This window comes from Lissotriton helveticus, chromosome 6 (genome assembly GCF_964261635.1).
Source record: "Lissotriton helveticus chromosome 6, aLisHel1.1, whole genome shotgun sequence".
Classification (NCBI taxonomy): Eukaryota; Metazoa; Chordata; class Amphibia; order Caudata; family Salamandridae; genus Lissotriton; species Lissotriton helveticus.
In genome coordinates, this window is record NC_136067.1 from 683,821,080 (window position 1) to 683,893,168 (window position 72,089).

The following is a 72,089-nucleotide window of genomic DNA, read 5'->3' on the forward strand; positions in this document are numbered from 1 at the left end:
ATAGATCATGCCTGGTTTAAATGTATTATCCCTTAATGTTAAGGGTTTAAATCACCCAGTTAAGAGGTCAAAAATTTTGAACTACTACAAATCTCTCGCTTCAGATCTTGTACTTTTACAGGAAACAAAGGTCTCAGGTAGGGAGGCCCTTTTCCTGAAGAAGGAGTGGGTTTCGGATGTTGCCTGTTCAGATGCATGTGGCAAAAGGAATGGGGTCATTACGTTGATTTCTAAAAAGTCTGGCTTGTCTATTATTTCTTCTGAACAGGACTCAGAGGGTCGTTGGCTTTTGTCTAAGCTGTCTGATGGTAATATTGATCTCTTTGTCATGAATATTTATGCCCCTAATAAAGATGATCCACTGTTTTGGAAAATAATAACCAAAAAATTGCATGACACTCCTCATTCTGGTAATCTTATTGTTGGTGGAGATTTTAATTTGCCAATGGATCCACTTCTCGATAGAAATTCGGCCTTTCATTTTCGCCCCCCGAAATCGCATAAACAAATGACTAATATGTGTTCTCTCCTTCATCTTCAAGATGTTTGGCGTCTCTTTAATCCCACTGGTAGTGATTTTTCCTTTTTCTCCTCCCCTCATTCTACTTTCTCGCGTATTGACTATCTTTTGGTACACTCCTCTCTTCTTCAATCCTCCTCTTCTCCTCTTATTCATCCCATTTTGATTTCCGACCATGCCGCAATTTCTTTCTCGCTCTTGTCCTTTGCTCCCATGACGAGATCTCGATCATGGAGATTGAATACCGAAATTCTGTATGATGCTTCCCAGGTTTCTGAGTTTTCTGAGGAAATTCAGACTTTTTTTCTTGAAAATGAGGGCTCAGTAGATTCCCCGGTGGTGCTCTGGGATTCCTTTAAATGTACGTTTCGCGGTCACGTCATTAAATGTATGTCAAGGAGGAATGCTGTTATTAAGAAAGAACTAACAGATTTAGCTAGTGAGATTAAAACACAAGAATCTCTTTTTCGTCATTCCAAGGATGAATCCTGTCTACAGTCCATTAAACAGTTGAAATATAAGTACAATTCTATTGTCACCAAAAGAGCTCATATTGGCCTTCAAGCTCAAAAATCTAAGGCGCTATTATTAAAAAATCGTGCTGGCAAGGTTCTTGCGGCCACATTAAAATTTCAAGAATCTTCTTGTGTTTCTTCCCGGATTTCTTTTATTAATGACCACTCGGGTTCTAAGAAATTCCAGACTGAGGAGATTCTTGAAGTTTTCCGTGACTTTTATAATAACCTATATACTCCCTCTAATCAGGCTTCCTTTGAGCAATGTCAAGAATTTCTACAAACAATTCCCATAAAATCAGTATCTGTGGAAGACAGTTCCTCTTTGAATGGTCCAATTACCTCTGACGAAATTACCGCTGCTATTAAGGATACTCGTTCTGGAAAAGCACCAGGTCCTGATGGATACCCTATTCTGTTTTACAAAACCTTTCTTCCGGTACTTGTCCCCAAATTAAAATCTGTTTTTGATGCTTTCATTAAGGATGGTTCTGTCTCTGGTTCTTCCGCTGATGCCACAATTGTAGTGATTCCAAAAGAGGGAAAAGATCATTCTGACCCCAAAAATTTCCGACCTATTTCTCTGCTCAATATGGAAGCTAAGATCTTTGCGAAGATCTTGGCTAAGCATCTAGAATCCTTTATTCCTCATCTGATCCATCCCTCGCAAACAGGTTTTGTAAAGGGGCGTCTAGCGCGTGACAATATTCGAACGTTCTGCCATATTCTTGGATCAGCCAAACGCTCCCAGCTTCCGGCCGCAGCCTTGGCTCTCGATGCTGAAAAGGCCTTTGATAAGGTTTCTTGGCCTTTCCTGCGTGCTGTTTTATGTGCTCATAATCTTGGAGACTCCTTCATTCAGATGGTTATGTCTCTTTACTCTTCACCTAGAGCTAATATACGAGTTAATGGTGCTACTTCTTCCTTTTTTAATCTTCACCAAGGTACTAGACAGGGTTGTCCTTTATCCCCCCTTTTATTCTTGCTATCCATTGATCCTCTACTCAGGATGATTGACCTCCACCCTGATATTAAAGGTTTTTCTTTTGGTCCTCATTGTATCAAAACGGCTGCTCACGCGGATGATGTTCTTATTTTTTCTGACGATATTACATTGGCCATTCCTGCTCTTTCTGACACGATTTCTCTCTTTTCCAAGGTTTCTGGTTACACCCTAAATAGGGATAAAACTGAGATGTTCCCTTTGAATGCGTACTGTTTCTCTCACCATATGGGGTCTGCTGGCTTCAAGTGGCAATCTAAACAATTAAAATATTTGGGTATTTATTTTTGTTCTTCCCTTTCTGCTACCAACTCTTACAATGAATCTCAAACCATTCTTAAAGTGCGGCATCTTTTGGACACATGGTCTCCGAAACACATTTCTTGGTGGGGTCGTCTGCAAACGCTTAAAATGATGATTACCCCTATCATTAATTTTGTCTCATCTATGCTCCCGGTTAATCTTTCTGCATCCTTCTTTCATGAAATCGATGTTCTTACGTCTAAATTCTTATGGAATAGTAAAAGGGCTCGGATTGCCTATAAATCTTTACGTCAACCCTGTGACATGGGGGGCTGTAACCTTCCTAACTGGGAACAATACCAAATTGCCTTTTTGGCGTCTCAGGGCGCCTTATGGTTCTCTTCTCCTTCTGTTCATGTTCCTTTTTTGGCTGTTAATAGAACAATCTCTGGCCTCTCCTTTGCCGACTGCTTCTTTTCTGACTATGAATACCCTTTCTATCCATTTCTCCCGCTCCATTATTCTGGATACTATCGCGGCGGTTCGGAAGATTGATAAGAAGGTGGCGGTTCCACTTCATAAATCTAGATGGTCATCTATTTGGCGGAATTCTAGAATCAAGATCAATATTGATCCTTCTATGGTGGCTTATTGGGCTGGTAAAGGTATATCGCTTGTTAAACATCTATATGATGTTCAGGATCAACCTCTACCTTTTTCCTCCTTAGCGAGCCAATTTTCGTTATCTAACTTGGACTTTTATACCTTCCTTAAAATTAAGGTGGCACTTGCTAAGCTGCGCCTACATCCTTCCTCCCCCACAGTTACTCTCTTACAACTGTGGGTTCGAACTGGTCATGTGGCCTCCAAAATTTATAATTTCTTGTCATCTTCTATTCTGCCTACCTCAACTGTCGCTCAACGTAAATGGTTGCATCATTTTGATCATACTCTCACTGATCATATCTCTTCCGACACTTGGCAGCTTATTGGTAAGCTTTCTCTATGTAATAAAATTGCCCCTTCACTAATGCAATCTAAATTCTTCTCTATGAATCTTCTTCATTGGACTCCTATTCGATTGCACTTGCTGAATCTTAAAGAAGATGACTTGTGTTGGAGTTGTGGGTTGCTACCTAGTGATTTCCAACATATGTTCTTTGGTTGTTCTCTTCTTCAACCCTTTTGGGACCTCATCCACAAACACCTTATGCTTATTTTTGGTATTAAGTTCCAACTTTCTTTTCCATTAATTCTCTTAGGTCCGTTAGCCTCCTCGGTGCCTCTCCCTTTGGATCCCATGGATTTGCAATTGATGGACCTGTTGTTGACTATTGCAGTGAAAGTTATTCTCATGGAATGGAAGTCTTTTTCTTCAATTTCTTATCATACTTGGTGGGCTTGGGTTTCCTTTCTAAGAAGTGCACATACGTCTGTTGATCATGCTCATCTTTCTCCTTCCATATCTGCGGGTGTTTGGTATGCTTTAGACTCCTACATGGATTCAGCCTCGCAAGGGTTGGTTGCGCAATTTCCCTTTGATATGTCTGATTAATTTGTGTTTTTCCTTTTTAGGAAGGCTCTACGGAAGTCCATTTTCTCTCGCTCTCCTTTCCTTCTTCCTTTTTCTGTTCCTCCTTTTTCCTTCCTTTTCTTCTCCATCTTTTTCTCTTTTTCTCTTTTCCTTTCTTTTCTATCTTCTCTTATCCTTCCCTTTTTCCCCACAATTACAATCTGATAGTGTTACCATTGTTAAGTATGTCTGCTGAATTTTCATTTCTATCCTTTAATTGACTTTTTCGCTGATTTTTAGTAGACCTAGTATATTGATTTATGGTTCGAGCTAATTGTTTTTCCTTTTTTTTTGGATCCTCATATGTTGATTATAGTTCTCTGATTTCACTTTTTATCACTATTGTTTAGTTCCTTTTGTGCTCCTTAAAAATAATAAATCTTTTGAAATGAAAATAAATATTTGCTGGCTTAGGATGGTCCATGTAGCTTTAGACTGTGGAGTCCCTCACCGCAGACAGCTGCTCTGACTGCCATGATGCTGTACTGGAGACAGGAGTCAGTTACTGGTCATAGAGTGCAGGCTGCCACAGTGAAAGAGTTGAACCTGGCTCTCTTCTTTGTAGATAGTACTGTACTAATTTGCATCTAATATGCAGCTATAGAGATAAGTTGCTGTGAGAGGGCATGGCGTGGCTCTCAACCTGTATTCAGAGCTGTGACTCCATCTTTAGGCACTCAGCGCCAGCTCTCACCGGGACTGGCATAGCCGCCAGCAAACCTCCAAAAGCAGAAGGGCACTCAGGGCAGCACATGTCGAGAAGGTCATGGCTGTTCCATACTGGTAATCCTCGGGCTGCAGCAGCAATTCCTGGTGGCAAGAGCAAGACATTGTGCATAGTCCTGTGAAAGACACAACAGAGGCCTGAAGGGCTGGCAAACCATGATTTCCAGGGGCTGCTTGCTTCAGCAGCAGGCCAGAGAATAGTGCACGGTTTGAGGTGGCAATGCCCATTCTAATAAAAGTGGTTTGCAAATAGCACCACGTGTCCGATCAGGGGCAGCAGCAGTTAAATAAATTGTGAATCCAGGTTGAGACTGCCTGAGACTACCGCCTAGACATTCAACACGAATGTGCGATCTGTTTGTAAAATATGAAAAGCAGCCCCAAATCCATGTGAGCTGGGCCCTGGCCGTGCAGCGCAGATTCTGTCAGCGCCTCGTCCTCCAGGGAAGAATGCACCCAGTACTGAATGCACCGGAACCACTTGTCCCAGAGGTGGAGGTCGGCCCTCAAGACAGATTTGCGTTTTTTTAATATCCGATGCCATTTCAAATACAACGTGTAAAATGACAGTTGAAATCCCTGAGGCCATCCACTGTGAGCTCCGAGGCAGGTAAATGAAGAGCACAGCAGCAGCGCTTTTCATTTTAATTATGTGGAAGCGGCAGTGCCTCATTAGCATTCAATTTGTAGATGTGAATGTGTGACTAATGCATTTTAGTGCAGTGATACGAGAACTAGAATGCATTAGTGGGAGGGAAAATTGATTCAACAGCCGCTGCCCTGGGAAATATGTGCCGGTGCTAAGCACCGGAAAGCACCGGCACAAATTAAGCCCTGCCTTTGCAACAATACATCGTTTTGGGTAGAGAACAATAAAAACATAATTCGCAACATTTTGTGAATCACTTTAGCTGCAAGTTTTTTGTTTGGTAAAGAGGAAGAAAAATCATGCACTGGTGGCTAGCCTTTTAACTTTGTCAATGCAAATGTTATTTTGTCCTGATTTTTGTAAAACTAGATTGTTGGTAAAGTTGGTGGGCCCTTAAAAATATATATTAAAAAATATTGGCTGAAAGCAACCACTTTCTTGGTGTCTAAAAGCATGCATTGCCCTAGTAGTCCATGGCATAGAAGGAGATTTCTTTGTATGTGGAAGTGCTCCGTGTGAAACAGTAGAATGCAGTCACTAATAATGAAATTAGCCAGTGGCTGAAGTGTGCTGACATAATGCCCCATGGTGGTAGTAGATGAAAGAAACAAAATGTGAATGTCACAACAAATGGCTGTGAGGGAAGAGGGCTGACTGATGCCCCTATGAGTAAATATATGATACACAGAAGTTTAGTAATATCCTACGGTTTTGGCTAATGCCAGATCTAAAAGAAAAACACCTTATCAACTTTAAGATCACCAGCTGAGAGCTTGCATGAATTTATCTTCCAGTAGTAACAGCTTTCTTTGTTCGTCCTCGTATGTTGGGGGTCTTTCTCCGATGTCTAGCAAAGTTTCGAGGAGGCCCTAGAATTAACACTTGGTTGCAGGGTTTGAGGATCTAAATTCTCTGCAGCGAGATGTAAATGTTCTCACAGATTGCATTGCAGTAGTCTAGTTTTGCAAAACTGCATGATGCTGGGTACTCGGTTCAGAAGTAAGTTTTAATAATTGAGTACAAAATAAATACGAACTAAACAGTTATGGTTAAAAAAAAAAACATGAACTGATCTAATAGTAGCATTCAGTAGAATTATTTTGTCAGCAGGGGGAAACGATATTTTCTTTGCTCAGATGTGGGTGGTATAGTTATTTTTAGGATAGTGTTACGCTGGCCTCTCAGAGAACAACAGGCAAATGACACAAGATCACTAGTTCCCCACAGTACTCTGTTTGGGGAAAGCTCCTCTGTAATCAGGAACTGCAATCTACTGGCTCCAAGTGTGTCACTCGCCTCCAAGCCACTCACTTGCGGGCACATATGTTAAAAGCAGACGGGGCGTTGTCATTCTTTATGTGATCATGAGCAGTAGTCAGAATGAAAATGGGCCTGCACACAGCCTGTGCGAGGTCGGGGAGGGGCTGCTGCAGCCTCTAGAGTTTGAAAGAGAAGTGTGAGCTGGCCCCAATTGAGAGAATGTTTAAACTCCTGGGGCTTCTTGCAGGGGAACAGCACAGCTTGCTGCAATTGTGAAAATTACAGACAAAAGGCGTTTGTAAAAGGAATGATAACGGACAACGGACATGCCACAAAAATAACAGGCTGAGAGTCTTAAAACTGCTGGACTATGGGCGTCCTGTGGAGCCTCTGTATAGGACAAAACTGCAGAATATGTCTCCATGCAACTGGACCCATAGCAGGTCCCCAACTCCCCTAGTTCTCCCTCACTGCTCCATGGCTGCGAGGCCCAGGGTAGTCCCCTACAGGCAAAATTGCTCTTTGACACCCAGGGGCGTAGCTAGAGCTTGTGGCGCCCGGGGCTATCCCTCAGATTGCCGCCCCTTGGGGGGGTGGAGGGGTGCTGGCGAAAAAGGACAGTGGGCACTTGAAATAAATCCCACCGCACTACTCCTATTTTTATTTATTTATGCATTTTTATATAGTGCGGACTTTACCCAAAGGCGTCAGAGCGCTTCACAATAGGAACAGTAATGATACATGAGGAGAAAATTACAAGTGAACAAATTACAAAAGCAGACGTTAAGTTACATGAGGCAAAAGTGACAATTGTGAGCAAACAAAATACAAAAGGTAGAAAACGGTGCATTACAGGAGGAAAAAGTGACAAGTGTGCAGGTTACAAGAGAAAACAAAGTACAATTAGAGGTATAATACTGCAATATATGGCAGACACTCAGGCACAAGAACAAACGTTACGTAGGCAATGGTGGCACTTGTGCAAGTATCAAAAGCCAACAAAATGTGAGAGGTAGCAAACAGTGCTGTTACAAGAGAAAAGTGGTGTGTGCATGCTACAAATGAGTCTTTTCAAGCAGGTATAATGACACTAATAGGAACTGAGAAAATCTACCAAGCTCCAGTTCCCTCACTGCCCACATTGTATTCCACTGTCCTGCCACTCACAGCTTGTTTAATGCTAGGCAGACATTGTCCAAAGCAGGAGGCCCTCTCAAGGCTAGGCCCCGCTCCACATCTCTTGCCCACCAGTATCAGGATGTACAGTCCTTGCTCCCCCATCACTTATTCATATCTGCCCTCCTCAAGATGTCTTTGACAGGGTGCCCAATGATGGCCGAAGGAAAAATGGAACATTCCCTGTTTACTCCTGTTGAGACTGGACAAGGGAGCTTGTCATTCTACATATGTTTTATTCCAAAATGGTATAGTGCCTCGGATGTTATGAGTGCTTTACCAGATACTTCAATTATGCTATATGAGGGCTCCTATTCAAAGTCTCGACAAACCACAGTATGTACCATGCTATTTATTTTTGAGTGTGCTGCCTGTTCTAAGCTAACAACCTGCTCAATTGCTACACTCTCCGATAACCTACCTACAATACCACTACTTAGTATTACATAATGCTTTCAAAATTATGTTATTACCAATATTATTAACTCTCCAGATAAACCTTGAATACCTAACACTGAAGACCTATTTGAACATTCTCTCAATCCACTGGCACATGATCTCCATCTACCTCGCTTATTCTCTACTTTAAATTGCCTCTTGCACATTAGACACAATTTTCTCCTCTTCTGCAACCTGCACCTCACATAGTTCTATCCACTCCCCATCTCTTCAAACAGAAATCCTGGTGTATTTTATAAACCCTTTGATGCACGTGGAATGATTTATTACTTTAAGCACAACAGCAGTACGCTACCACGTAATAAACATTAGAAAAATGCACTCATGTCTCCTAATTATATTGCACTAGAGCAATAATTCAGTGGCACTTAATAAAATGCGCCAATGAAACAGCCTGATTTTGAGCCACCCCGGCATCTCTTCTACCCACAGAACAATGTGTTTAACGTTGCTACCAGACACTTGTTTAACTTGTCTACACATACTACCCCCCCTTTTCTCCCATGGTTGTTCTTTTTAAACTGTATTTCTAATTTTATAGGTGTATTATACGTAGACAATGGTGGCACTGTGCAAGTATCAAATGCCAACAAAATGTGAAAGGTAGCAAACAGTGTGTTACAAGAGAAAGTGACGTGAGCATGTTACAAAAGAGTACCAAACACAGGTACACTGGGGGCTCTGGACGTACAATTCAGCCTCACCTTGTACTGTATGTCCGGTATAAGCTGCAGCCGAGAACTGAATGATTGACGCCCCTCTGGTCTGGAGGAGTCTGAGCGAGGCTGGGCGGGAGGGAGGGGAGGGGGGCAACAACCACAACGGTCGGAGCCGGAGAACTGCTGAGGACGTCACTAACGCGACGACGCGGGACTTAGGCCGCACACCCCTGACTTGCTTGTAAGTTTTTTTTTAACACTGCAGCAGGCACAGTGCAAATGCGGGCGGCGGCCGCGGCACTGGAGGCCCGTTGCGGCCGCGGACGCCTTAATAATTTATGCGGGACCCTGTGCGCCTTGTCCCCCAAGAATCCCAAATAAATTAACGGGCCTCCAGCGCCGCGCGGCCACGGCCGCCTCAGATATGGTGCCGCCTGGGGCGGACCGCCCCCCTCGCCCCCCCCTAGCTACGCGGGTGTTGACACCTCTCTCTTGATTGGACGAGCATGGGTCAAGAGCGGACATGTGTGCAGTGGTCTGGCTGTTTTGCTCTGGTGGTTGGTTGAGTGTGGGGCCTTGGGCAGCTGCCCACACTGCCCCTGCCTATCACCGTTCCTGCTGTTAAAGTCTATCAACAAAACTAAAAGTGCTGGATGGTTCATAACTGCCAACTGCTTGCCATATCAAGTGTGCATGTAATGCCCCCAGCCATTACATGAATGATCCTTTAAATGGGCTGGTGCTCCCCAGTACTGAGCACCGGCACTTCTTTTTTGGTCCCCTCTTCAGTACTCAAACGTCTCTGTGTCCAGGGATAGTATTGGTACTGTCTGCAGGATGTCAGTGTTTCCCAAAGAAATGTTGATCATGTGAGCATACACAGCATTTCTACTCTGAGGTGCATGCTCACATGAGTACCATTTCACACTGGCAGTGATTAGAACGTTGGCATCAGCACAGCTTGGGATGTCACATCCCAGGCCCCTGTGTAACGGGGAGCAAAGGAAACCCTTTGAAAATGGAGTTTTCAATGTCGTTCCCTTCCTTCTTTGCCAAACAGAATGGAGGATCATAGACAAGCGGCCTGCCAGGAGTAGCACCTACTGAGCAGGGTTCCCTCCAGTGCCAGCCTGGGGCCTGTTGTGTTGGGGGCCCTAGGCCTGCATTAGGGTAATGAGGGTGACACGGACACAAGCATGGTTAGTTGGTTAATGAGCCACGAGCATGTGCGCTCTGCTCCTTTTATTAACTGTGTCACGTGACTCGTGACACAGTGGTGGGTGGGTGTACAGTGTGAGATAACATCCTGCAAACAACTAGAATGTGTCCAGCAGGACACAACATTCCTCCCAAAATTTGATAAAAATTAAGGAAAGGCAAAGTCCGAACCTGTGGGAGGAAATACATAAATATACAATAATTTCAAATCTAAAATGAGTCTTTTCAGCTGCTTGCTTGATGATGACGGTGGAAATTGCTGCTGAAACGTTAGTTCTCCTGGGCTCGACTTCCTGGTTCTCGGTGGGCGTGCTCTTCTGGATTTGCGCCCTGGAGGTGTGTTGGTCAGTCCACAGAGATCTTGCTTTTGGGGTGACGCCGAACAGGATGACCAGATTGTAGACTTGATGGACGGATGTCTTCTACTAGTCCGTCTGGTTTCGTTACTGTAGGCAGCTTGGCTTTACTTTACAAAGGATAGAGTGATTGAAGGACATCCTTCTCACTAGGACGCCCCTCTCTCGGGTGTTCTCCTGCCACAAGATGTCGCGGAGGCCCTTTTCATCAGGTTTTCACTGGACCGGGTGTTCTCCACAGCGTTGCTCCAACTCCACAGTCTGCGTGTGAATGGAGGAGATGATGAGAATACTACCTCACAGAGTCCGTAGCTCCACCTGGAGGGTAGTTGTTGACTTCTGCCTTTGCGCACAAGTTCCTCTTCTTCCTGGGACGTGCAGGGTAGACGGCGACGGATCCATCTCTCTTGTCGAGACCCTCTGCCACCGGTGTCCCTGAGGCCTTTGCCCCTTGGATCTCCACGGGCTGGTGTGGATTGTTCAGTTCTCCTTCTTCAGGACATCTGAGCTCCCTCCCCATCCAGGCTTCCGCTAAATCCCAAAGGTGGGTGTTGCCAATGGTCCGGCCTGTGCTCTCCTGCAGTTGATTGGTCGTCGGGGTCTTGTAAGTAGATGCCTGTTCTGTTCTTGGTGCTATCAGTGTTCTACTGGACGTGCTAGTCACTATTCACGATGTAGTGGTGTGTGTCACCTCTTCTTCTGGTGGGTGTGTAGACTTGTCACACCTCTCCTCACCTTTTCCAGATATTGTTCTTGATGGCGTCGTGCCACGTGACTCCTTTCTTAGTTTTCACTTCTTCGTGGCGTTGTGCCACATCCTTCTCCATTTTCCTTTTTCGCGACACGATGCGGTCACTTTTCTGTCTTTGTCTTCCTGACCAGGCTTCTTCAAGCAGCGTGCACTCCGCCTGTTTCCCTCTGGTCTTGTCCTGGCTTTCCGACACTGTCTTCTCTCCACTCTTCTGTGACTAGACCGGTCGTTACGATCTTTTCTCTTTTCCTTCTCGGGCGACCATCTGACTGGTCGGATTTTCTTTGGGTATGCCTCTGGCTGGTCGGATCATCCTTTTCTTCTTAGGCGGTCTTCCTTGCTACCAGAAGGGGTGGACAGCTTCCTCTTCGTGAGTCTTCTTGCTGTCCGCGATCGTTGGGATCCCCATTTGCTTCTGTTGCAGTGCTTTTGCGTTGGCGCACTTTTGTCTGCGCTCTTCGTATGCTCTGCGGGTTCCGGAGGGTTACTTCACCACTCCTTGGACCTTCTCCGGTGGGCACACTCTTGCTCGCTGCCGGTGAGGCTCTTTATCTTCTTGGGGCGCTAACCATGCCTGGTTGATTTGCCTTGTCTTTGTGCGTGGCGGTTGCAAGTTCATGCTTCACTTTGTACCGTCCGTGGTACATCTTCAGTGTAGCGTTGTTCCTTGCGCTTCTTTATCTTCTCTGGCGTCTTCGCTCTACTCCACGTGTGTGCTGCACTTCTGCTTCTTCAGTACTTGGGTACCTGCTGCGCACATCTTCTACTGCTTTGGGTATGGCTTCCTCGTTTTTAGGCGCTGTCCTGCACCGTCCGCGTCCGGGGTACACTTGCGCGCTTCTATCGGTTGCCCTTGAATTGTGCTGCTTGCGGTAGATGTTTTGACTCTCCCTCGCTGTCCAGCATGATGCTGTTGTCTCTCCTGCAGTTGCGGTGAGTACCTGTGGCCACCAGGCGTCACCCCAGCAGTGATAGTGGGCCTCCGTCTTCATCCGCGTCGCTGCAGGTTTGCTTTAGGTGCATTTCGGTGATTGGCCTGTCCAATGCTTGTTTGCTTCATTGGCTGCAGTACCACCCAGTGTACACTAGATGGCAGTGTAAGATTCAGGTTTCCCTCAGCAGCAGCTTACTTTTCACCTTTACTTTCTTTCCTGTTGTTTGTGCTTGGGGTCCCGGGCTTGCAGGACCTGCTGTTTTCCATGGAGTGTGCAGGAGGGGGCTGGAGCCACTGCTGACCACAGGCATCTGGAGCAGGACACCAAACGTTCCCCGGTAAGTCTCACCTTTCCCTTCTTAACCTTGGGGTTAGTAGGCAGCTTGCATCGCTGCATTTGCAGTCATCTTCCAGTGTTGGCGGCGCTAGCCGCTTGTTGGCTTTGCTCTTGTTTTGCCGGGGATCCAGGAGGTGGGGGCACATTGTTTTCCCTCTTTTTTTGTTTTGCGGCCATGTCCTGCAGTTTCTCTTTTCCTCCTCGCCCACAGCAGCTTCCCTATTCTCGCGCTGCCCGGGGCGAGGGAGGGTTAGCACCGCTGCCGCCTCTCACCATCTGCCACATCTCTCCTGGGCTGCGACGTGGATGGTGGTGTGCTGACGCCTCGCTGTCCTCGGCTCCTCTCCCGCAGCTTCACTTGGCCTACGCTGCGTGGGGGAGGGATCCGTGCGGCTCCTAGGCTTTTCTGGCTACAGTGCGGGCCAAATTCCTCCATGCCGCAGGTGGGCTCCGCTTGCCTTTCGTTTCCGCCCGGCAGCTCTCCCTACGCTGCAGGCGCTTCTCATAAGAGTTCATTAACCCTGCTGCCGCTGCCTCACTGCACATACTCTGCGCGGCGGGGGACGCTGTAGGCAGGCCGCGGGTGGGCTCCGCTGGCCTTGCATTACTATAGGTTTGTTGTGGCCCGCCATTGCATTCGGCCAGGCGCTGTAACCACACGGGTGGGCTCTGCTTTACTGTGCCACCATAAGGGGGTCGCTTCAGGCCAGCGCGTCCCCCCAGGCACTACTCGGCGCCCGGGCTCCCCTCCGGCCTCCGGCTGGCGTCGCGGCTATCGTGGGTGGGCACCGCATAGCCTCTTCGTGGCGGGGGTCAGTGGCGGCTGGTGCAGGTGGGCTCTGGTCGGTCCGCATATCTCCGTGGTCCCTCCCACGGCACAACAGCACTCAGCATGGCTAGAGAGTTGCGGGGTGGGCTCCCGGTCACTCTCTCATTGGCTTCAGGCCCAGGGCTGAGCACACGCCCTGCGGGCTACTCGGCGGCTGGCGCCGCTCGTTGTCAGAGGGTGCTCTCTCGGCGATCAGCCTTCTCTCCACCTTCACCAATGGCTGTAGCACGCCGGGGCTCAGCCCCTCTTCATAGCCATTGTTGTGTTGGGGGCCCTAGGCTCGCATTAGGGTATTGAGGGTGACTCGGACACAAGCATGGTTCGTTGGTTAAGGAGCTACGAGCACGTGCGCTCGGCTCCTTTTATTAACTGTGTCACATGACTCCTGACACAGTGGTGGGTGGGTGTACAGTGTGAGATCACATCCTGCAAACAACTAGAATGTGTCCAGCAGGACACAACAGGGCCCAGGCCTGCATGCCTCCATCCAGCACTATCATGGACCCAGGAAGCAAGGATCCATACAGCGTCGATGAGGGCCCAGGACTCTTCCAGCTCCTGGATCTTCCACCCATGCGGTGCCTGCTGCAGAGATCTTGAGGGGATTAAAAAGGTACGTTGGACTCATCATTTTCATCAAGGTCAATGCTGCAGCTCAGTGAGCACATTCTCTTGTATTATTGTCGGGCTGATGTAGATATACTTTTTTGTTTTACATTTGTGTCGAGCTGTTAACCTCCAAGAAACAGCACAGGCACTAGAATTACAGGGTGACCACCAAAATAACCGTGCTGGAGTAAAGAAAGTGAAAGAGCAAAAATATGACTTTAAATGTTTTTTTTTCTCTTCTCACAGACGTCAAATGTCAGACGATACGTCTGACAAATTGCTGCTCATTCTTTCATCATAGAGTTTGATGTTTACTTTCATTTCTCTGACTGCAGAGCGAGAGCGTTTTTGAAAGCCTTTAGAATGTAATTTTATTAATAACACACAACAAAACATAAAAATCTGTTAGTTAAACATTTCAAAATTAGAGGTAAGAAAGGACAAAAGAGCAGTTATTTTGTTATTCTGGAGGAATTTAATATTATCAAAACAAAAGCATGACACTTTACTGGTTGATGCAAAAAGATACATTTTATTTGGAACCAGGGGCCTAGCTTCCATTGATGCAGCAGGTGCAGTGGAACAGAGACATGGGGACCAGCTGAACCCAGATTATTATTGTATTTCACAGATCAAACAGGGGCTGTTTGCACTCAGGACCATGACACACTCGCTACGCCACTGGTTGGAAACCCCCTTCCTCACATTATCCTTGGTGTGCTGTATAGTTTATCAGTAAAACTGCATGTCTGTGCAAATGTAGTGGTTATGTCAATGGAAAATGTGCGGTCTCTAAATGACAATGTGCTACCACACCATGCACCACCAGTGAGATACCACACTGTTACCACTTTCCTGCTGGTCGTGGCTTATTTGCTACACTTTTTTTGCGTGACATTTGGATTTTTCACAATGACTTCAGAGATGTAAAATTAATGTTAGCACCCTTAGCCTGAGAAATATTCCAGCACCACGTTTCTCAAACTGCAAAATGCAGAATTGTATCTGCTATTAGGTAAGTGAGCATCTGTATGGTCCCCTGTACCTTTTTCTTCAGTGCTGATGGTTATGATTCTGAAATAGACCGGAGCCTGCTGCCTAGGCCCCAGTGCCAGTGCTCTCTGCCTGAAACTGATGTGAATGAATGAATTTTAGATGTATAAAGTGCTTGGTTACTCCGAGGAGTGCCCCTCGCTGAGCAGAAATTCAGGCCGCGGCGAGTTTGGAGTGAGTGGCCAAAAGCTCTGTCTAAAAAACCAGGTCTGTATGTGTATGTATGTGTATGTGAATTGGTAACCCCAATTGGCAAGGGCGTTAACCCTCTTATAAGTCTCAAGTATATGGTTCAAATGGTACCCAAGGCATGGGTGTTAAAGGGGTCACCAGGACCTGAAGCACTGTTTGTGTCACCTGAGTGATCCGAGTAAACTACTGACAGCAGACCTACCACTGCAGATTGCAGAGGCAGTGCATACTGCCTCAACTGTCAGTCAGTCAAAATGAACTTTATTTGGTTTGTCATAACCATAAAGCATGTAAAACACATTTCATTTCATACAAAGGTTAAAAAGAGAAACATTTTCCACTCAGTTAAAATATTTACAAATACTGTTAAAAATTTCTTATCTGGCGCCGGACCTTTAGTCGTTTCCGGCTTTCGGAAGTACATTTTCAACTATTATCATAAATTTTATCCCCCGACATATTAAAATGTTCGATGTGGCTGCCTCAACTGACTCTGCCCTTACCATGCGTGGCAAATTCAGTGCACTATTTTAATATATGGAAGTCACCCCTAAGGAAGACCTCCTGAGCCCAGGAGGCAGGGTGCATTATATTAAAGGTGTGGACATGCAAGTACAAGCTTATATCTCCCTATATTGGTCTTTACCATTAAAGGCTTTCATAAGTGATAGGTGGCCCATAATAGCATGGGCTGGCACCCAGGCAGCCTCAAGGTTGCCAGCTCCATTATGCTACCATCGAACTATGTTATGTTTAGTATCAAACAACATGCTTCATCACCCCTGACACAAATCTTGTGTTGAGGATGATGTGGCATGAACCCAGGTGGCTACCTCAGAGGCTGCTCACGTTGATGCCCCAACCTTGCCCCAACCTTTCCTTTTCCCTGGCTGCTAGCGTGCCACTGCTGTCATCTAGACAGGAATCTGACCCCAGCCAGGAGCTGTCAGGAGGACTGAACTCTCTCCGGAGTCATAAACAATGCCCTGGACAGGAAGGAGGTCACACCTCCCTCACTAACAGGGTAACCAGTGAAGTGGCACATCAAGGTGGTGAGCTTAAAGCCTTTCACCACCTGTGATATTCCAAGTTGTCTTTCCCCAGAGATATGGGGAGGAGAGCAGACAAATGTGTCAGAACCAGGGTGTCCAGGATGACCCATGGTGGGAGTGACCAGAAAATGGGTGCTCAGACTTCCCAGCAGGGGAAGGAGGCGAGCAACAACAAAGATAAAAAGAAGGAGTTCTCAAAGGGCCCCCGATTTTCTCAGGAGGGTGGGCTCCTAGACTTCCCCCAGACCAAAGGCAAAGGGTATCAGGGTAAGACTAGGACCCAGCAAAGGCGTCTGGGATATGTCATGACGGCCATCAGGCAGGACGTAAGAAAGGAGATGCAACATGCTCCAAAAACTCCCCCAGAGGTGGACAATCCAAGATATTGGCAGGCATATGAGTGGGATGGAGAGGCCAGAGGATACATTGTATCTACTTTAGTTTCCCTGGGTGGGGCGGATATTGAAGCCCTGGCTGTGTATTACCTCCATACATGGGAAGTATAGAAAAAGGCATACAATCAATGGGACTGAGGTAGAGGCTCTGAGGGATACAGGTGCAAGTGCTTCTATGTTGATTTCTAGACTGTTTCCCCAGACCAAATGATACCTGGTGTCAAGGTAGTAAAATGTCATAGATTGTTTCATGAAAATGTTCAATAGTAAGTATTGACTACTACCACATTTGTAAAGTGTATACATGTAACATATGTGTATATTGTTTTAAAATTTCCCTTTTTAGAGATCTAAGACTTTATTAGCTGGGTATGGTGGCTTAGTGGACTAATACATCCACTGTAGCATTCTGTGTTCGATCTCATGGTCACAGTTTCTAATCCCGGCAGGTTCACCCAGCCGCTCATCCTTTTGAGGTCGATAAAAGGAGTACCATTGAGTTGGGTAGCAATAAACATCTGTTATTCAGCACGAAGATAGCCTTGGGTAAACGTGCTCTTTAAAAATAAACGTGATATGTTATGTCATTAATATAGATTCAGTATGGAAAGTTTCATCTTACTAACTTGTTGCACATACATTTTGTTTCAACTTTTCAATGTCAATGGTGCATCACAATGAGAGTAAAAGAAGATTTTTTTCTTGAGCCATTATACGTTTGTATAATGCATGTTAATTCGTACAGTTGCAAATGAAGCCCATTAGTGCATCTATATTCAGTTGCCATATATTCATTTATTAATTGTGCAATTGTCAAAAATACATTTTTTGAGTTTATCTTTAACATGATTTAAAATCTTATGCGAAATCAATTGTTAAACAAGTTAGACATACAGTATATGGCATTTTTCTATTTCTACGATTCTAGGCACTCTTTTACAGTGCTTGCACTAGCTTTTTTCTCAAAAACATTGTCATTCTGTTGCTTGGATATGAATATACATTGAAAAAACTAAGACAAGAGGCATTTGGCAAAACAGGAACAGTTGGTTTAATTAAACAGTTTAATTGCCGGGTCTGGTGGCTCAGTGGACTAATGCATGCACTGCAGGAGTCTGTGTTCGACCTCATGGTCACAGGTTCAAATCCTCAGCCTGTCATCCATTTGAGGTCGATAAAAAGAGTACCATTGAGTTGGGTAACCATATACATCTGTTATTTCAGCGCCAAGATGCCCAGTTGCTTGGGGGAAAGTGCGCTTTACAAATACACCTGTTATGTTAAACACTGTGGTTGGGAATACAGCAAACAGAAACGGATCTGAAGACTAACTCAAACTACAATTGTTTTGAGTGTCTTTATATACATTTCTTAGAGCATCATAAACAACTCATAGATCCTATTTTGGAAGAAGAATGTGGGCCTAGTCATGGAACCATAAATTACTCCCACCTGATGACAAATGAATGTGGGGCTCAACCTTACTTGAACTCAATGAGGGCCAGTGGGTAACATGTCCAGATTTCCGGCATGGGAAATGTGTGATCACTGCATGTGCTGTGTCCTGATTGGCTGAGTGTTCCTAACTTCATTTGGCAACTAACCTTATGATGTTTTGGGAATGCGTGCCCCACCAGCCATGTGTGTTTTATTGGTGCCAAGCGCTCTAGACCATTCTGGTGTCACTGTCTATCTGTGGGACTAATCTGGGTTTTCCTGTTCACTCGATAGTTCCACCCAGCCTGTGATCTGTCAATCAGTTGCTTCAGAACTAGGTTGCAGGGCCTGCATGACCACGTATTTCTGACTCAGGTTTGATGGAGAGGTCATCTCGGGTGATTTTGACAACAGTGATTCAATTTTGTTTTTGTGCACTCATATCATTACATACAACAACATCAATATTAACAATTCCTTAAAATGTGTGCAAGGTGCACCTTCATTTTGTAAGTATGTTCATTCTCATGTTTAGTTTTTATGTCATGTAAAGAATAACCAGTTTCTAAGCTGGATCGCCCCTCCTCTGATGGAGAATCAAGCCATCACATCAACTTCTTATCAGATATCATAGATAACTTGTTGGTGGTCTATATAACTTTACATCTGGAATCCTTCAAAGTTTTCATTTCATTATAGTATTGACTCTGTCTATCCTCCAGTACAATGTCTGCTCTCTTCCTCAACAGTCGCCTTCACTCCTACCCCCGTTAGGGGTTCCCTCTAATGCGGTTCCATGACACACTTGCTTTCTTTGGTTTCTCCCCGGTTTCCTGTTTGATGGCTCATTGCGAGACACTGCTGCCCCTGCGCCCCTACCCTCTGCGACATGCACTTGCTTACATAGATATGGTCATAGCCCGCCCAGATGATGCGAATCACCACATGAAAAGTGCGGGGGATATACACCCCTTCGCGCAAGTATTCCGTCTATGCATATTTGCATCGAAGGTCTTCCGATATCACCCTGTTACAAGAGACCCATCTGACTGTTCTAGAGGCAGCCAGATTGCAACATAGATGGCGTGGTTGAGTATACAGCATAAACCTGTCCTCCTTGGCCCAGGGTGTGCTGGTCTGGGTGCGGGTGGGGGTTCCCTGGGACGAGGAAGAGGTGGTGACAGGTGCAGACGGGCATTATGTGCTCATTCAGGGCAGACTGAATGGGCAATCTGTCATCCTTAGCTCTATCTATGCCCCAAACATATACCAGGGCGTTTTCCTGTGTAAGTTGTCTAGGGTCTTGTCTCATTGGTGTGATGTCCCTTGGCTCCTGGGGGATGACTTCAATGATGTGCTCGACACTTCATTGGATCATTCCTTCCCGCCCCTTGGGTGTACAGTGGCGTCTTAAAACTCGCAGGCGCGATCTACATGGTTGGAGCACTGGTCAATATCTGACATTTGGAGGAAGCGTAACCCTGATTCCCATATATATTTGTTTAACCCACCAGTCCACGACCTGCATGTGCGTCTTGATCATATTCTCGTCTCGCCTGCACTGCATTCCTTGATTCTAAACACTGAGTATCTGGGAAGCACGCACTTGGACCCCAACCCCCAGTATTTGTCAATCAGTTGGGAGAGGAGGCCCCCCCGGTCCCCAGCTGGAGGCTGTAGCCAGCCGTGTTGGAGGACCCAGAATTCTGTGTGTGTCCCAGCTGGTCTGTTTTGAACGTAATAAGGGCACTGCACACTCCCCATCCAGTGAATGAGAAGGCTTTTAAGGTGGTGACAAGGGGGGCATGGCCTGGGCCTGACATGGAGTGTGTGTAGGCAACTGGACGCCACCTTGAGCGCCCTCGAGAGGAATCTCCTCTGGCAGGAGTCCCTCTCGGTTAATCAACCTGAGGCTAGGGCGAAGCTCTCAGCTATGTAGACCGAGCGTCTCACGCTTTTGGAACAATTGAGATGCCATAACATTTTAGCTCACTCTGCGCATACACATGCCACAGCACATAAGACAGGCAAGTTGCTTGGTTACCTTATTTGTCAGGAGCATTCCCGCAGCCCTATACACTATATTTGAGACTACTGGGGTGCAGGCAACACAAGCAAGTTAGAAGTTAGAAGTTCATGCAGCAAAGACTTGCCACTATGCTTCCCTATATGCATCTTGAGCGCAAAGGACTTCCCAGCAAATGAGTGCTTTCTTAGATGCACATGGCGTCCACATGGTGTTGGACTCACCTAAAACACTGGATGAGGTGCGGGATGCGCTGTCATCCTTGGCGTCGGGTAAGTCGCGGGGGCCAGATGGGCGCCCTGCCAAGTTCTTTAAGACATACGCTAACACACTAGGGCCTCACTTTCATACACTCTTTACATTTGCAACCAAGGACTCTGCTCTTCCGCCTTTTCCATATAGCGCAAACTCGGTCTCCCTGCTGAAGCCAGGGAAGGATCCTGAATTCCTGAGTTCTTACAGACCACTAGCAATCTTAAATACAGTTTATAAAATCCTGGTGAAAATCATGGCCAATAGACTGGCGCCCTGCACCCCTTCATTGATCCATATAGATCCGAATGCATTTGTCCAGTCTCGCTGTCAGAAATTTACAAATCGCATCTACCTATGTTCCTAAATTGGTGAATGGTGGAAAGACAATAGTAAAGCCTTGTCGGGTAAATGTTTGGTACCCCTGTATTACTAAATAGATTCCTTTCAGTACCATGTAAATAGGTTCAGGTAATAGTGGGTTTTTGGTCCTTCCCAAGATGGCCGCCGCTGTGGCCACTGAAGCCATTTGGAAGTTAGTACGTGAGGGCTAGTTGATGTGTGCCTCCCACAGCTTTCAAACTGCGCACTTCAACTGTTCGGGTTTCTGAGGTAGCAGCTAGAGTTCGAGGCTCCGTGTCTATTTTCATGACAGGAGTTCGTCGAGTTAGTTTAGTCAAATTCTTGAGTCTGCTCTATCTGGCTACTCGCCAAGTGAGTGAACATTTGTAAAAATTACTTTTGGGTGAATTCATCGAAGACAGTCTACAGTTCGTGAAGAAAAGTTCTTCCGTCAGCTGCAGTGACTGAGTCTACGTTCTTCTCCATCCGCCGTCGTCGTGGGAGCCAGTTCGCCCTGCTGAAGCTCGACAGGGTTTCCTTCACAGAAGGTTCCACAGACTCCATTGACCTCTTGCGGAGAGTTGCGAGAGGAACAGTAAGCCAGCGGCAGCTTCCCCCTTGTTCCCCCTTTGCCAGCAAAATATATACTGAGTAACTATTCCCTTCTTGCGCTTTCCCTGCTCCTATCCTTTCCCCCCTCTTGCCTCCCTTGTTCCTTTTTGCGCGCTAAAGTCCACTCAGCATTGGGACCCTTGGAGCCGCATGTTTGCTGCAAAGACACTAACAGAACCCCAGTTGGGGCAAATACAGAGAGCTTACAGGTAAAGAAAGAGAGTGAGAGAGTATTAGTTCGTAGGTCGTAGCCCACAGGAAAGGTCACACAGTAACGTTAGTCTCTGTCTCACAGGCATGAAGCTCCCTGAATGTTTCTACACATCCTAATGAAGAGTAGCAATACCTTTGGGAACCACTGGTAGGATAAGATTTGATTATTACATAGAGTGAGAATATTGGTAGGTGGTAGTTGTTGTTTATTCTTTCCCTCCTTGTTCTGTGCATTAGGCATCTACAGTAACCGAAGTCAAGGTCAAGACTGATCTACCCAATCGGTGAAGGTGCCAGAAGTTCTCAAGGTGTCTCTTCTCTGTCCACTTCCCCTTTTCCCTTTTGCCAGTGGATTCGCCCAAGTGGCGGAGTCACTGGTGGGAGGGTGATTGGGTACAGCATCTACTGCCTCTGCGAAGTTTGGAGCCTTCTGACAGATTGAAGTGCCCAAGTATTCACTTCGCCCAGGCAGTATGGCTGAGAGCTTAAATCTAAAGGACTTGGGAGAAATTTTAGTGGGTATTCAGAGAGAGATAGGAGCGGTAAGGGAGGAAAATAAAAGTTTAAAATTAGAATTGGAGGCTTCTCGACAAGAAACTAGAATGTTGGCTCAGAAGATGGATGGATTAGTAATGGGAAATCCCGTTCAGGTTCCTTCCCCGTCCAACACCAGTCCTGTAAGTTCAGATCCTAAGTCGGTAGCTCAGGTAATCCACTCAGTCTCCCCTTTAATTCCTCTAGCAGCCCCAGAGAGATTTTCGGGGAATCCACAAAAGGCCCAGCTCTTTTTAACTCAATGCTCCCTTCACTTCATGTGCCGCCCAACCCTTTTTCCCGATGCTCAATCTAGAGTAGCATTTATTTTGTCCTATCTCAGTAGGGATGCTGCCAATTGGGCAATGCCCTTGGTGAGCGAAGATGACCCAATCCTTTGTGATTTTGTTAAATTTAAATCTGAGTTCCTCAGAATTTTTGACAGGAGAAGGATTTCTCAGGCCACTGATAATGAGTTGCTGGAATTGCGTCAGGGCTCTAAAGACTTGATATCATACATGACGCAATTTAACAAGTTAATTGTGGAAACCAACTGGCCGGAAGAGAAACGGGCTGCTTTATTTTATCGAGGTCTGAAAGATGAGATCAAGGACACCTTGGCACGAGTTCCGAATCGGCCCACTGAGTTGTCAGCGTTGGTGGATTTAGTTGTGGAATTGGATTTTCGTAACTCAGAGCGTAAGGGAGAAAAGAGAAAAGATTGGAGGGTAAATTTTCCTCGGTTCGATCGGGCCCGGTTCGAGAAAGGTTCCGGAGGAAGTAATGAAGCTGAACCCATGCAAATTGGAGCAGTCCGTTGGCCATTGAGCAAAGAAGAGAAGGAGCAAAGGCGTTTGAAGAAATTGTGTCTTTATTGTGGGACCTCTGGCCACTTCGTAAAGGAATGCCCTAAGCGCCCAAAAGTACCTTTTAAGGGAAACGAGGTGAGCCATCAGTAGGCGGAGTCGCTCTGGTGGTGCAGGAGAACAAGACGACTCCGGAATCTCACTTAATCTTTAACACTCTACAGTCGTGTATCCCACATGTAATCCTTCACATGACTTTAAAATTCCGTGGACGACAGATTTCCGGAGTGGCTATCATGTTGGACTCTGGGGCCACAGGAAATTTTTGTGATATAAAGTATGCTCGAAGCATGGGAATCCAAGCCATAAAAAAGGAAAGACCAGAACCTGTGAGAGCCGTCGATGGAACAAATTTATCGTCTGGGCCAATTATCAGTCATACGGAAGAATTGGAGCTGATTCAAGCGGATGGGCATAGAGAAGTGATGCAATTCAACCTAATAGACGCCCCTCAGTTCCAATTGATCTTGGGATTACCTTGGCTGGCTACACACAATCCGACCATTGATTGGGCGAATCAAACAGTCAGTATGCAGTCAAGCTTCTGTCTGGAACATTGTTATGGGCACCAAGAACACTCAGTGGAGTCTTCCCTCGCTTCTTTACTATCTTTTGGAGGTCAGTCAATTTGTGTAATTGATGCAGGAGAAATTCCCCCCGAATATCGGGATTTGAAAATGGTTTTTAGTGAACGGGAAGCAGAGGTGTTACCACCGCATCGTTCTTACGATTGTACGATTGACCTGGTCCCAGGAGCGGTACTGCCTTGCAGTCAGATTTATGCCCTGACTGAAGCTGAAAATAACCATCTCAAGGAGTATCTGGACCGTTATCTGGCCAATGGGTTCATCAGACCCTCACAGTCCCCAGTATCCTCCCCGTTATTTTTCATTTCAAAAAAGCAAGAAGGAAGTCTGAGAACTTGTATTGATTATCGTGCCTTGAATGTAGTCACAATCAAGAATCGATACCCCCTGCCTTTAATTTCCGTTTTTCTGGACCAACTCAAAGAAGCACAGATTTTCACCAAGCTTGACTTACGAGGAGCGTACCACTTGGTGCGGATGAAGGAGGGGCACGAGTGGAAGACGGCTTTTCGTACCAAATTTGGCCTCTTCGAATATTGCGTGATGCCCTTTGGGCTGTGTAATTCACCTGCTGTGTTTCAGCATTTCATAAATGATATTCTGAGTGACTTGATTGACAAGGTGGCTATTGTTTATCTGGATGATATTTTGATCTACTCTCAGAACACACGAGACCATCCCAAGCATGTTAGAATGGTGTTGGAGCGTTTAAGAACACATCATTTATATGTAAAATTGGAAAAGTGTGTTTGTCATGCAACTACGGTGGAGTTTCTAGGATTCGTCCTTTCTCCACATGGAATTACCATGGACCAAGGAAAAGTGCAAGCCGTTAAAGATTGGCCAGAACCACAGAATATCAAGGAGATACAGCGATTTCTGGGATTCGCTAACTTCTATCGGCGCTTCATTCAGAGTTTTTCGCACTTGATCGCACCTATCACTCGATTACTAAAGAAAGGGGTGCGGTTCGAGTGGACCAGAGAGGCAGCTCAGGCATTTGGTCACCTCAAAGAAAGATTTGTGTCTGCCCCAATCCTTTTGCATGCCAATCCGGAAGAACCTTTCTTTGTAGAAGCAGATGCGTCAGATCAGGCAATCGGAGGTGTTCTCTCCCAACGACATTCCCAGACTGGTCAGTTGCATCCGGTAGCGTATCGCTCCAGAAAATTAAATCCAGCGGAACTGAATTACACGATCGCAGAAAAAGAATTGTTGGCGGTTAAGGATGCCTTTGAGGATTGGATGCATTATCTGCTGGGGGCTAAGCATACTGTGACCGTGTTTACTGATCACAAGAATCTACAATTCTTGAAATCCGCAAAGACCCTAACTCCTCGACAGCTACGCTGGTCCTTGTACTTTGCAGATTTTGATTTTGTGCTCACTTTTCGCCCTGGAACAAAGAATGGAAAGGCGGATGCACTTTCCCGTTTGAATACTGACGACTGTGAACATCCTGTTGAACCTCAACCTATCATTCCTGAGACTAAGATCATTTGTGCTCTTTCCCTGAGCAACTTTCAAGAAGAGGTGCGGAAAGGGTTCTCTACAGAAGAAATCCAGAAGTGGGTTCAATTGGGTGAGGGGAGAGAGTTAAACCAATGTTTACCCTACTACAAAGGAGCCTTGTATCTCCCGACAACTGCTCTTCAACAAAGGGCCTTGCAAAGCTGCCATGATCATCCTTTGGCCGGTCATAAAGGAGTTTCTAAGACTATGGATTTAGTTCAGCGCTATTTTTGGTGGCCTGGGTTGTCCTCTCATGTCAAGCAATATGTACAGTCTTGTGAATTGTGTGCCAGGGGTAAACCTAGTCGGCAAGCTCCACAAGGGTTTTTGCAACCACTCCCTACTCCGACCCATCCATGGCATACGGTCTCGATGGATTTGATTGTAGATTTACCAGTCAGTAAGGGATACGATACTATCCTGGTGATTGTGGATACTTTCACCAAGATGAGTCACTTTATTGCCATGTCTGGTACCCCTACTGCTCCTGAGCTAGCACAAGCATTTAGCGAGAACATTGTAAAACTACATGGGGTCCCCAAGATAGTGGTTTCAGATTGAGGTCCTCAGTTCATCTCCCGTTTCTGGCAAGCCTATCTTAAGGGTTTGGGGATTGAGAGGAGGTTATCTACCAGTTATCACCCTGAGTCGGATGGACAGACGGAGAGAATTAACCAAGAACTGGAACAGTATCTCCGTTTGTTTCTCCTCGAGAGAGGTGGTGACTGGTCAGATCACTTGTGGATGGCAGAATTTGCTAGTAATAATGCTAAAAGTGTTTCTACAGGTTACCCGCCTTTTTATTTGAATTCTGGGCGCCATCCCAATCCATTCTGCCCTCAGGAAGACTTAGAAGTCCCAGCAGTTCAGACCTTGTTGACAAATATGACCACCTTACATAGATCTGCAGAGGAAAATTTGATAAAAGCTAAACAAGTTTACAAGAAAAGTGCAGACAGACGTAGAAAGCCCGCTCCGCAATATCAAGTAGGAGATCAGGTGTGGCTCTCTACAAAGAACCTCCATTTAAAAGGGAATAGGAAATTCCAACCAAGATTTGTGGGTCCCTATTCAGTTGAGCAGGTTTTGGGTCCTGTAACAGTGAGATTAAAATTACCAGCTAAGTTGGGGATCCATCCAGTCTTCCACGTCTCTTTATTAAAAAAGACTAAATCCCACATGAGGTTGGGTAAACTACCTGAACCCCTCGTTATTTCTGGCCACCCTGAGTACGAGGTTCATGACATTCTAGACTCTAAAATCAAGAAAGGTAGGCTATTTTATCTGGTGGATTGGAAGGGGTATGGTCCTGAGGAAAGGTCGTGGGAACATGCATCTCAAATTCATGCTCCACAACTCATTAGGAGATTCCATGCACGGAAACCTTTCAAACCTGGACCGATGAATCGGTCTTTGAGAGGGGGTACTGTCAGGAATTTACAAATCGCATCTACCTATGTTCCTAAATTGGTGAATGGTGGAAAGACAATAGTAAAGCCTTGTCGGGTAAATGTTTGGTACCCGTGTATTACTAAATAGATTCCTTTCAGTACCATGTAAATAGGTTCAGGTAATAGTGGGTTTTTGGTCCTTCCCAAGATGGCCGCCGCTGTGGCCACTGAAGCCATTTGGAAGTTAGTACGTGAGGGCTAGTTGATGTGTGCCTCGCGCAGCTTTCAAACTGCGCACTTCAACTGTTCGGGTTTCTGAGGTAGCAGCTAGAGTTCGAGGCTCCGTGTCTATTTTCATGACAGGAGTTCGTCGAGTTAGTTTAGTCAAATTCTTGAGTCTGCTCTATCTGGCTACTCGCCAAGTGAGTGAACATTTGTAAAAAATTACTTTTGGGTGAATTCATCGAAGACAGTCTACAGTTCGTGAAGAAAAGTTCTTCCGTCAGCTGCAGTGACTGAGTCTACGTTCTTCTCCATCCGCCGTCGTCGTGGGAGCCAGTTCGCCCTGCTGAAGCTCGACATGGTTTCCTTCACAGAAGGTTCCACAGACTCCATTGACCTCTTGCGGAGTGTTGCGAGAGGAACAGTAAGCCAGCGGCAGCTTCCCCCTTGTTCCCCCTTTGCCAGCAAAATATATACTGAGTAACTATTCCCTTCTTGCGCTTTCCCTGCTCCTATCCTTTCCCCCCTCTTGCCTCCCTTGTTCCTTTTTGCGTGCTAAAGTCCACTCAGCATTGGGACCCTTGGAGCCGCATGTTTGCTGCAAAGACACTAACAGAACCCCAGTTGGGGCAAATACAGAGAGCCTACAGGTAAAGAAAGAGAGTGAGAGAGTATTAGTTCGTAGGTCGTAGCCCACAGGAAAGGTCACACAGTAACGTTAGTCTCTGTCTCACAGGCATGAAGCTCCCTGAATGTTTCTACACATCCTAATGAAGAGTAGCAATACCTTTGGGAACCACTGGTAGGATAAGATTTGATTATTACATAGAGTGAGAATATTGGTAGGTGGTAGTTGTTGTTTATTCTTTCCCTCCTTGTTCTGTGCATTAGGCATCTACAGTAACCGAAGTCAAGGTCAAGACTGATCTACCCAATCGGTGAAGGTGCCAGAAGTTCTCAAGGTGTCTCTTCTCTGTCCACTTCCCCTTTTCCCTTTTGCTAGTGGATTCGCCCAAGTGGCGGAGTCACTGGTGGGAGGGTGATTGGGTACAGCATCTACTGCCTCTGCGAAGTTTGGAGCCTTCTGACACTCGCAGCCCTTCTCTTAACCTTTGTCGCTACTTTTGAGTCGCTGAGTATGCCCCTTCCGACTGGCCTCATTCAGCCTGCTTAGTACTAGACCTTTATAGGACAAGTCCGGCTGTTATATAGGCATCCAACTCTCTGGGTCAAAAAAGGCCCCTACATTTCGGAAGCCATAGCAGTGCGGTGCTGGACCAGGCAGGGATGCCCGCTGTCTCTTCTGCTCTCTTCTTTGGTTGTAGAGCCCTTGGCGGCGACCATCCAGGCCCGGGTGGACATGGGGATCCCTCTGGGAGATGCCACCTATACAATACCTTTGTATGCAGATGACATACTGTTATATGTCAGGGACTTACATGCTATACCTTCTTCATTGGACCTGATACTGTCAGCATTCGCTGCAGTGTCCGTCATGCGTTTTAATGCCTCAAAATTTATACTGTTCCCTTTAACAGGGAGTTTCCCAGTCCTGAGCTACTCACTTAATTATGTATCAGTAACATGGTGTGTTGGCACTTTCTGCTTCCTTGGGGTACTGTTATACCGCAATAATGAGGACCTGCTCGATGGTAAAGTTACCAGGGCAGTGACTGCCAACTGGTCTCAGATCTCCTTCTGGAAGACTCTACCTCTATCTGTCTCAGGCAGAATGGTGCTTGCTAAGATGGTGATTTTGCCTCTGCTTCTTTATTATGTCACAAATCTGCCCCTTTACCTACCTCTTGCCTTTTTTGGGAAGTTGGAAAACACAGTTAGAGACTTCATTTGGGGGGCGTCCAGAAATAGTTTGAAGTTTATTTTTTTTATCTGCATAGTTAATTAAAACCATTGCAACACATATTACAAAATTCTTAAAACATCATTGTTTAAAACCCTTAAAATAGGTCAAGAAATAGGAAAATCCTTACAATTTAAAAAGATTATTCAGTAAAACTGGTTGAAGCACACTTTTTTACACTAACTGCTGGAAAGTACTGACCCCCTTATTAATTTGCTCTCGTCCAGTTCAACCGTATACTGTGTTTACCACATAGACTCTACTTACACAAAGTTGTCCCACTGGTACTAGATGGACATGTTCAATAAAATGTCATTAGGTCCTATTGTCCAGCTGCTAATCGGCCTGGCTCTGTAGCATTTTCCACCATTTTTGGCATTTTCTGTTCGGCCACCATCAGAAATTTCACAAATCTGCAGTTTAGTTTGATGTTTGACAGATTCAGGCAGGCGAGCACCGCTTGTCTTCTGGTGCAAATCCATTTTTGCTTGAATTGGTCTTTAAGGAGCAGTTGTCGTGCTTGATGCAGCTCTTCACATAAAACGATTACGTGAAGGATGTCACCATTATTGGAGTTACATAGCCTGCAGGTCTCTTTTCCGTCTTTCCTCAACCATGATGGTAGGTGCCCTGTACATCGAAGAATCCATAGTCTGTACTTTAGAAAGTTTGTTTTTGTGGCTTTAGGGTAACCCTGGTTGAAATATATTTGTGGAGTTAATGATTTATAGGAATTTAGGGTCATCCATGCGTGCGATCTTTTTGATAATAGTGCCTTATCCTCCAATAAGGAGAGTGATTTAACGTTTTTTCAGACTAGTTTTTTTAAATTGCTATGCCCAAGTTGTATGTCCCAGAGCTCTGAGAGTTTAGTGACTTCCAAAGCTAGCTGAAGGTAATTTCTTGCCTCTGAAACGTCCCTGCGTTGTATGTCGCGCCATAGTAGAGAGTTTAATGTATTTGTAGTGGCTCTACTTAGTTTATGCCAACAGATGATGTATGCCCCGTACCTGGCTAAGTCTTGTTTTTGCAGGCCGAACTCCAGTCTTATTTGAGCCGCAGATGTGTAAGGCGGGAGAGAGAACATTGTTCTATAGGCTTTAACCTGTGTACTATCTAGGTCTTTAGAATCTCTTCCCCGCATTGCCTCACTACCGTAGGTGATCGAGGAAGCAGTTTCGCCTGAGTTACCTTCAAAAACGGTGTCATAGTCAGACCCATCAGTTGGGTTGCCAGGTTTTTCATCGTCAGGGCGATCAGTGAGCCTCTCCTTCGTATTTCCTGCTTCTGGTGCGCAAAGGAACCTTCTTTGTCAAATTTGACTCCCAGATATTTATACTCACAAGCTGGATCAAGTTTTATACCACCAGAGTCCAGATCTTCTGTTGTTTTTTTGTTGTTGTTTATTGACATTGTACGTGTCTTGCTGCGGTTTATTTTTAAGTTATTTACCGTGGCGTATTTCTGCATTTCAGTCAGAAGTCGTTGAAGTCCAATGTAGGTGTGACTGAGTAGCACTACCTCATCTGCATACGTAAGGTTGCTCAATGTTTTCCCACCAACCCTCGGTGAGTGGGAGTTACAGGCATCGAGCATTTTTGGTAGGTCCGCCATAAAAAGATTAAAAAGGTTGGCGCAAGCACGCACACTTGTTTCAATCCTTTAGTAGTTGGTACTTTTGAGAATATGTGAGTGCCACTTCCTAGTTTCACCTGCAGCCAGGTTTCCGTGTGGAGGAGCATCAGCATGTTTCGGGTCGACTGTGTTCAGCCCCATTGCGCCAGTTTCCCCCATAGTCTACCTCTCTCGATAATATCGAATGCGGCGCTGAAGTTGATGTAACACAGATGTAAGGGAATCTTAGATGATTTTGCTGCATCGATTATTAAAGAGATGGCAAGAATGTTTGTTGATGTTCCAGTCATTTTTCGAAAGCCTGTCTGATTCAGCGGTATTATCAGGTTTGACTCAGCCCAAAGTGTAAACTCCTCTAGTATGGTACCAGCAAAATATTTAGCCTCGTTATCAATAAGGGCTACTAGGGGGGTAGTTGTTTGGATCAGCCTTGTCTCCTTTTTGTAAATTGGAACAATCGTCGAGCCCCTCCAGGATTCTGGAATTCTGTTTAGTGACCTGATTTCCAAGAATAAAGGTTGCATGATGTCCGCCCACTCTTTGTTCTTTGCTTTATAGAGGGCAGGTGCAATGTCATTTGGTCCCGGGGCTCCTTCTTTCCTGCCTTTGGCTACCTTCTTTTTAATTAAGTCTAACTGCTGGCACCTCGATTTCTCTGAGAGGTTGGTGTTTATGCCTGAATTGGCCTGTCCACGTGTCTCTGGCGTTGTCAGGGCTAATGTCTTTCCTCTATCTAAGCTGCACAGGAGCAGAACGACGCTAGCTCCAATGCCCTTCTCAGAACCTTCCCTGCTAGGTCTATTAGCGTTCCATCGCAGGTAAGTTCTAAGGGGGGAAAAGGGGTATGGGGACAGAGAAGAGACCGCTTCCTGCACTCTGCCTGTTCTGCACGGTCTTCTTTTCTTCTTACTTCTTGCAGATCTGTACACAATTCAACTTAAGTATATGCTCTACACTTACTTGTGATCAACTTCTCTTTTTATATCAAATAACTTGTCCTACCAGGGAAACTAGGGAAGCTTGCTACTCTTCTTACTTCTTGTGTAGTTAATCTGATTGTGATGAGAAGTTTGTGCTCAGCATGTTTATTATTTCTTTCTCTTTTTCAGGTACGTCTTGCTGCTTAAGATGGCTGGTCACTGTGGTGCAAGAAAAATGTGGTAAGTACTCTAATTATTAGAATTATTCTTTTCTTATCTACTGTATTCACTGTGTAAGACTCTCTTTCTATCTTAGCTGTTGTGTTCTCTTCAGGCTGCTTCATAACATTTTATTCTTCCTCACAATTATTTATGGAGCTCTTCTATAGTTTGTTTGAATTGAGAATATGTGCTCCTGAGTTCTCCTCTGGTGTTTAATTTTATAGTACAAAAGGGTAACTGTGACATTTAATCTTTGTCAGGAATAAACGTTGCCTTTTTATAACTGTTTTTTAGGAACTCTGGCTTATGTCAAAACTAATGAGCCTTTACACTATGCTGCGCATTGACAGGTCCCGCCCGCAGTTATTATCTTTTTAAAATCAGGTTGACATGTGGAAGAAGAATGCCTTTCACACACGTTCAACTTCTGTGTTCAAGAAATGGTCTAAAAAATGAATTTTTGGTTACCGGGTGCTTTGACTGATGCACCCGCGTTATTTACTCTCCTTGAACTCTGCTGCCAAATGAGAAATACATCTCTTTTATGAGTGCTCTGGTAAATGCTTAGAAGGATAATTAGCTTTTCTTGCTTGGGCTTTTAATAGACTCGACCAAGCATGAACACATACTTCCCCCTAACGCTTAGGAATTCTTTTAAAGCAGGCAATAGTCCTTTATTCGGGCTTCAACAGAGAATTACATTTAGCTACTTTTAAATGTTCACTGAACTTTTTTCCTTAGCAAGAACCTTCCGACGCAACTAAACCCGGGGTTTTATCGAGACTACCCTAACTAACTTTCGCGACGCCTCTGGATCAGATGTTCTCTCAGGAATTTTCTTCAGTGAAGTGCGCTGTGGAACGTTGAAGCGCTCTTCACCTAACCCTCGTTATTTTAAGAGACTAGACTGCTAAACAGCAATATGCTGTAGCAGTGCTGGAATTTTGGCAGCCATCTTACAATTCCTGCGATGCCAGCCAGCACTCCAGCTAAGGGAATAGCCTGTCTTCAGTTTAGTCAGTGAAGGAGAGATAGTCACCAGAATAGAAATGGAAGGAGGAAACCTACAGTGAACCCTGACAGGCTTGCACGCTTGCCGATTTCTCTCTGGAATCTTGTTAGTCCCCGTTTGGACTCCTAGATGCTCTGTGTGGTCATTGAAATGACTGGAGAGATATGTTATCCCTATTTCTTTGTGTTGCGGACGCATGATCCCATTTACTGTTTCCCAAAAACGGGCATTGTTGTTACTGTTAATGTCGTTTAGGAGTTTAGCCCAAACTTCATTTTCACCATCTCTCTTGATGTTCCATTTTAGTCGTTTGCGCGCTGCCCTTTGCTGATACAAAAATACTTGTCGAGTTTACTGATCTATTAAGTTTCCTTAATTGTACTCTCTGTTCTTTCTTTAAATTGTTTTTGCTCCCCTCTTTGCGCAGGTTGTCTTTTGTCAGGGAAGTAGCTGCAAGCTTTTTTGCAGTATTTCAGTAAGGTGAGCCCAAAAAGTAATGTGGCCGGCTGTACTCGATGCTTGGATATCGAAAAGTTGGAGTGCAGCTTCTGCCTGAAAGTCCGTATTGGCAGTCGTGCATTTGATCCTTTTTTGATTCAAGGAGTGGATTGGCTCCATAGTTGTATCTGGCCTAATTAAGGTTGGCATATTTGCTATTATATGACATTCCTGGGGGCGATGATAGCTGTCAACCATATCGCCCATTCTGAACCCTGAGCTATGAGGGAACAGCGCAAGGCTTGCGAAGGTGTAGTCCAGAATAGAGCTTGTTGTGGTTGAGTAAAAGGAATTGACTGGAGGAGAGACTGCCTGAATTCTTCCATTCAATGCCCAAAGGTTTTGGTGTTCTAAGTCATTGAGAAAGCGACTATTGCAAAAATGTTTCCTGTCTTGTAGGACACTTTGTGGTGGTGTATTGTAAATTCTGTTTAAAGCCAGTACCTCCTCCCCTTCTGCCGAGCCAATAAGATCATGATTTAGTTCCCCTGTCAGAAGGAAGAGTGGATTTTCCATCTGGGTAAAGTACTCGGCCAGTTGATTAGTGATTTTAGTTGAATCTTTCGCTTTATTTTTTGGATGTACATATGAATTGATTATGCATACCTCCACTTCTTTTTCCTCAAGGACAATACTTATTTTAACTGCTAGTTTTGTATTTGAAGTTGAGTCCATAAGGGTTACTGACGCTATTGTTGTGGTGGGGACATAGGTAGCCAATCCATCTGAGTGATGGCCGAACCTACTGGTCCTTGAGGCTGGTGTGGTAAAGCATGTGTAGCCCTTGATGTGCTGTGGGTCCTTGAGCAAAGTTTCTTGGAGCGTTATTAGGTCAAAAAAGGAGACATAGTGCAGAAAATCTGGATCATCTATTTTTGTAGTTAATCCGTTAATGTTCCAAGAGCATAGGCCTAGGGTTGGTTCCCTTACCCCACCACAAACGCTATCTTGTAAGTAGCGTCAGTCCTCCTCGGAGCGTATGATGATGGTGCAAGACAGTGCTTCCCTTGTTGGGCCTTGATATGACTCAGCTGCTGCCTTCGACCGTAAATCTGGTCGATCCCATAGGCTACTTATGCTCCTTTTTGGTGAACTTCCCCGTGCGCCTCTAAGTACACTGGTAGAGTATGCCTAATGTGTCTATGATGCTCAGCTCGTCATGCTCAGAAAAGGTAGAGGGTAGGCTGGTTTTTTAAAGGGGGCGATGCTAATGCCCCAGTTGTTAAAAAGCTCCTGTTCAGCTACGATCGAGTCTGCAATGTTGCTTGAAGTCCTAGTTGTCTTAGTTGCCTCCGAGCTTTGGGGATTAACAGCAGGTAAATCCTTTGAGCTTATTCCCTCCAGCTTTGGGATAGATTTTATTAGTCTGAGGATGTTGCCGCAATTTAGCAAGTCCTGTTGTCCTTTGACGTATATTCGGGATGGAAGACCGGGACCTCTGTTGACTGATGTGTATTTTCTGGTATTTGTTGTTTCACTGGTAGTGTGTTGTAGCCGTTAGTCCATTGTATGGTTTTTCTTCCTGGATTTCCAGACGCTTACTTGCTCCAGGCTAAGGAGATCTTTATATTTGATATTGTTATTGTGTGTTTTACAGGAGTTTGCATTAGTTCTTTCCCCTTGTCGTGTGGCTGTTTTTCCAGTGGGTTCCCCGTTGGTCTGATCGTAGTGTGTGTGCTCCTAGTTTCTGTGTCCCTTAACAATACCTCATGATTTGGCCTTATTGTTGGTCCATTAATTCTTCTTCTCTCCCCTGTGTAAGGATTTGAAGTAGGAGTTGTTTGCTTGCTTTCAGGTGGGCTTGTTGCCTCTGAGTTGCACGTCTGTCCGCATGCTTGCCCTAGAAGTACAGGTTCATTAAATGGAAGTCTTGGTTCTCTCCTTAGATCTTGACTGTTTCCCCTGGCTGATCTTTCCACTGTCGACTTTTAAAGACGGACGGATCTTCAATATTTCTAGATTTTGTTCTTCATTTTGTTCTGTTTTGTCTCTTGTTGGCAAATCTTGGTTCTTTATTTCACCATGATCCATGCTTCTTCTGTTTGTTTTTTGCTGTTGTTCGAGAGTATTTGATACAAGGTTTACCTGATGTGTTGTCCCTGCATCACTAGCATTAGTTGCGTTTTTTCCTGGGTGCCTGCGAAAATAGAAAAATATTTTATTGTGTTTGTTTGTAATTTTTGATTGTGCCCTTTTCCTTTTTGTTGGCGACATTGTTTGGCGTTAAGTTTTTGCAGTTTCCTGTCTCCAGTCTGTACCATCTCCTCATTGTGGTCCTTAAAGTTGTCCTTTGACCCTTTACCGGGTTTTTTCCTGTTGGATGTTCCCTCTTCGCTTTTGGTGGTGCCCAGATCTTTTGTTGCATTTTCTGCTGTTGAATTTTTTATATCGCTTATAAGACCAGTTAGCATTGAGGGCAGAGTGGCTAATTTATCGACAACCTGGTTGCAGTTACAACTGAAATAGGTATTTGTTTGTGCTCTCGTTATCAAGCCATTCAGGTTACCCAGCTTTTCGTCAATACCGGCTGTAAAAACTGCCAATGTATTCAGAAGTGTTAGTTGTAACTCCATCTTTTCTGATTGGTATTGCAATGCTTCGACGGCTAGTTGGATTGTGTTTAAGAGTGAAGTCCAGGTACCAGAATTTTGTTCTTTCCTGAGCTCTTTCTCGATCTTACTTTTATTGGTGTTGAGAACTGCCTGGTTAATGGCCGGAGAGACTCCTGTGGGGAGTTTTGATGAGGGTGCTCTTTCTGGTCTGGGTTGTAAGTTGCAAGCAAGTCTTCCCATTCAAGTGTATTTAGGTAAGACACCATTGCCCTACCATCTTCTTTCTGACTTCGGTCCTGAGAGCCTACCCCTGATCCTCCCAATTTGATAGGCACGCTACCTTGGGCACAGCCATGCGGATCTAGGATTGATGGTGGACTTTTGGTCGTTAGATCTGTTGTCTTGATCGGCGTACTGTGGCTTCTGGTCAGCATGCTCGTCGAGGGGCTGAATTTTGTTTCCCTAATTTGTTCCTCTTCTTATATCCTTAGTTCAGCCCCGGGCTCCTGCTTGGCTTTAATCCTTTCGGTGGACCAGTTTCCCGGTTTGTCATCTAGTTGTAGTGATGTAGTGACTATTTTACTCACTTTATATTCTGCCGATGGAATCCTCTGGCTGCTGCCAAGGCAGCTAATTTCCAATCTGTCTGCGGGTTGTGAGGGAGGTAATGGCGGATCGTCAACTAATTTGTGGGGCTTCTCTCCTTTGGTCGGGGTGCTCTGGAAACTGCCCTGGTTTCTGTGGTTTAAAGTCTCGCCTTAGTGCTGTAATGCCATTAGTTTGCCTGGGAGCAAAGGGCTTGAGGCAAATGCTAGCATTTGTGAGGGTGGTAATGCTGGTAGCAATGGGGTTTGCAGGCCTTGCAGCAATTTGTTGCTGGAAAACATAGCTGAGCTTTGGTTGGTAACAGCATGTTGTGCTTGTGACTTGCAGTTTTACTGCTGCCGTACCCTGGTCCTCGGCCGGATCCTGCTCGGTTGTGGTGAGGTTTGGCTCAGGGATGTTTTTTCCACTAGGGTTTGGTTTCTTCCCATTTTTCCCCTTGGTTTTGACACAAGGGTCTCCCTAGTTCTTTCCGACCTCATGAGTTTGCCTGAAGTCCGCCTAAAGGCACAAAGATTGTAAATAAATTAACAGCCCTACAGCCCTTGCAGCCCTTTGGCAAGTCTTTCCGTACGCCAGACGCTCCGGTTGCCTGGGTGGATAAGCATGTGAGGTAGGTTAAGTTTGCTGTTTGCTGTGCTTGTAGCAGTTTAGGTTTAATGTTTGCTGCACTTGTAGCATTTTGAGGTGCAGTGAGCAGTGGGCAGTGAGAATGCGGCACATGCAGTAAATGCAGTGAGCACAGTATGTGGCCGCTTGTCACTGGCTCCCTGCTTGCCTCTGCGTCCTCTCCTCTCCAACCACAGCAACAAACTGAAAATCAAAAGACGCGGGCTGGAGTGACCTAAGTGAGCAGTGAGGCCAAAACTGCCAGAGGAGGCAACAGCGAGCAGTGGACCACCAAGTAGCGCCCCCCGCGCAATCAAATCTGCTCTTCTCTGCTGCTCCCAAGGGGCCTTAGGAGGCTCAGTAACTTAATAACACCGTGGGGGGGGAGGCACAGCTGCAATGCTCCACAGATGCTTCATAGGTACTTTATTGAGTCCTTTAGAAGTCCTTTGAAAGAGCACTGAGGCTCAACACAAGTTCAGAGGCAGAGGGGCAAGCAAACACGTGCAAGGCGGGTAGGCACCACAACCACAACCAACGAAAATCAGTGTGAGTCACAGACTTGCACCAGTGGCCTCGCAGCTACTCACAGGAGTCTGTTAATTGATCGATGATCTCGCAGTTCTGGCCCTGGTTGTGTCCTCCATCCACAATCCGCCAAGAACCGCGTCCACCAGCCGCCTCCCTCGCCGCTCGAGCACCTGCAAGCACTCGCAGTCACGGGAGGTCAGGGGAGGTCATGGGAGGTCGTGACTCACAATCTGTGGCTCCTGGCTCACTCGTGGCTCACTCCTGCTTCTTGGCAAGCCGCAGTCATAACCGCGACTGCAGCCACAAACAAGCCGCAAACAAGCCACCTCTCCGTGTCCCGTGTCTTGGCAGCTTGGTGGTTTGGTAGCTTTGTGAGTTAAAACAGATAAAAAGGGCAAAACCCAGGGCTGAGCTGCAAGGAGGGGGCAAGCTTTACAGGGACTCCTCAGATTCTCCTATGCCTGCCCGAGCCCTTCAGCCCCCCTCTACCTCTCCACCTCACCTCTCTGCTTCTGCCCAGCCATTCTGTCCAGCCTATCACCTTTGCTGTCACTTCGCTGCCACGCTGCCACGCTGCCACTCTGCAGCTCTGCAGATCTATGCAGCTCCGCTATGCCATCAGACTGCACCCTTCACTTGCACTCTTCACTTGCTTCACATTTGCTGGCCTTTTCCTGGTCCACAGCATGCCGTACACGCCACCCACCGCACTCCGGACTCCAGCGCGACCGGCACTGCCTCAACCAGGAGACTGCAAACCGGCAATGGCAATGGTAGTGGCCACAGTCTCAGCCCTCAAAATCCATGGGCCTCATTTATGAGGCCTTGCGTCAGTTTTGCGCTTCCGATGCGTCACTTTTTGTGATGCATCGGCGGCGTAAAACATGCCTCCTGTTGCGCACTATTTAGAAAGTGACGCATCTAAGCAGATGTGTCACTTTGTAAACCCCTGCGCTACATTATACCTGCATCAGTATAATGTATGCAGAGGGGGCGTTCCCCCGCAATAAGCCTCGTAATAGTGACGCAGTGAAATCTATGAGATTTCACTGCGTCACTTTTAGGACGCTGTTGCGTCAAAATCTTGCGCATGCCTCACAGCAGTTTTTCAGCTGTTCTGGCGCCAGTGGCGGTCAGGACAGGCTGCAGCAGCACAGCACGAGCAGGCTCCACCTCCTCGGTTGTATAGGTTAGCGTCCAGAAATAGGGTCTCCATGAAGAAGCTCTATCTACCTACAGGGAAGGGCGGCCTTGCTGCCCCCAAATTTCGAGCCCTATTACTTAGCTGCGCAGGTTCAGTCGATTTCCAAATAGCTGGCCTCACACTACCTTGGGGATACAGCCACTACTTTCCCTCCTTTATCACCCTCCGCCCTCCTCCACTTGTTCCACCCGAGCACGGGGCCTCAACACATGGAGTCCCTACTGCTTTCAGTAGTGTATAAATGGTTCCACCGATGCCTGTTCATTACCCACGCTATACAGCCTTATGCCCCCTCCATACCCTTACAAGGCACTCCCAGGGGCAGGCGCGTCACTATGGCTGCGGGACTGCATGGCTTGGATGCGGCTAGCATTCAAGACAATGGGGCCTTTGATCCTGCATGCCGTGCTGGTGAACGGAGAGGGACTTCATCCCGGGAGTTCCCTCCATCTTCGCTCACGTATAGTTTCCCTATCTGCCAGGTGGGGTGTGCTAGCCACAGAACCTACTGTACACCTTACGATTCAATACCTACACATCATGGGAGATGGGGTCATCTGGTCAGATGGTTCGCAGCATTGCTCCACCAACAAACTGCATTCTCCTTGAGCCCTCTACGGGTACACTGGGAGGAGGGCCTAGGGCATGCCATTACCGAACGAGAATGGGCAGCTATCCTCAAGGACCCCTCCCGCATACCCCGTAACCAGTATTTCCATCAAAAGCAGTTCTTTATACTCCAAGGGGCGTACCTTACCCTAGCCAAAATGTATAAATACTCCAGTCAGACAGACTCAGCCTGTTCCAGATGTCGCTCAATTGATGCAGACATTTTACACATGCTCTGGTGGTGCTTGAAACTTGCACCATACTGGAACAAAGTAGCCAATACTCTTTCCTACTGCACTTTCCTCTTCATAGACCTGGGCATAGTTGCCGCCATGCGCCTAATCACCAAACACTGAAAGGCTCTTGGTGCCCCACAGACTATATAGCATGGCGTCGCTCCTTACTTAACTGGGTCAGGTGCGCACAGAGGAACTGTTGGGACACCGTAGGTTCCCCCAGGCCACCGAATGGGAGAAAATTCTATCAGAACTGCTGACATCTGATGGGCTAGCGGGGGCTCCTTGCCATGGAGAGTCAACACCACAGAGGCGGGGTTGCAAACAGTTTGGACATCCTGATTGCGCATCCATGTGGACACAGACACAACAGATATACATTTGGGTCACTTATGGGGCTGGTCGGCACATATGACAGCCACGTTAAGCATGATGCATTTGCGTGGGTGGGTGGGGGAAAGGGGAGGATCTAGCAGCATTTCACTTACAAGTTGTCCCTTTCCTTCCTTCATCTTACTTTGTCCTCATTAGGTTCATACCCGCCTCCACTGTTCAGGGTTATCTAATGACCTGAGCAGATACCACATGTGATATGTGTAAAGTCATGCTTAACATACAATGCATGCGCCACACTAGTACCCAGTGGGATTCCATTATGTGTGTGAACAGCTCTCTGTCTTACTCTGATAACATGTGTTGTCTTACCGATGTTGCAATGTTGCATATAGTGGAAATGTACTACATATGTCTGAAGGCTATGAGTCTGTTAAATAAGCAAAAATGACAATAAACAGAATTTATACATTCAGTCCCCTTCACTCCTGTACATGTCTGCACATTTCGATTGCCACAAACATCAGCAATACATACAAGGCAATTTCCACTAAAGGTCTCAAAATCTCTACCACAATTCCACTTCCTAAGATTCCCAGCCGTTTGCTAACAGCAGAAATTCCTTTCTCTATTGATCCCCAGACACTATCAGATTTTTGTGAGGCTCACCTGGGATTTCTGCAGGGGCTAAATGGAAAGTACTGATGCTGGATCCCAACTTCGCTCACCCACCTCCTTCGTCCAACAAAGTCTGCTGGTAGTAGAAGGAAGATATGGACACTAGAACTTGAGACTGACACAGGTAGAAGTATGCAGATTAAATATTAGGACTGCAGACTCTAAGCATTAAACAATGGTAAGTGTGAAACACACCAACCTTAACAGAGACCACCATCTGGATTCATTAGACCCAATAAAAATGTATACTATCCTGAAAAACAAGGAAACAACTAAAAACTTAGGGGCATATTACCAAGCTATAGCGATAATTATCGCTAAGCTTGGTTAGCGGGCATTTAAATATTGCCGCGCTCCGACGATTTTTATCGCTTAGGAGCCTTGATATTATCAAGGTTTATCTCCTAAGCGATAAAAATCGGCTGAAATGCATGAATATTGCTGAAAAGTCAGCGATATTCATGCATTAGCGAGCAAATGCTCTTAGCCATGTTAGCGACAGCTAGGGAATAGGATGATAAAATTATCGCCGCTTTAGCGGGAATTTTTCCCCGCTAAAGCGGCGATATTGCCCTTGGTAATATGCCCCTTATTTTCCTAGACAGGATAAAAGAAGAGAAAAATGTTGCAGAAAATGTGCTGGGTCAGGATAGGTTAACCAAGTGATTAAAAAATAAATAACTAATACCATTCTCTTATTTTGCAGCTTAAGAGAAGAAGCAGGAATGAATCAAGGTAGAGTATTAACTCCACACTGCTGAATAAGTGAAGGATCAGATAAGTATACATGTTTAAAAAAATGCTTAGATATAATGCATCCTACTGCAGGATGGGAACAATGATTCTTTAAATACTTCTCTTTGTATTTATTTCCTTTTCAGGAACAGGAACCACAGTGTTAGGGAAGGCTGCTCGTGATGAGAAGTAACAAGGCTGGGCAGTGGGGGAACCCCGGCGTTGCAACAATACCCCGGTAAAGGAGTGGTTTCCAGCAAGAAAAGTATACTGAAGATGTCGGGAGAATAATGCCATGGTCATTCAAGCTCTCCGACGCAGTCACTGGAATTCAGGTAAGTGCAGGGTAATCACAGGGAAACCGAGGGAGGCCATGTGGGGGTCCGTGATCGAACACGAAGCGCATTCCCGTCATAGACCACCCCCTTTTGTAGGACACAAGCGCCACCTTCGCCAGCTGACACTGCAGTACACTTCCCCTAAGACTCCCCCCGAACAGGCTTGGGCTTGGTGGGATAGTGCCTGTGAAATAACCACAAATGGTGGGGAGCATGAAAATCAGAAGCAGGTTCCCAAGTCCGTTCATCAGGCCCATAGCCCTTCCAATGGATCAAAAACAGTAGCCTACGCTATACTCTATGTGAGTCTACAATATAGTCAACTTCATACTCAGATTCATCATCCACCAAAACTAGGAGGTTGAGCAGGAACGATAATACCAGGAACTACAGACTTAAGTAAAGATACATGAAAAACAGGATGGATTCTCAAGGAGGCAGGCAAGTCTAATTTAATGGCAACAGAGTTTACCACTTTAGAGATAGCATGGGGACCAATAAAGCAAGGTTTAAATTTCTTTCTCCCATTGACCTTAATATTTCCAGTGGACAACCCGACTTTGTCACCAACCGTAGAATCAGGAGGTGGTCTCTGATAGTGATCAGCGTCATCCTTATACTTACTTTTTGCCTTTCTAGATTTCGTTTGGCCTTAGTACGGATGTCTTGGAAATGCGTCACAAGTTCCAAGGCAGCAGAAGTGGCAGTAGGAACAAGAGGAGACACGAGCCCACAACCGGGGTAAAAACCATAAATACAGAAAAAACGGGATACGCCTATGGAAGAATGTTCATCATTGTGATATGCAAACTCTGGAGTCCAAAGAAATGTATTTATGTCACTGTCTGAGAGAAACAGTTGGCACCTTAGATATTGTTCAGTACGGGGCGTGGCTTCGACGCCAAAGAAGATGGCTGCCTCTCCGTGAAACTCAGCAGCGGTACAGGGACGGAGGAAGTCTCTGTCGGCACCACTTCGCAGCCCCAATTGGCAGAGAGAGAGAGAGACAATGAAGTCTGTCTCCATCTTTTACGGCATTCCTGCTCATTTGGGGTGAGCGCTCTGCCTTCTTTTTTGCTGACTTTCAATTCAGTCAGCAGACCGCCGCCATTTTGAGCATTTTTACCGCTCGTTTTCAATGCTGCATTTACTGCTCATATAAACTCTGCAAAATAAGTGTTCCTGCTCATTTTTGAATGCCCTCACCCATTTGGCTGTTTTTACCGTTTTTATTATATTTGGGAACATTTTTTAAACTTGGAGCTCTGGAACAACTACAGTTTATTTTATGGGCTATATTGTGTGGCTGTAATGTTCACTGGCTGTACTCAAAGCCGTATTCTCTTCTATCTTGATGAAGAGCAGCTTTACCTTTCAGTTGTACTTTCATGCATGGCAGCCTTGGAATATCATATTAATTACAGTTCACGATTATGCTCCCTTTCACCTGGCTAAAGATTTTTTGTTTGTGTGCTGACTCTACACAGTTTTCATGTATCTTATAAGACCACCCAGCGGACATCTTGAGACTTTCGTTGACCTGTTTCGTGGGTGCACCGTTTTTTCATCAACGTTTTTTTATCTCCTTTGCTTTTAAATTCCAGTTGACTCAAAGTTACAATCACCTTCTTCATGGCTTAAACTTGTCTGCCTTTTTCACAGTGCAAATCTATTATAATTCTACTGGCTGACTTGAGAAGAATGTCTTCTTATTTCTTGTTTTTCTTCATCAAATCCTGCCGTTTCCCTTGCAATATACACAAGGGTGTTGGTGTTATTGGTGTATAGATTATGGCAATAGCACGAGTTACCCATAGTAGTGCTCCTCCTCCTGTCCCTACTACCTTGGTGGATTATAACCATTTCAGTATTCTGCAAAACGACATGGACGAGATGGAATCAAGCTCTATGTCTTCCCCGACAAGTGGCGCAACATCTGCTACCACCTGAATAGCGCCTAAACCAACTTCTAAATTACCTTCTGTGTCATCAACAGGAACAGGTAAACGTATTAAAAAGGACCCACCTTCTCCTACCAATTCTTCAACATCTATTTCTATGGAATTACTCCTTGAAGAAATGTGCGCTCTCAAACCTTATATGATGGAAACATATGCTCGCCTCCAAAGTCTTGAAGACAACTGGTCTCATACCAATCAAAATTTGGAAAATCGAGTTGACTCTGTTCAAGCTGTTGTCAATCAGGTGCCTTCCATGCCTGAGGAAATTTCCTGCCTGAAACAACAAGTGGAAAATTTAGAAAACAGAATTAGACGCAATACCCTACGCATCTATGGCCTTATGGAGAGACTTGAGGGCTCTGATCCTCTTATTATCTTTCAATCTTTTCTCCCAAAGCTTCTTAATATTCCAGAATCTCCACCACTGAATATCCAAGGAGCACACCACCTGGATCGTGCCCCATAAGCTTCTTCTTCATCAACTAAGCCAAGAGGCGTTATTCTATATTTTTTGGAATATACTGACTTGCTTAAGGTCTTACAGGCAGCCAAACTTAAGGGAAGAATTTCTTAGCAATGATCTAACCTGGTTTTTGCTCAAGATTATGCAAAAACAACAGCAGACTATCAGAAGCAAATTCTAGATATGAGACCTGCACTTCGAAGTTTGAATGCTAGATATGGTTCGTTTCATCCATGCCTCTTCAAGGTGACTTACAAAAATAAAACCAGTAACTACGAATGCCCTCTTCTACTACAGCATTCTTTTGGATACCTGTAGGGTAGAAGATATGGAGATGGCTCGTTCTTCGCTGATTTGATTGTTGTGTTAGCATTGTTGCTCTCTATTCTTCACCTCTTTTTTCATACTTTTTATTTTCCAGTTACGTTGTCTATAGAGGGAGCGACTTGGCGCCTACTAGTTTTTTCTTAGATTTGATTGTTCTGTTTTAACTTTGTCGTCATTTATTCTCTCCTTCTCTGTTATATTTCTCACATTATATTGGGCATGTTTTGTTTTATATAATGTATTGTCTTCTTTTTCCCATTAGGTAAGGTTTTTTGTGGTCTCCTGATCTGTGACCGTTACCCAGTCTGGACGTCCTCCTCCTTTTCTCGTCCTCGTCTTGGAGTTTTTCAGGTTGGCTGTACCGTCTTCCTTATGTGGCTTCACCACCCCCGTTTTCGTTGTATGTTCATGGTATGTCTTTTTGTTTTTTCTTTATCTTCTCTTTTTTCTATCCTCTTTTGGTCTCTTTATTTGACGATATATTTATTCCCTAGTTTTTTTCTCTACTTACTTCTACATGTTCTATTTTCTTTCCTTTCCATTTTTCTCTTTCTTTCCCTCTTTCCAGCCTCCTTTTCTTCCTTCTCTCCCTAGTTATTGCATGATCTTTTTCAATAATGTTCCTTTTTCCTTCATAATCATCAACACTATTCCTCTCTCATTACCCTTTTCCTTGTTATTATTACTACTTTACACTATTAGATAAACTAAGATGTCATTAACATTTTTATCCTGGAATGTTAAAGGTTTGGGTTCGTCTATAAAACGTCAAAGGGTTTTATCACAGACTGCTGGTTTGAAAGATGACATTGTTTTATTGCAGGAGATTCATGTAATTCAAAAGGAAATATCCAAACTTCAGCGACAATGGGTGGGACATGTTTTTGCTTCTGCTGGTCCTTGGAAACATAATCGGGTAGCTATTCTTTGTCATAAACGTTCAGATATTCATGTTGTTGCACAAGAAGCGGATAGTGAAGGTAGATGAGTCTCTGTTTCTTTTTTGGTTAACAAAATCCCTTTGACTATTTTTAATCTATATGCACCAACCAATCCTGACAAACCTCTTTGGCCCCAGCTTTTATCCAAATTAATGACATATTGGGATGAATATTTGATTGTTGGTGGCGACTGTAATATGATTCTTGAACCCCTTTATTGATAGACATTCACATTCTAGATTTATCCCTTCTAATATTCATTCTCAATTCACATCTACTATTGCCCAACATACCCCTTTTGATGCCTGGAGATTATGCCTTCCTTTCCTTCAAGAATATACCTTTTTCTCTCCTATTCATTCCTCTCAATCCCGCATAGACTACCTGTTTATTTCTAAGGCACCAACGCAATCTCACATTCCGATATAGGTTCTATTTTGCTTTCAGACCATGCTCCTGTGTTGCTCAATTTAGATTTGCTCCCTCCTACAGTGGGATCTAGTAGCTGGAGATTTAATAATTCCCTCCTATTAGACCCCACATTTCCTCCGGCATTTCAAAATTTTTCAAATGAATTCTTTCTAGAAAATGAATCCCCACATACCTCCCCATCACTACTTTGGGACACCTTCAAAGCTGCTTCTAGAGACTTCATTATTTCTTTTGTAGCTCAGAAACGAAAATCCTCTTCCAAAAAATGACAAACACTTATTTTGCATATTAAACAGTTAGAGCATCCCTTTCACTCTACTAAATCCCAGGCTGATTCGGATGCGCTTCTTAAAGCCAAATTGTCGTATAATACTCTTTCAACCGAATCTGCTAATCTGATTTTGCTTAAATCCAGTGCTAAATATTATGGTGCCCAAAATAAGGCTGGAAAAATTCTAACTAATTATTTTAAGATTAAAAAAGAATGTACTAAAATTGATTCAATTTTAACTTCGACTAACACTAAGGTTCATAAAAATGAAGATATTCTTTTAGAATTTACACATTTTTACCAAACCCTTTATACTCTTGAATCTCCCTCTTGTCAAGAAGATATCATTTATTACTATCTTCTATCTCCCCTCCGTCTTCTCCTGAAATAGATTTTTCTTCCCTAGAAGATGATATTCAAACTAGTTATATTTTGTCCGCCATTCACTGTATTAAAAAAGGTAAAGCTCCGGGACCTGATGGGTGTACAATTGAATTCTACACTCTGTCTCCCAGATCCTTCTTCCTAAATTATTTCAATTATTCCAACACTTTATCTCTACTCAGAAATCGGAAGGATCCTTTCAGGAGGCTTTAATATGTTTCCTTCCTTTAGAAAACAAACACCATACGTTATGCAAAAATGATAGGCCCAATTCTTTGATCAATTTAGATTATAAGATCTTTGCAAAAATACTCGCCCTTCGTTTAGATTCTTTATTGCCCCATTTGATTGAGAAGGAACAATGTGTTTTTTTAAAGGACAACATTTATCTGATAACACTCGATTGTTTTTTAATATATTAAGCAAATCCAAAACATATACAAACTCTTTATTTTGTCAACGCTTGCTTGGTTTGGATTTGGCCCAAAATTCATCAATTATGTTTCTTTATTATACTCCTCTCCCAAATCCTTTATTATAGCCAATGATCCTGTATCTCCCTCTTTTCCGTTGCATTGAGGAGTTCGTCAGGGTTGTCCTCTTTCTCTATTATTATTGATTCTTGCCCTGGAGACTTTCTTAATCAAGATCAGATTAAAATAAATAAAGTTATTACACATTAAAATAAAAAAAGTTATTACAGGGTTCCCATATGGTGACAAATGTTTAAAACTTTCAGTGTATGCAGATGACATTTTATTATTTATTTCTAATCCACAAACCTCCTTCCCCATTTTTCTATAAGAAATTGATGATTTTTCCCTTGTTTCTGGTTATAAATTAAATGCTGATGAATGTGAAATCCTCCCTTTAAATCGTTTATGCTCTCATGCTGATTTTTCTGCTTCATCTTTTCAGTGGAATTCAAATAAGATTAAATTTCTTGGTTTATGGTTCACTACCATTATTAAAGATACTGCCGCTCTAAATTTTAAAGAGTTACTATCAGTTGTATCTGGATCCACTTTGCGATGGCACCCTCTGTACTTGTCATGGTGGGGTCGACTAGATACCATAAAAATTATGTTAGTTCCTATCATATTGTTTTATTTATCTAATATCCCAACCAATATTCCTAAATCCTATTATAATAAGCTGTATGCTATTCTATCCAAGTTCTTATGGCATAAAAAAACAGCAAGAATGTCCCTTTGTAAACTTAACAAATCTAAATATATGGAAGGTGTTAATTTCCCAGATTTTCACACCTATCATTCTTCATTTTTTCTTAAACAATCTGCTTTTCTTTTATCTGACAACCAATCTGACATTATAATTTACCCGTTATGGGTGAGAGTTGAAAAATCTCTTTTTTATCCGTTTTCTTTTGAAGAATGTATCTTATTTTCCCACACTCCCTCCTCTCTAACTTTTCCTATTCTTAAAAACACTCTTCTCCTTTTCACAAGATGACTGCACACAATTTTTAAACTCATCGCTTTGGTATAATAAACATATACAATTCAATAATGCATTTATTTTTTGGAAGGATTGGTTTTCTCTTGGTCTTAAATTGCCTCATCAGCTTTTTCAAGATGGCGTCTGTATCCCATTCCCAATAATACAATCTCGTTTTTCCCTTCCCTCATCATATCAAACCAGATATTTATCTTTACCTGAAATGTCTCAATCTTCTTATAACGATTGATCCTCTAACCTTCCACTTGTCCCTTCTACTTCTAGCATAACTTCAATTTTATACAATACACCTTCTGCCTCTCATATCTATAAATCTTTATCTAACATCCCTCTTTCGCTAGATAAATTAGACGTGGAACTTAGTTGGAAATCTGACCTAGGTGAATCCTTCTCCATTTCACTCTGGGCTAAAATACGGAAGTCCTCTAAAGCAGCCAACACAAAACGGACCCTATTTTTTATTTATAATAAACTTCTCATTACCCCTGCTAAACTTCACAAAATTGACCCTAGCATTCCCTCTACTTGTTGGTCTTGTGTTAATTCATCTGCTGACCTCAAAGACATGGTATTTAACTGTCCGCTCAATCATGCTTTTTGGTCTCTAGTCTGGCAGCACATTAACATTATTTATTTATTTTTAAAACAGATTTTATTTGTCAAAACATCACATATGACACAGAGCTCTGTGCCCCACAAGCTTCTGCCGCATCAATATACATCAATAAAATTTGACAATTTTCACATATTTTCAGGAGAATACAAAAAGCAATACAAATAAAATCAGAACGCTAAAACTATAACCCCCAACCCACCCCAGCGCGCCATCTTATATCCCAGAGCAACACATCATCTCAATAACTGTCATTGTACAATTGTGAGATATCATTGCCTACGAGGCAGCTATCCTGCCGAACATCTGCAGGAAAGGAAATAAAAAAAATAAAAGAAGAAAATATAATAGCAGTGGAGAGGTCATTCTGGGTCCCGGCGCCGGTCCCCCTGTGCCTGCTCGAGCTCCAGGCCACGATAGTCGGCCCAGTGCTTCCAGATCGTAAAGTGCTTTTGGGGGCACCCCTTGGCCACAAAGATTGGGGTCTCTAGACCCATACAGAAGTCCAGACCACTTTTCCAGGCAGAGACAGAGGGAGCCAACGCTGCCTTCCAAGCACTAGCAATATCTCTTTTCGCCAGGGTAAATCCCAGAAGCATGAGATAGTGCTTGTAAATGTTGCCCTGATCCTTTCCATAACATGTAGGAGGACCAGCTTCGGTGAGTTGGGAAGGTCCCACCCAAACACTTCAGAGAGACAGGCCAGCAGCCCCCTCCTGAATCAGGCTAATGCGGAGCAGTGCCAGACAGTATGCAACAGGGTTCCCTTCTCATGTTCACATCGGAGACACATTGGGGTGGCCATCAAACCCGCCCTCCAAAGCCTAACCCTGGTATAATGTATCTGGTGCAGGTACCTGAGCTGGATACGTCGTAGACTCATTGCCATGGCCACCCCTCGCGGAGATGCCAAAGCCTCCGTCCAGTATTCCTCCTCCATCTGACCAACATTGTCCTCCCAAGTCTCCCTCAGATGCTGTAGTGATGAGGGACAATATGTGACCAGGGACTGGTAAATTTCAGAGATCTTGTGGTCGTGGAAGTCTCCCATGAATACCTTGGCCTCCACCGGACTGAACTCTGCCAGTGACTCTAACCCATCCAAGCTAGGGGAAATAGCATGTCAGAACTGTAAGTACTTAAAAAATTGGGTTTTCGGCATCTGGAAGTCTTTTTGGATATCCTGGAAGGATTTCAAAACCGGTCCCCGCATGACGTCGCCCAGTGTGGAGATCCCAATGTTATCCCAGTCGCGGAAACCAGACAATGCCACCAAGTGTGGTAGGCGGCCATTTTGCCAAAGAGTTATTTCCCGGGTACGTCTGTTCCACCAACCTATCCTCTGTAACACCTGCCTCCAGATCTGGAAAACAGTAAGGAGCGTCTCAACGGGACAGAGTCGAGAATTGTATATAGAGTGTGTTCCCATGCATCGTCGTTCGACCGCGTATGCCGGATCCATCCTTTCCCCATACCACCACTCGTTCAGGACGAGCAAGTGCGAGGCCATATAATAAGACAAAATGTCTGAGGTTACCAATCCCCCATAGTACGTAGACTGAAAGCAAGTCTGTAGCGCCACCCGTGCCGCCCCACCACCCCAGAGAAACTTACCCAGTGCTGCATTGACCTGACAGAACCACCTTGGGGGAATCGGGTACGGATGATTCTGCAGTTGATACAGTAGGCGCAGGTGCGAAACCATCTTAAAAATGGCCAACCGGCCATAAATAGACAAGGGCATGTGAGAGCAGTTCTTGATGTCTTCACACACATGATCCCATACTGGCATCAAGTTCCGATCCCAAGATTCGGGGCAGAATCTGACAGGAATACTTCCAGATATTTCAACCCCCCCATGAACTGCCTGAACCAAAGATGCCCTGGAGCCAAGCGCGCCCCTACCCCCCAAGACCCAAAAGGTGGACTTTCGAGGATTCATGTACAGGCCCGATGTTTAGCCAAAGATCTGCATTATGCGCAGCAGCCGGGGTCCCGTCCTATCCAAATTAGTGAGGAAGAACAGCACATCATCGGCGTATAACGCAATACTATCAGAAAGTCCGTGTGCCCATTCGAGACCAGTCACTTGGACGTCAATCTGCACCAAGGAGCCTAGGGGCTCCATTGCCAGTGCGAACAAGTAGGGGGACAGCTCAATAGAGAATGTAGAGGAGACGGAGCCCACCACATGCACTGATGCAGTTAGATCTGTATACAGCAGGGTTAGATACGACAAGAAACAAGGTCCTATGTTCAGCCTACGTAGCAGTGCAAATAGGTACACCAAGCTTAAAGAGTCAAATGCCCTGTCCATATCTGCCAGCAGGAGAGCCGCCCATTCCCCCAGTCCCTGGACGGTCGCAATTGCAACATGCACCAGCCGAATATTGTGGTGGGTTGCCAGTTGGGGCATAAACTCAGCCTGATCCGGATGTACTAACGAACCTATATGGGGTCGGAGAGATTTGCCAATGCCTTGGCCAGAATCTTGGCCTCGACGTTCAAAAGGGAGATAGGGCGATATGACGCATGGTGTTCTAGAGGTCTGCCGGGCTCGTGGAAAATTACCACTTCCGCATGTCTCCAATCGCTAGGCAGGCAACCCCATTCCCTGGCCTCCTCCACCACCTTGTGATAGTGGGGACCCAGCCGCAGAAAATATCTTTTAAAGAATTCGCTCAGGAAACCATTCAGACCCGGGGCCCTGCCGGGATTTAAAGCCCCCAGGGCAGCCCCCAGTTCGTCCTCTGTGATTGGGCAATCTAATTCCACATGTACTTCATCAGAAAGGGCCTTAGGAGGGAGGTCATCTAAAAAACGACCGACCACTTCTGCCTATAAGCATTCATTGGGGGCGTACAGCTCAGCGTAATACTTAGCAAAACTCTCAGCAATAGCTGATGAGTCAGAGATAGGTGTCCCCACGGGCCCCACAACGCCCGGGAGAGCCTGGGGGCAAAGTGACTCCTGAAATAGTCTATGCCGCAGCATGCTGGATTTATCTCCCCACTGACAGATCCCGCTATGGGTTGCCAGCCACGCCTGTTGGGCCTCATCTAGAAAAAGGTGCGAATAGTCCTGCTACACCAGAAGCAACTGGTGGCTAACCATTAACATTATTTTTCATACCCATATTCCATTTTTCCTCACTCATATTTGTCTGGGGAGCATTTCGGAAGCTTGGTCGTCACAACCCACTTAGGTGCATATTATTGATTTACTCCTTGCTGTTTCCTTTCAGCAAATTACAAAATCATGGAAGGATACCTATGCAGTTTCTTTTCAGACATGGTGGTACGGTATCTGCTATAACCATAGGTTGGTTAGAGCTTATGTATATCCCACCTCACTAACAATTAAAAGAGACTTACTTTGGCTGCCTGTCACAGAATTTTTAAATGTATCTGCTAAAAAAATGTCTTTACATGAACCCTCCATTGGAGAAATACTCAAACCACCTTGATTGTTTTAATTCTTTCCATTTTTACTGTTATATGCTAATGTAATGCATTGGGAACGTTTTTGTTGTAATACTGTTCTGTTTATAAATGTATTATATATTCATCTTTTTCCTTCGTTCGCTCTACCATCCCCCTTTTTTCTTTCTTTCCTTTTCCCCTTCCTCTTTCTGATAAGATCTATTATTATCTTCTTCTAGTTATGATACCAATCTTGTATTATCTCTATTATGTTATACTTATTTTTCATTCATCAAATAAAATCTTTAAAACTTAAAAGATATTGTTCAGTACACTGATTGACCCTTTCAGTTTGGCCATCTGTCTGGGGTGATGAGCAGAAGAGAGTCTTACACCAATTTGTAACAAGGTATTCAACCCTTTCCAGAATTTAGACACAAATTGGGTCTCGATCTGACACAATAACAGAAGGAAGACCATGAATACACACCATGTGTTGGAGAAAAACAAAAGCAGAGTCTTTAGAGACAGGTAGGGCCTTCAAAAGTATGAAATGAGACATCTTTGATAGCATATCAACAAACACAAATATGACAGTATACCCTTGCTTAGTGGGTGGAAGTTCTATAATAAAATCCATAGAGATGGAATGCCATGGTGTAGGAGGCGTGGGCATAGGAGGTAAAAGCCCCGCCGGGACCTGGTGTGAACTTTTTACTCTGAGCACAGACATAGCATTTTTGAACATACAGGCGAATGTCTTGACTCATAGATGGCCACAAAAAATATCTTTTAAGTAAAGTAAGGTTTTTTATGACCTGGTGTAGAAATAAAAACCTTTTAGGGGTTCACTGACCAACAAAGAAGAGATTGGCACGGAAGCTGTAAGATGAAAAGAAATATTTATTAACCTCACATGAGGGAGACTGTGTCATACAGTACCCTCAGGCCGCCGTATGAGACAGTCTAAGGAGTACAGAAAACAGGGGCCTTATATATGCATTTGTTGCATAGTCAGCATACAACCAAATGGAAGGTCCTGGCACATACAAGCATACTTTTTGACTAATATGGGTATACAAAATTTGCTTGCTCAACAAAGTGGGAGGGGAGACATTACTCCTTACATCAGTAAAAATAGCCTGACAGTTATACAATTAGAGCGGTAATTGCAAACACAACAGTGATGGACAGAATGTGGATCAATGTCACACATTCACCCCAGTCCAAAGATCTGGGCCCAAATCCATCGTTTTTCCACTCCACACCACCCTGGGTTAGACAATGGCGATATGCAAATCAGCGCTGACCCTGTGCCCCATGGGAACAGTCCAGTCCGAACTACAAAAGCCATGTCCTTCCCAGAACGGAATCAAGCATCCGAGGACCGGCCCGGTTTCGAGGTAACACCTCTCATCAGCCCGGCTAGCTTGACTCCAGTGGTGTGGAGTGCCTGGGACTCACGTCTGAGCATCCCCAGTACACATAGAACGGTAATTGCAAACACAACAGTGATGGACAGAATGTGGATCAATGTCACACATTCACCCCAGTCCAAAGATCTGGGCCCAAATCCATCGTTTTTCCACTCCACACCACCCTGGGTTAGACAATGGCGATATGCAAATCAGCGCTGACCCTGTGCCCCATGGGAACAGTCCAGTCCGAACTACAAAAGCCATGTCCTTCCCAGAACGGAATAAAGCATCCGAGGACCGGCCCGGTTTCGAGGTAACACCTCTCATCAGCCCGGCTAGCTTGACTCCAGTGGTGTGGAGTGCCTGGGACTCACGTCTGAGCATCCCCAGTACACTTAGAGCGGTAATTGCAAACACAACAGTGATGGACAGAATGTGGATCAATGTCACACATTCACCCCAGTCCAAAGATCTGGGCCCAAATCCATAGTTTTTCCACTCCACACCACCTTGGGTTAGACAATGGCGTTATGCAAATCAGCGCTGACCCTGTGCCCCATGGGAACAGTCCAGTCCGAACTACAAAAGCCATGTCCTTCCCAGAACGGAATCAAGCATCCGAGGACCGGCCCGGTTTCGAGGTAACACCTCTCATCAGCCCGGCTAGCTTGACTCCAGTGGTGTGGAGTGCCTGGGACTCACGTCTGAGCATCCCCAGTACACTTAGAGCGGTAATTGCAAACACAACAGTGATGGACAGAATGTGGATCAATGTCACACATTCCGTTCTGGGAAGGACATGGCTTTTGTAGTTCGGACTGGACTGTTCCAATGGGGCACAGGGTCAGCGCTGATTTGCATATCGCCATTGTCTAACCCAGGATGGTGTGGAGTGGAAAAACGATGGATTTGTGCCCAGATCTTTGGACTGGGGTGAATGTGTGACATTGATCCACATTCTGTCCATCACTGTTGTGTTTGCAATTACCGCTCTAAGTGTACTGGGGATGCTCAGACGTGAGTCCCAGGCACTCCACACCACTGGAGTCAAGCTAGCCGGGCTGATGAGAGGTGTTACCTCGAAACCGGGCCGGTCCTCGGATGCTTGATTCCGTTCTGGGAAGGACATGGCTTTTGTAGTTCGGACTGGACTGTTCCAATGGGGCACAGGGTCAGCGCTGATTTGCATATCGCCATTGTCTAACCCAGGGTGGTGTGGAGTGGAAAAACGATGGATTTGTGCCCAGATCTTTGGACTGGGGTGAATGTGTGACATTGATCCACATTCTGTCCATCACTGTTGTGTTTGCAATTACAGTTATACAATTAGAGCAGGTGCATTCTACCAGCTAGGCCTTTCTGAGCACGTGCAAGGCCCTGGAAGAGGGAGAAAGCACATGGTGAGCACATGGCTAACTATAATGGTTGCCAAGAACAACATGGCTTTTTGCTCATACTAACAGCAATTCCTGCAAACTTTAAGAGACGGTCCTTTTAGCATGAGCTAAAGACATCCCTATGATCTAGAAGGAACATAGAAAATATTTTGCACATTTATTCTCATAAATTCATCAATATCCTAATCCATTGCTAGGTGGGCATTTTTCATTCTAAATATTGTTAAGCGGCCATATGAAGTATAAGCAGGAGCACAAAGGGAACAGAGCATTGGGTCATATGAGAGAGTAATTGCCATCAATATTTTTCAACCCGAAGCAGAAAGCTAATCCCAGAACCATCTAGTCCAATTCAATGTTTCAGGGCTCTGATGTATTTCAGTGAATATCTATTTCTGTTTCTTAATAGCCAACAGCACATATCTAATAAAAAACATTTTCAAAAGACTTTTCCAGTGTTCCTTTTATGAGGGCTAGAGTATCAATTAATATACTCAAGGAAAGGGCAAAGTAACATTTGTCAACTGCTCAGAAGAACATTTCGCTTGCAGAATAAACATTATTCCTAATGCAAATATTAAAGCAGTCAGACATATTATTACAAAAACAATCCTGGCTACGGGGGACCAGGAGGACCACACAGGGCCATGAGAATTAGGACGAGGAGCCCGCAAAGGGCTGCTCCTCCTCAAAAATGGGAAGACCAAAGGGGTACATTACTAACAAAAAGAAGTGTTTGTGAAATTGAAGCTGCTGTACAACCAGCCAGAGGGGAGTCTTTTACCTGTATCCGTTTGAGCCTCACAGGCAGGCTCTTGTTGTTCCCACGGTGGAGCTGCACAACTCACAACTTACAAAAACAATCATGGCCCAGTTTGAGAAGAAAAGTCTTTCTTTCAGGATAGGGCAATCACCTTCCCAGGGCAAAAACCCTCGACGATCCTGTCCAGTGTCTCAGGCAGTGCACCAGTTTTCTTCACTTTAATCTAACAGGCACCAGAGACACAGCACCTGTACTCTAAACTCAAGTCATTCCCTAACTCCTGTATTTCTCCGCTGGCGCACTGCTCATTTGTTGGGGCCACAGATTCTACCCAGTGTGCCCAGGCATCTCTTGATCAACAAACACAGGCGCAGACTTGCATTCACGTTGGGACCAGGACTCAGAGGCCTGAAGCAACCCTTGTTTGAAAGGGGGTCACCTCAAGCAAAACCCTTCTTGCCCTTTTTGTCGGTCTGTGACTCTCAGCTGGGCATCAAAAACTGGATCCACGATTTCTCCTTTCAGATTTGTGACCCCATTTTTCACCCAAGACAGTGGCAGGGGTACACACTTCACATCCCAGTGCTTCCAGCCTTCTACCTTCACTGAGGTTCTAGTTGCCAGCAACACCTGTGCTGGTTCCCTTCACCTTGGCTTCAAGCTGGACTGGTGCTGACTCTCCAGGCTGGATCTGATGTCCAGGCCCCTCTGGCAATGGTTGTAGGGCAGCAAATATCTATTGGTGGACAGAACAAAAGGTCTTTAGACAAGGCATACAAATAATCTATCAACAGAGAGGATAGTCTCAGAATACTTCCTTAGTCTTGGGGTGCCCCATATAGTAGCAAGGCACCCAAGAACCACCTCGTCTATCTGAGAGTAAAAAACAACAGCATGGATCTATTGGCAAGTATAAAGGGAACTCTTTGGTGAACTGACAAGAGTAATACGTTACATTATTTAATCTATTTCTCCCATTCCCAAGCAGCCAAGGAAGTCTGTGTTCATTTACTAAATTCTGAGGAAAAAGAAAAACAATACAGACATATTCCAAATCCTTACATTTGTGTATTCCTATATTATTCATCTGAAGAACCTCAAGAAAAAAGGAAATGTTCTATACTTTTACTCATAAACCTTGCATTACTTGTACAGGACTGCCAACACTTCTAAAATTATTTCTCTTAATAAAAGCACCTATATTTTACACTTAGGGCCATGCTTTCATGTTATAGGTGTGGCGGGAAAATCTAAAACTGCTAATTTAACAGGGATTCTTATTACATAAAGAACTAAAAGAAAACTTCAACATAGTGGGTACATACATTTCTCCAGCAGAACATGTTGTGACAAACAAACTCCTATAAAACAATATTTTCCTTCAAAAATGTTTACTGAGGAATACATGGGCGTCTTTCCTGCATTCTACTTTTCAGATCCAGACTATGCAACATAATTTTCAAAGGAAAAAAACCCCATTCACCAACTCTACTAAGAGCTGTCAGCTGATTTACACTGACTAACTAATAATAGACTAGCAATGCCCTTGCAAAACTGTATGTAGCATGAGAATCACATATAGTTCCCCTTAAATGTCAAATAAGGGAACAGCAATCTAGACTACTCATCATTTCACAATTTCATTAGACAGGATGGGCAGTAACATGGCACATTTATTTTTTCATTTTATTAATGCTAACAATTTTTTTCTCAAAACAGTACTACTGAATAGCCAATTAAATATCTCATGGCCTTTCCCTAGACAGCTTAGACAGGCTCAAAAGAGAGTGAGAAAAAGAGAGAGAAAACACAAACATAAACTTGCTTACCCTTAATTTACCCAGGAGCTAACATCCTTCGCCCATTTCGACAGTAGGAAACCTGAAACAGGTTTACCTTCTGTCGACACTATCAAGCCCTATTTGTGGCAGCTGGGCACACACAAACTTGTAGGAGGTAAATAGCACATTGAGCTAGCTAGAAAACATTAATAACCAATACCAAATTATTTAGCTAATGTACTAGTGTATCATGAGGGCGCATGAATGCAAACTAAATCCCATTGCCTCCTTATTGTAGCCCTTACACAGTAATCTTTAAACGAAAGCATTCGTGTTATATACATGGTAGAGCTATTCTCTGCATATGTCCTACAAACGCTGCTATCCCTTGATAATGTTATTCAATAGAATAAACCCCACCTGCATATCTCCTACACTTGTATTATGTCTCAAGAAAACAGTGATATCCCCATGTGCTCCTAACAGAATATGCAATATTTTCTGTAGCCAATGTTACCTAAAATATTACCTATAGTGCTTTACCCTACAGTGTGAGATTCAGGATATTTAATTAATACAAATAAATCAGTAAATTAAACTACTCTTCAACAGTACAAGCTTCCATAGTGTACTGTAGAAATCACATACTGTCACTGTGGCTCCCTATGTGAAAATTGCACGTTCAGTAGGGTTGGTTAGTTCTAAAAACAGACTTTGGCCTTTGACACTTAAACTAGTTGTCCCCTGTCTGAGAAGGGCTACGCCATGCGGAGTTTCAAATTCAAAGCAACTATGGAGAATCACAGCTTAAAGGCAGTCCTATTTCGTACCTGTTTGCCAATAATTTAAAGGTAGGATAATAACTTCTGCTGTTTTCTTTATACTTATTTTCATTTATGTGCAGTGTGTGGTGTGCTATCTAGCAGTATAGAGTCAGCTGTTTGTTCTATTCTTGCATGTGTGCATTACTGAAGCCTGAGATCAGTTTGGAAACTGCCCTCAGTGGCAGAACTGCTTAAAAAAAGTAAATGTTGCCCAAATTCGCCTTTGGTGGTAGATGCACTTAAAAATGGATATCCTACAATGTTTTGGCATATTAGGGACCCCCAGGGTCTCCCCTAGATATCCCTGGGATGGGGGATCAGATATGTATAAGGTACATCATTATAAAATGAGTTTCTTTACACCTGGGTAAAGTTGAATTTCACATTTTAGTCCCCCCTTTGCGGTAAAGCGCTGCTTAAATTCAACTTTGATGCTAGGAGTTCACAGTATGATTATTAGACATTATAGAGATCAAAAATATGATTTTAGTGCAATTATTTTTAATAAATTTCTTTTCCATATAGTCAAACTTAGTCTTTTTTTATTTTTATTTTTTTAAATAATGATGACCAACCCTTTTGATGGTTCCACATATGAAAAGCAAGCCTCATTCCTTTCCTTTTGCCTTTAAATGCATTACTTTATAACTCTAAGCACAGAAGCCTTACTGAAACATGAAAAATATGCATCACTTTTCAAATAGCAGTAATTATTTTCTCATCAGATCCATGGATGTGCTTATTAAAAAGGCCACAAGAAAGAAAATTCTTACTTTTAATCTTTTCTCTGTTATCCAAAATAATGAAACTGTCTTTTCTAACTTTTAAAATCAACAATTTTTAATGCACTCTTTTATACCATATTTGCACTAACTTAAGATCTAGTTGACCCCAAAGAAATTCTGTGTTGCTTGGGACCAGAAATAGCCATGAGTTATTGACTCAGCTGTGCTCTGACCAGCAGGCGTCAATTTCCACGCCTCTCTCAGAAGAAAAGCCCTTCTGCTGCATTGTAATGTCCTGAAAAAGTTTAATCTCCGTTTGTTGTGTCAGACAGCTTCTTCTCAGTGAGACAGCTTAAACACAGTTGTTTAAAAGCTCTTTTTCTATTGCTGAAATGTAAGCACGGTCACAGTCTATTTAAAAGTCAGGCATTTCAAGCCAGTCAAAAGCTATAGTTTGTAATGTGGTGTTTATTTCAGCAACAACCAATCCACTCAGATGATGTAAATGCTTTTTAATATCTAATACAATGTATGTAAGGAGAATGCTGTAACATTTTGTATTTTAGTCCTAGTTATTGTAAAGCAAACAATTTTGTTTTTCTTCCTTTCTATGAGGCCTATTTTATTCCTATTGAATGTGAATTCTAATTTACTTTTACCAGTGTGGCAATTTGCACATATATATAGTTTTGTACTTTTTAAATTTTAATGGTGCGTGCAGCTATTTAGTATATGTTACATAATACATTTCTGGATTTTTTTTAAATGTAATTCATTCAATGATATTTGCATAACAAAATTATGACAAAAAAAACAAATGGAGCTCATTCCAGACATTTTCAGAAGGGGTCATACACTTAGAACACACAACACTGATTGCTAAAAGCAAGCCATTCTCACACAAAAAACATCGTCCCTAATTACTGAAACAAGTACTTCACAAGTATGTTAGTCCATAGCCAAATAGACACTCCAACAAAAAACAATTAACCCACAAATCAACACTTATGACAAAAACAAGAGACAGCCCATAGACTGTACTCAAACCAAACCATTCGCAAATACTAATTGTAAGTCATATTTACAAGTAGAGCTTCTCAAAAGTATTAAAAAAAACTGCACCAAAACAGACGAAAGACTGTTCCATGTTCAAGAAGCCAAATTACACCAAATTTGCCAGTTTGGCTGGCAGAACACTCAAAAAGCGCTCTGCATATCACCACTTATGAATGTTACTAAGTGCACAGACGAGGATCCTTTTTATGTATATATTTAGTTCCATGGTGTACTTTGTCACCATGGAAGAAATACCTTTTTTAATAGACCTAAACCTATTGAGGTATCCCCTCTAGGGGAACGGGCTGAGTTCATTCAAGATTCACATTGGTACCTCCAAGAAAGCAGCACATTCTTCGAAGTGCGCTTGAAACAGGCATGCCAAAAATATTGTAGCATATACAATATTATACACCAGTGGCATTTAACACAATATGCACCGTTCAAATTTTCACAATTTAGAGAAAAATCTCCTCATTACCTGCCTACATAAATTGCAATTTACATATATTTCCAAATTCAAAAGTCTTTGGCCAAACAAACAAATCAAATGCCGACGACCTTACCAAGCACAAATCTCCAGCCTCTCACTGCCAAGTTCTGAGTGACCTAACGGTTGTTTTAGAATACTCACGCCAAAGAGGATCTTAGTCGGGAGCGGCTAACACATGGAGAGCCAGATCGGAGAAACCAGAATCACATGGGTCTGCAGAGTCAAAGAATCTCTGTGTGCAGGGTACCACCTCAGTAGATTCCTGTCCTGTCCTACTCAGTATATTCCTGTCTCCCGTCAAGACCACTCCCTTGGGTAGCCGCTTCTCCGATGAGTCCCACATCCGGGTGCCATTTTGTAGAAATTAAACCTTTCTAGGGGTTCACTGATCCTTAAACCAACAAAAAAGAGGTTGGCACAGAAGCTGTAATATGAAAAGATATATTATTAACCTCACATGAGGGAGACTGCGTCATACGGTACCCTCAGGCCGCTGTATGAGACAGTCTAAGGAGTACAGAGAACAGCCTTATATATGCATTTGTTGCATAGTCAGTATAAAACCAAGGGGAGGTCCTGGCACATACACGCATACTTATTGACTAATATGGATATACAAAATTTGCTTGATCAACAAAGTGGGAGGGTAGACATTTCTCCTTACATCAGTAAAAATAGTCTGACAGTTATACAATGAGAGCAGGTGCATTCTACCAGCTAGGCCTTTCTGAGCATGTGCAAGGCTCTGGAAGAGGGAGAAAGTACATGGCGAGCACATGGCTAACTAAAATGGCTGCCAAGAACAAAATAGCTTTTAGCTCATGCTAACAGCAATTACTGCAAACTTTAACACTGAGTGTCCTACTAGCTAACACATGTAATTGACACCATTCAAGTACTTGCAGTTGTAAGACCTTAATAGGGAGGACTAGGCCTCCTTGAATGTACAAGAGATTGTGAATTCTTACTCCCTTGTGTTTGGTTTCATAATCTTTGATTTCTTCAGTTTCTTGTGCCTGAAGCACTTCCTTCAGAAATGATTCCTCCGAACCTCCCAAGATACGTTCAGGACTTAAAATGAAGGGTTGATCATGAGTAAATCGGGGTATCAGATAAATGATAACAAATATCGCGATAGGGCATTTGCTTTGCATTGTTTGGTACCCGTCTGAAACTGTTTGATATAATCAAAGGTACTGAAATAATGTGGCCATCGTAACTGCATCATGAATAAGGCCCTAGCTGCTTTCAGAAACTGTAGATTTCTGTGATTTGTGATGACAGTGACTGTGTGTAAAGCTCCTAATAAGTATTGACGTCATTCTTCAAAGGCACGCTTTATTGTCAACAATTGCCTGTCTCCCACAAATTAACTTATTTCAGGCGGTGTGAGCTATGAATAGAAGGCAACTGGGTGTAGCTGTCCTGTTTGCCTGTCTCTCTGGGACAACACTCCTCCTATAGCCACTTTGGGTGCATCTGATTCCACTATAAATGGCTGGGAGGAATCAGGATTCTACAGGAAAGAGGCAGTGACAAAGGATTTCTTTAGGCAGGAAAAGGCTTCCTCAGTGGCTGGTGTCCACAAAAAAGGTATCCCTTTTTTCAGGACTTTAGTGATAGGGGATGCCAAAGACGCAAATCCATTTATGAACCGTCTATATAAATTAGTATAGCACAGAAAACTCTGTACTTCTTTCACAGAACCAGGAGATAGCCAATTTGAATTGGCTGCAACTTTTTGGGTATCCATGGTCACTCCTTTTGATGACAACACAAAGCCCAAAAAGGTTACTTCAGAAACATGGAATTCACATTTGTCTAATTTCACATAAAGGTTGTTGTCTCAGATGTTGTAACTCACGTTTCACGTGCCCATTGTGTTCTTCGGTGGAAGAGGAATAGATTAGAATGTCATCTTTGTAGACAATGGTGTTCACATCCAATGCCTCTCTCAAAACTTTATCAATAAAAAATTGAAATGCCGCAGGGGCATTACATAGCCTAAAAGGCATAACCAAATATTCATAGAGCCCAAATCTAGTATGAAAGGCGGTTTTCCATTCATCTCCCTCTCTTACCCAAACTAAATGGTAGGCTCCTCTCAAGTCCAGTTAAGTAAAGATGGTAACATCTTTCACCTGATCGAGTACTGACTGAATTAGGGGCAGATGGTACTGATTTTCCATTTTTGCACAGTTGAGGGCTCTATAGTCTATCCAGCACCTGAGACCCCCTTCCCGTTTGGGTATACCAAAAAAGGGAGGAAGACACCGCTAATCAAGAAGGCCAAATGAATCCCTTCTGTAACATATCATCCAAGTATTACCTCCAATAGATATTTTTGTTCTCTGTCAATGTATACATACGACTACACTGACTGTTTGCTCCAGGTACTAAATCATTGCGGCAGTCGTATGGACAATGAGGTGGTAGGACAGAGGCCTTTTTTTAAATTGAAAACCTCTCTTAAAGAATTATAGCAGGCGGGTAATTCAGGTAAATTGGAGTCAGTAGTCCCTGATATGTGTTGTAATGGGGCATTATTCTCCAGGCCATGTAATTTACAAAACTCGGAGGTAAAAACCATGGAATGGTCTCTCCATTTTATAACTGGATCATGTTTCATCAACCAAGGGAGTCCTACAATTGCTTGAAATTGAGGTGAAGAAATGACATCAAATTGAATGGTTTCAAGGTGACTGTGATGTATGTAAAGACCAAGGGCCAGATGTAGGTAGCCAAATACCGGTCGGAAACGGCCGAATTCGGCCGTTACCGACCGGTATCTGGAGATCGGCATGTAGGTGACAGAAAATAGGCCGAATCGGTAAATTTCCCGATTCGGTAAAGTTACCGATCGGTAAAGTTACCGATCGGTAAAGTTACCGATCGGTAACGTTACCGATCGGTAAAGTTACCGATCGGTAAAGTTACCGATCGGTAAAGTTACCGATCGGTAAAATACCGAATCGGTAATTAAGAATAGGTAAAATTGAAGTTTGAGATGTAGGGAGGCTCTGAAATACCGATTTTGGGCCAAAATCGGTATTTAAGAGTCGGTATTTACCATGGATTCAAATCAGGTGTTAACCAGGTACAGCCTATAAAAAAGGACCCAAAATGCAATTCTGTTTGCAAAATGGCTGCATTCTATGTAATTGCAAGACGGCTACGGCTACAGGAGGAAGGAGAGAGGGAATGGCTGAGACAGGAGCAGGTCTACAGGCAGAGGGTGACCCTGTTCATGCTCACAGAGGAAGAGATTGTGCAAAGGTACAGGTTGGCTCCAGACACCATCATGGAGCTCATCAGGGACCTCAAACCCCTGTTGGAGCACCCCACCCCAAGGGCACATGCAATACCAGCACATGTACAGGTGCTGTGCAGCATCCACCTGCTGGCGTCAGGGAGCTACCAGAGCGTGGTTGCTGTGGTGGGAGGGGTGACCCAGAGCAGCCTCTCAAGGTTTTTTCACAGATTCCTTGACGCCATGTTGCACAGGATGGACCATTACATTTCTTTTCCATCCACCCATGCAGAACTGGTTCAAACCAAATCGGACTTTTACCAGATGGCAGGATTTCCCCATATCATCGGATGCATTGATGGCACACACATCCCCATTTGTCCCCCTGCTGCCACAGAATACATTTACCGCAATAGGAAATCAACCCACACCATCAACGTGCAGGTGATTTGCAATGCTAAGCACTACATCACAGACCTCGTAGCTAAATTCCCGGGAAGTACCCATGATTCATATATATTTCAGAACAGTGGCATCTATGAACGGCTGACTGCAGGGGAATTTGGTGAAGGCTACCTCCTAGGTAAGACACAGTGTGCAACACCTATTAGACCTATTGCAATTAGCAGTACATGTATGCATGTGAGTAAATTATTCCCTTTTCTTTCCAGGAGACAGTGCATATGCCCTTCGCTCATTCATACTAACCCCCTACCTCAACCCCTCAACACCCAGCCAAAGGAGGTACAACCGGGCACACAAGCGCACACGCAATGTTGTTGAGAGAACATTTGGAATATGGAAGAGCAGGTTTAGATGCCTGCACAAGAGTGGAGGTGCAAGGCAGTATACCCCCATCACATGCTGTAAGATCATTGCTGCCTGTGCCATGTTGCACAATCTGGCTGTTAAGAAGGGGACTGAGGTGGAGTTAAGTGACTATGAGGATCACGACGACGACAATGCTGTGCCTGAAAGACATCCTACAGGAGTGTCAACACCAAGTGATGGCAGATTAAGACGTGAGGAGATTACACGCAACTATTTCTGAGTAAGTGAAGACACTGAGCTATAGTCAAAGCACAAGCTTCTGTTTATTTAGGTTTCATAAACAGATGGTAAAGTAAAAAAGAGCATCAGTAAGCATTTGACATCAATGCTCACAGTGAGCAAACACACTCAGACAGGTCTTGAACCCACCCACCATAGTTGCATATTGTCACTAGGCTTGTTTAAATGGCACAAATGTGCAAATGTAACTTTAACAACTAAAGAAACAAATGTCCACAGGCAGTAGGCCATAGTAAAAAATGTTCATTTTCGGCCACGCTTTGCACTGCCAGGTGTTTGTGGCTCAGCCTGTACACTGGGCGTTTGGCCTGTAGCCTCACCCTGTCGCCTGCTGCTCCTCCTTGGCTCAACACCATGTGGGCTAGCTGTGCTGCTCCTACTGGTGCTAGGTTCACTGTCCGGCACGTCAAGAGCAGAACTTCGTGCACTTTGTGCATTGAGTAGGGCCTCCAGCGCACCAGTCATTCCAGCTATGCCCCTTGTTAACTGGTTGGTATTATTAGTCAGGACTTCCTGGCTATTGATGCTACGCCTGCATAGCAGGGATGTGGCTGTTGCCAGGCGGTGTAAGGATTTCTCTGCTCTCTGTGCTCGCTGCTTGTCCCTGCGCCTTGCAGCAATTTCAGAGTCAAGTTTAGTGCACAGTTGCTGTATGCCTGTTGCCATGCACTTGTTCACCTCCACAAGCTCTTGTATGCCCTTGCCAATGTCCTGAATGTTAATGTTCATGTTTCCCATTTGTCTCTGACAGGCCATGATGCCCTTGCCCTGCATCCTCTGTATCCTGACCATCGATCCCTCCAGGCCTTGGAAGACACTGGACCCCTCCCCACGTGCACCTGCACCCCTTCCTTGGACTGTGTGCCTTCTAGTGGTAGGTGGTACAGGCTCTGTGCCGGGCTGCAGTGTGGCAGTGATGTCAGCCTCAGACAAGTCATGTGACTCTACACCCACCATTTCCTCAGCACCTATCTCCATTTGCAGCAGTGGGGAAACAACATGCCTCCTGCTAGGGTGTGCAACAGGTGTTACCAATTCAAGGGATGCAGGCATTTCTTTTGATGACACCAATAGTGGTGACTGTGAGGGAATTGGGGATCCATGCATTTCCTCACTGATGTCTGTTGCTTGGGAGGGTGGCTGCCCACTCGGAACCCCTGTGTCCTGGGATGCACTGGGCCCTGGATCCTGACTGTCATCCCTCTGGGGTGCCGTGCCTTCTGCCTCCTCGGACTGCCTTCTGGATGTGTGACCTGTGGACATATGGGCACATATCAGCTAGGTGCTAATGTGTCACAGCCACTACAATTAAACATATCAATTTGCACTTTGAACATGCTGCCTGCCCCTCATTTTGTCTGCAAACATTTAAATTACTTGTTGGTTACAGTGCTATGTCACATGTTCTTTCAAAGACTGACTACATGTACCATGATGCTTTGCTACAGTTTTGCACACACACCATGGGACTGGGGTAACTGAGCTGCAAGGGGTGAGGGATGGATGGGGGTGGGAGGGGGATTGCTGTGCATGCATCTTACCTTTTGTTTTTGCAGATTTAGCCGAGCTGTCCACTTCTCCCAGTCCATGGACACTTTCAGTCTCCAGGGTTGTGGCTACCAGCTCCTCAAGCTCGGTGAGTGGGGGTGCTGTGTTCTTTCCTCCACCTGTTTTCTGTGACTGTTTGTGGCGATCAGCCAATTTTTTCTTTGTGAGGCTCCTTAGGTCATAGAACCTCTTCTTTAAGTCTTCTGTCACTCTGGTGGTCACTCCCACAGCATTCACTTTATCTAGGATGTCCAGCCATATTTTCCTTTTTGTGGATTCTGCCAATGTGAGGGACAGTTTTCCAAAAAGTCTGTGGTGTACCTTGACCACCTCCTCAACAAGCACCTGTAATTCAGTACTACTGAACTTAAGTTTCCTTTTCCTTTCTGCTTGCTCACTTTCCCTGCTGCTTTCCATTTTAAAGTGTTCTCAATTCACAAGCTCTGCCTGCTGCTGCTGCTGCTCCCAGTCTCTCTGCTCCAACTGCCTTTCCAGAACCTTCTAATTAGTTGCAGCTGCCTGTGTGCACACTTCCTGCCAGGAAGGGGGAGGGTGGTTGCACCTGATTGGCTGTTTGTGTTGAGTTTCACTTTTGGTTGCTGGCCGACGCGGGAAATACCGATCGGTATTTACCGATCGGTAATTACCGATCGGTATTTACCGATCGGTAATTACCGATTGGTATTTCCAATGCTTTCCTATGGGACTTTTGCCCCATAGGAATGCATTGGCCATACCGATCGGTAAATACCGATCGGTAATTACAGATTCTATATTTACCGATTCTTATTTACCGATTCTTACCGAATCGGTAATTGGAACATCTGGATGTTCCTACATACCCCCCCTTCTTATTTACCGATTCTTATTTACCGATTCGGTAAAAATCGGTAATTAAGGATCGGTAAATATTTTTTACCTACATCTGGCCCCTAGATCTTTAGTGGAATGTATGACAAGTCCTGACTTCATGTGGCTCCCATCAATAGTTTTTACTATCTCTACTGTATTTTTACGTTCAATTGGGATTTCCATACTTTCAACCCATGTAGAGTCTATAAAGTTCCAAAAAACAATTGAGGAAGGGTAGAGGCTGTGGTGATAGAATCACCCTCCTGTACGTTATGAATAACCAAAGAGATTCTATCAATGTGAGAAAGTGGCTAATTTTATTTGTTTTTATATTGCGGTGAAATTTCTGTGTCTAAGAGTACCGGAGTGTGCTCTCTTCGCGGGTTGTCGAAGGAGAGCACTATGTGCTTTTAAAATACCCCTCACACACTATGAATCCCATAGTGTCATGCTTCATCATAGACCTATTGTAGTGCAGTGATAATGCTGAAAAAGTTAAAAATTCCCTGGCCAACTTTTGTTATGTTAACTACTTGACCAAGTAGTTAACATATTTTGTTCTACTCCCTTCTAACCCCTTTTTACTGTTGCCAGCTAGAGAAGCAAATAAATGTTTTTTTCTACTGGCCAGGGAGTTTTTAACTTTTTCAGCATTATCACCGCACTACAATAGGTCCCCACCTTCACCATTCCCCACTACCACCACACCACACATAGCCTATCGTCACCATTTCAGTGCTCCCGCGTAGTTCGTAGGTCGTAGCACGCCCCGCCACGTAGAGGGACGGGAAGACCCCTATGATGAAGCATGATACTATGGGATTCATAGTGTGTGAGGGGTATTTTAAAAGCACATAGTGCAAACAAGCATCTTAACTCCTCCTTGAAAGCCCTATAATCATACAACAAGTTATCATAGCGACCTTTGGTTGCTCAGTAGGAAAACAAGAAGCTGTACACATAATGTGCAACTGTCATTGGTTGATGAAAGTAGCAAATTTAGCAGAATCACCTGGGAACCTTTCTGGCGGTGCTAATTGTATGGTAGAAGGGGTTGTAACTTGTAATATGGTATACCAGAGGATGAAGATTGCGATGCAAAGAAATAACGCCCAGGTGGAAATATAAAATGTGGGCTTCACATTCTGTAAGGCTCACCTGGGGGTTCCGTAGGGGCGAAGTAGAGGGAACACATGCTGGATCCCAAATTCGCTTACCCACCTCCTTCGCTCAACAAAGTGAAAGCAAAAAAGGAGAAGGTGGGGAAGAGGGGAAAACAAAACAAGGAAAGGGAGAAGGAGTATAATCCAATAGTCCATTTGGTGTGATGTTGCATGTATTTCCTAATGGGTAAAAGTACAAAAGGTAAGTATGACCCTAGAACTAAGAGAGCGCTATATAGAACGTATGGCTAATGTAGGAGTTAATGAATAAATACAAGGCTTGGGATGCCCCAAACCTGCGGGATGCACAGCTAGTGACACTAAGGTCTCGTTCAATTTCACATACAGTTCAAATGTTAATCAAATAAATGATTCACAAACTCAAACACAAATTAAATGTTGGTTAAACATCATAACCATGTATTCATCATTATTCTGATAATACAGTGTGCTTTAAACATTATCTCAATACATCCTCATAACTCCACGATGCAATGTTATACAAATACAATTTATGAAGGTTACACAAACGCCAACCAAAATTTGAAAATAAATCCCAATGCATTTTGGGTTGTAATAAACCCTTCTTCAGGGGTATTCTGTAACAGCAAAGTATTGAAGATGCTGACGGTTCTTTTCTTTTCTTTGATATAGCAAGATAGCACGCTGCCACGAAGATAGCAACTAATTAACATAGTTTAAACCTTGAATAAACACATTTACACAGGTGTGCAGGTTCACCCACATACAAAGCAATATAATGTAGGAGTTATACATGTTGAATGTTCTGCTGGTAGTACAAGGAAGATATGGACAACTCAAACTTGAGACTGACACAGTGGTTGGTATCTTAAAGGTAGAAGCATGCAGATTAATTATTAGGACTGCAGAGTTTAAGCATTAAACAATGATAAGTATGAATCAAACCAACCTTAACAGAGACCACCATCTGGATTCATTAGGCCCAATAAACATTTATATTATCCTAAAAATGTAGGTAAAAAACTAAAAAATAATTTTCCTAGACAGGGTAAAGGAAGAGAAAAAATGTTTCACAAAAGGTGCTGGGTCAGGATATGGTAAACAAATATTTCAGAATTGGGAAACAGCCTTTACTCCGAGGTTTTTACTTCAGAGTACATTTACCATGCATTTTATACTTTGATTAGATTGTTCCCACGCTAGTCTTAATGCAAGAATTTACCGTGCATTTTGAACACTAGGTGGCAGTGTTTCACTATGAATGGGTGGGTGGACTTAAATAATAGTTGTACAAAATATAATAATTATAATAGTTATGCATTATGCCTTTTTTTATTTAAAAAAAAAACAGGACGGAATGCAGAAATTATAGGGGCGGTGGGTAAGTATGTAAATGCTGGGCTATGCTTTAAAACAATACCATTTTAAATTTTTGGACAAACTACTCCCACATACCAACTTCCATACCATCTTCTAGGCAACCTACAGAAATAACTCTTTCCATAGATGTAATACACCCCAGGAAACACGGGATACACTCCTTCCAAATATCGTTCCCAATTTCCATAAATCTCTAATGTGTGTTCATATTTACTAGTACCTATAACATTTATGTTAGGAGAAGAGCTTTTCCTGTATATACAGAGTTTCCCACTATTCTAGGCTTTTCTTCTAGGGGTATCTAAGAGGTTACCTTTGAATGTCTCCTCATCCTCCTGGACCTCTCCGCGGCATTCAACACTGTCTGCCACCACACCCTAGTGCAGCGCCTCAGCAACGTCGGAATCGAGGAGAAAGCACTGGAATGGATCACCTCCTTCCTCGCCGGAAGGACACAGAGAGTCCGCCTGCCCCCATTCAGATCAGAAGCCACAGAAGTCATCTGCGGCATTCCCCAAGGCTCCTCGCTCAGCCCCACCCTCTTCAACGTCTACATGAGCCCCCTTGCAGCCATCGCACGCCAACACAACCTGAACATCATCTCCTACGCCGATGACACCCAGCTGATCCTCTCCCTGACCAACGACCCCGCCACCGCCAGAGCCAACCTACACGAAGGGATGAAAGACGTGGCCGAGTGGATGACGACCAGCCGCCTGAAACTGAACACTGACAAGACAGAAGTCCTCATCCTGGGCTCCTCACCCTCCGTCTGGGACGACTCCTGGTGGCCCCCCGCCCTGGGCAACGCACCCAAACCGACAGACCACGCACGCAACCTGGGCTTCATCCTGGACTCCTCCCTCTCCATGACCGGACAAGTCAACGCCACCTCCTCGTCTTGTTTCAACATCCTGCGCATGCTACGTAAGATCTTCCGGTGGATCCCCACCGAGACCAGGAAGACGGTCACCCAGGCCCTAGTCACCAGCCGACTGGACTACGGCAGCACCCTCTACGCCGGAACCACCGCCAAGCTCCAGAAGAGACTCCAGCGGATCCAGAACGCCTCGGCGAGACTCATCCTCGACGTCCCCAGACGAAGCCACACGAAGACACCTGAGAGACCTGCACTGGCTCCCGATCAACAAAAGAATCACCTTCCGGCTCCTCACCCACGCACACAAAGCCCTACACAACAAAGGCCCGACCTACCTCAACAGCCGCCTCAACTTCTACGCTCCCAAACGCCATCTCCGCTCGACCAATCATGCCCTCGCCGCCGTCCCCCGCATCCGCAGAGCGACAACAGGAGGAAGGTCCTTCTCCCACCTGGCCGCCAAGACTTGGAACTCCCTCCCGACAGACCTACGCCTGACCCAAGACCACCTCTCCTTCAGGAAGAAGCTCAAGACCTGGCTGTTCGAGCAGTAGCGGACCCCCCTCCCCCAAAGCGCCTTGAGACCCTCCGGGTGAGTAGTGAGCGGGAAAAATGCCTATGATTGATTGATTGAATGTGTTATAGCTTTAGTCATTACATTTCTATGTCTATCTTCTACTGAGTCTATGAATTTCTCTTCTACTTCTTCTAAAGCACAGGTCAGGTTGTTTCTATATGCATAAGCCATGTCTAATGACTGAGTTAGTCTAAATAAATATCCCATTGCCTCAACTGATGTAAATTCAGGATGTAGATTTAAACGTTTCATCACAAGAATTTCTGCAATGACTAAGTCATAATTCAAGAAATAATAATGAAAATGATCAGTTAGTGAACAACAAGAAATTCCATACATTAAAGGAATGGTATGGTAAGTTATGGACTTAGCAACTAACGCGGGTAATTGCATACAGAGGTAACAATCCCTAACATCCATAGTGTCAAAGTACTCATAGGACAGTTTAATACTTACATTCAGCAAATAATCTCCTTTTAAAGAATCTAAGTGTAAGGTTTTATCATGTAATGCAGTAAAACTAGCACTAGTAGATGAAGATGTTTTGAAAGGATTTGTAAGCTTGAAATCTTATACAGGTACACAATTAGGCAATCCCTAACATCCATAGTGTCAAAGTACTCATAGGACAGTTTAATACTTACATTCAGCAAATAATCTCCTTTTAAAGAATCTAAGTGTAAGGTTTTATCATCTAATGCAGTAAAACTAGCACTAGTAGATGAAGATGTTTTGAAAGGATTTGTAAGCTTGAAATCTTATACAGGTACATAATTAGGCAAATTCAGAATAATAAACAAAACAACTAGCATTAGGGTAACAACAGCGAATGCTCCTACACATATACTTTTTTCATCTAATAGAGGTTGCAGTGGCAGATACCATGAATTCTCAAAATCAGACCATTTAGCTTTGGAAGGTTAGCAGCGAGTAGCTTCTTTAGCAGTTGAGTAAAGGTCAGCACAAACAGCAAAGCACAGTCCAAGTATTCCTTTTCAGGCTGCATAAATACGCAGGTCAGCTTTGTTGCTGAGTATGTTCAGGATAAATTAAGTCAATCCATTCAATGGTACACCAAGTTCAAATCTCAACTCCACTACAAAGTTAGATTTAAGGAGGTTCAAGTGGACTCAGAATTGTTATAGCAAAAGGTATGAAATGCTCTCTCCCAGTCATTGGCTGCCAACTAAGTTAATTCAGGAGAAAAGTATTTTTGGCTGGGTACTCTCGCTCTTTTTTTATCTCCTTACAGCTGGACCTTCATCACCACTGTCAATTTGATCAGACTGGCCAGAACTCTTATGAATGGGGCGTGGCTTACGCGCCGAAGAGTAATGGCGGCTTTCCCGTGAGCTCCGTCGAGCTGTGGGACTCCCGTTGACCTGCGGACCTCATTTTGTGCCCTGAGGAGCCTACTTTTTGCATTTCCTGCAGGCGGAACATGCTCCGCGAACGCGGATGGCGGCGTTTCCTCGTTTCATGCTGTTTTTACGGTCTAATTGACCTCCGGTGTCTCTCTGCTGCTACGGGACGCGGGCGGCCGCCATTTTGTGCCGC